This window comes from Giraffa tippelskirchi, chromosome 8 (assembly GCF_054371585.1).
Source record: "Giraffa tippelskirchi isolate mGirTip1 chromosome 8, T2T-mGirTip1v1.2.pri, whole genome shotgun sequence".
Classification (NCBI taxonomy): domain Eukaryota; kingdom Metazoa; phylum Chordata; class Mammalia; order Artiodactyla; family Giraffidae; genus Giraffa; species Giraffa tippelskirchi.
The window spans coordinates 19,843,749-19,915,837 of record NC_137282.1 but is presented as its reverse complement, the minus strand read 5'-3'; the positions used below and the strand labels follow the sequence as shown (position 1 = coordinate 19,915,837).

Below are 72,089 nucleotides of genomic sequence, written 5' to 3'. Positions count from 1 at the left end.
GATCTCTGAAGAATAGGGAAAAATTAGGTGAGCCCTACTCTTGGAGAAGGCAATGGCACCCCACTCCAGTACTCTTGCCTGGAAAATCCCATGGATGGAGGAGCCTGGTAGGCTACAGTCCATGGGGTCGCTAAGAGTCGGACACGACTGAGCGACTTCACTTTCACTTTTCCCTTTCATGCACCGGAGAAGGAAATGGCAACCCACTCCAGTATTCTTGCCTGGAGAATCCCAGGGACGGTGGAGCCTGGTGGGCTGCCGTCTATGGGGTCGCACAGAGTCGGACACGACTGAAGCGACTTAGCAGCAGTAGCAGCACTCTTGCTCCAGCTTGCGGTCTTGAGAGAGTTTCTTCTCTGTAGTATAGGAAGGGAGAGACCCGGGCAGAGCCTGGTGGACTCTCCAGAGTAGGGAGATGTGGATGAGAGTCATAAATTATCACTAACAGGAAGACGGTGATAAGTTAGAGCTATATACTATATACTGCACACAGTATATGCTATGTTTTAGTCACCTCTGTGTTTGGGATAATTTGTTACACTGCAAAAAATCCAATATATTTAATCCTTCCTGGAGCGATGTTGAAAACAAAGTCTATGTCTGAGCAAATGTGATCTTCAAAGTGTTTTTTACTCAGCATGTTTTCTAACAAAGCTTTGTTGGTTTTTTCTTCTTTCAGCACCCCCAATACAGCATTAGAGAAATATCTCAAAGCTACCAATCTGCTCAACATCAACTCTCCAGCAGTGCTAAATGCATCTACGAAACTCTGTACAATTATAAGCTGCTTCATTACTTTTAATTCCCTTGCCCTCTTGGTCAATCAAACTTACTGAGTTTTAGGGAAGAAAAGTTAATCTTATTGTATTACTGCATTAATTATTGCTACATGAATCATTCAAGAGGGGGAAAAAAGCAAGCCTGATATAATAAGAAACTGCAAGATGTGACCATGTATATAGCCTTCCATCTGATAGCCAAGCTAAAGTCACCATGAATTGACAGGTTATTTTCCCAAAAAGGTAACAGTTGCCTTAAAAAGTATGATTTCAAGGTAAGCTATGTGTGGTGTCTTATCCATCTAAAGCACATGGGGGAATGTAAGGAACATGGAAACAGGCAGCGCATCTCTTGGGATATTCCTTGAAGAAAAAAAAATCATAATCAAATTGTTTGCAAAACACTAAGTACAATGGGCCCCTTTTAGAGTTTTACCACTTTTAATAAAGACGACCCAGGTTTCAAAATATATAGAAATCATGACTGTTATCCTGACCTGGTGTGTCATTTGTCAGTATGAAGTCATCCTCTTTTTCCCTCAAATATCTATGTGATTCTAGTTTGCCAAATATTAAGATAAAAAAAGATGATCCAGGTTTGTGCGGTAAAGAAACCTATTTAATTAACTTGGTTTATCCCCGAATTTCCCAAACGTATTTGATTTGTACTCTGTCCAAGTTTTATAGTTGAGGTCAGTGGGAGGTAAGTGGAGGTGTGTGTTTACTTCACATGGTCAGGGAAGTCATTTTTTGGCACACCTATTCATCCCTGGAAACGCAAATGTTTTTGCACGGAAAATATTTGAGGGAAATGTGGATCTAGAGATTAAATTCATCACATGTTTACTTACCCTGTCCCTTCTTTCTGATGCTATTCCACTCTAGGTCAGGGGTGGATAACATGTGAATTTGTGAGAAAAATTCCTAGCATAACTGTTCACAAATGGAAATCGCCACCCCCACCTCACCTCAAGCTGGCTAATGCAGTCCATAATCTCTTGCGATAAGATGAATCCTCTGTAACTCAAGAAGTTCAGGCATCACAGATCAGGCAGGGCTTATCACTCTAAAGCGTTTCACAGACATTTTCCAAGCATCTATCTTGTGTGAAGCTCAGTGCATTACTAGCCTGTCAGCAACACACTGGTCTTTGAAGCTCAGAGAAGGAAGGGCCGTGCCAAGACGGTATCCAGGAGGGATGATGACTCATGGACCGCCAGAGGCTTCCGAGGAAGAGAATGAGTGACCAGGCTGGAAGGTGACAGAGACGCTCAAACAAGGTCACGGGGTGGCACTGCCCTGACCACTTGTGCAGAACCTTAGATGGGTCTGGATGGGGTAGAGAACTCACCCCCCAAAAGCAAAACCAATTGACCGCAGAGATTCTGTGAAATTAATTACTGATGGAAATTTCAAGCTAAGAGCAAAGAAGGAGTAGAAAAGAAAGAAACAAAAAGAATAGTTTCCATTTGGCACTGATTCTAAGATGCACATTTTTTCACATTTTGACATCTCTGAACTCTCTGAAATTGGCATATATCCTATATGTTCTTACAATCGCTGGCCTGCAGGCATCAGCATGACCTAGTTGTCACTGCCCACATGTGCAAACTTGTTCACAGTCATTGCAGTTGTCATCACTTCAGCAGGATTATGTGCGTTGTTGGTACTACATGTGCCAGGTTTAATTGCCGTGTAAAATGTCTTCAGAAAGATTATACCATGATTCAGTATTGAAAAGAAAACTTACAGTGTCTTTAGAAAGGCAGGCAGACAAAGCAGCGGGGCATAAATTTGATATTTGTGAACTGAATATTCATTAGAAGAGAAATGATTGTATTCCATTTTCTCTTGTGAAAAAAACAAAAGCCCAAGTGCTTTACACCTGCTCCTCAAAGTGTGGTCCATGGACCAACAGCATCACCTGGGAGACTGTTAGAAATGCATAATTTTTCGGGCTCTACCACAAACCCCCCAAGTCAGGAAGAAGCAAGGAATGAATTCTTCCTGAATTTCCGAATGGAAACTATTTCAGACCTCCAGTTTCCAAACTGTGTGAGTAAATTTCCTTGTTCATTTGTTACAGCAGCTACAAGAAACTATTAAAAGCCCCTTTCTATTTAAATTCCAATAGAACTGGATAACATCACAAGAACTCACTGGCCCCAGGCAGGATGCAAATTTGAATCAAGTTTCTCACCAAAAATGTTTGATGAATGCCCTACTTCTAGAGGGTGCCAGTGTGTGCAGGTGTGTGTTAAGTAGCTTGAGTCGTGTCTGATTCTTTACAAACCCATGGACTGTAGCCCAGGCTCTCTGTCCATGGGATTTTCTAGACAAGAATACTGGAGTGGGTAGCCATCCCTTCCTCCAGGGGATCTTCCTGACTGAGGGATCGAACATGCATCTCTTATGTCTCCTGCATTGGCAGGCAGGTTCTTTACCACTAGCGCCATCTGGGAAGCTCAGAGGGTACCATAGTTAACTTGAGTTGTGTGTTTGTTTTGGCCGCTCGGTGAGGCTTGTGGAATCCTAGTTTCCCAACCTGGGATTGAACCCAGGCCCCTGCAGTGGAAGCTCAGAGTCCTAACCCCTGGGCAGCCAGAGAATTCCCTATGGTTGACTTTAAAAAGAGGCTCACATATTCTGTGGTGCTTCATCCTGCAAGGCAGGTTAGGGCTTTGTCCTCATTTTCACAGCCGAGTAAGCTGTGGTCTGGAAAGTGTATGCAACTTAAGAACCAAAAGTAACAGAGCCCCCAAAAGATATACCTGGTATTTTGAACCCAAAGGGATTTCTGAGGAATGACACTCCGCCTGTTTCAAGGAAGTCTTAGCAAGCTCTGATATAGGCACTCTGATTTATAGTTTATGAATCACTATCTGTTGTCTTTATCCCTCTCCCCCATCCCCAGTTTAGCAACAAAAGGCCACATCTAGGGACAGTGTATTTTACTCCCTGAGATTTGCTGACACCTGCTGACAAGTGGAAGGATAACAGCGAATAAAGAAGTTGTGTAAAAAAAAAAGGCTGTTGTGTTGCTGTGCAAAGTGAAGCCAAGGTAAGCATCACATAGGAGAAGATGATGATGGAGGTAAGAGATGCAACAGCCTCCAGGTCTCCGACCAGGTGGGTGAAGCCAGAGGACCCCCCAGTCATGCCACATAAACACCCTAATGCCCCGTTGGGTGGTCTGACAGGAGTCATTGCAAGTCCTGTGTTCTGGATGATGTGTAATAGGAATTAATTTCTAACAATGCAAGTAGTAAAACTCACCGGTGTAACCTGAGGAAATTATTGCAAATCAATTCCACACTTTCCTATAGCACTCAGGTGGGACACATTCTAGAGTTAACCTAACTAAACTCAGTAATACAAGGTGTGTTTATATTAATAACAACACAAAAACGCCACCCCTTTTACCAATAAAGACAATGGTGATAGCTGCTTTTAAGAGAGTGAAGTACCACTTTATTCCAGTAGGTGGAACCAGAGATCAGCTGATCTATATTGCAGGTCTGTCATCCTGGGCCTTGACAGGTGTTTTCCAGGTTTTTTTTTTCCAGCTCTTGCCAAGCTTTACATTTACTGGGATCAGTGAACAAGGTAGCTGGGAGCTCATATCTCTGCCTGAGAAGACCACTTGGGCTGAAGCGGGCAGATGGCAGCAGTCCTGATCTGCAGGGAGTCAGGTGGGTAGCGGTCAGAGGGGCCAAGCATGGAATGAGAGTTGGCTATACCCAGTGGGGTCTTCAAGATCCCCACAAAAAAGGCTCCTGGGGATAAGCAGCCAGTGCTTAGCCATCTGCCACACTTAAGGGGGCAGATTATAACTGTCCGAGTCAGATCCAACACGTATGGCCCCTCCACTCTTCTCATTCTTCCCTTGAATCCCGAAAGGGCACAGTGAGTAGGGAGCACGGAGCAGAGGGGACGGGAAGAGAACAGAGCAGCGCTCACCCCCTCCTGGCCGCACCGCCGGCTTCCCAGCCTGAGCCGGGACCGACCTAAGGCAGGGAAACGCTGTAAGTTACGGGTGTGGCTAACATTTTGCTATCGGTCTGTTTAATATCCCAAAGGGACGAGGAATGCTGTGACTCAGAAAGCCATCCAGGGGCAGGAAGAACAGCGCTATAGAAAGCGTCACAACGCAGTGTTGAGAAAGAATGGAGCTGGCCTCTGCTCTTTCCGTGTCGAGTCCAGCGTGGATGTGGGGCTTTGGGAGGTGGGCGCGGCGCTCTCTCTAATGGAATACTCCTAGAAAGTCTTAGTGGATTTTTTCACTTTCCCTTGTGTAGCTTGGAGGTGGTTGATGGGTGACGGTGGCAGAACTGATTCTACAGAGATAGTCTGGCTTTCATTGTTCTCTAGCTTTGAAGCATCTGCCTAATACATGGAGAACACAGGAAAAGTCACGTTTTACATCCTGTCGCAAAAGGATAAAATGAGTTGATGTGAGCTAAGTATTTTGCACCTTGCCTGGTACACTGCAGGCACCCAAGAAACGGCAGCCGCCGTCGTCTCTTTATTGTTTGATGGTGGTTGTGCTGTCTCTAAGTCCTGTCTGACTGTTTGTGACCCCATAGACTGCAGCACGCCAAGCTCTTCAGTCCTCCACTGTCTCCCAGAATTGGCTTAAATTCATGTCCATTGAGTTGGTGATGCTATCCAATCATCTCATCCTCTGCCGCCCTCTTCTCCTTTTGCCTTCAATCTTTCCCACCATCAGGATCTTTTCCAATGATTTGGCTCTTCGCATTAGGTGGCCAAAGTATTGGAGCTTCAGCTTCAGCATCAGTCCTTCAAATGAAATTCGGGGTTGATTTCCTTTAGGATTAACTGGTTTGATCTCCTTGCAGTCCAAGGGACTTTCAAGAGTCTTCTCCAGTACCACAGTTCTTTGTAGAAGATACCATAAAGATACACAATCTCAATTTTATAGTAGGTAGAATAGTTGCTAAAATTCACTAACATCTTTAACTTTACCTATAATTTGAAATTCCTCTCTCTGAATAATAACATTTTTTTAGAAAGTGGTTTTTCACTATGGGGATAAAAGTGCCAAATAATTGCCTCTAAATCTAAAATGTGACGCTTGAAGCATTACAGTAAATAGCCTCTTATCTCGCCCCGCTTCTCCCAGTTCTCTATTCTACTCCAGAGTGATGGCTCAAAAACAGACCAGAACATGACATTGCCTTGCTTTAAAAACTGCTGATACCTCTGTTTCCTAAAGAATGAAGACCGCACACCTCAGCAGGCATGTGATCTCTTTCAAAACTGCCTTAACAGTGTCGTAGCGCTGGTGATGATGTGATCACAAACACACACACTTACACACGGAAAGAATCACTCCTCTGTGATTTTCCTCCTACAGCTTCCTTCGCTTGCATGCTTTATATGCCTGGGAAAGTCTTATCTTTCAAGCACCAGCTCATCTGTATCCCTTTAGCTGCTTTCTGCAAGTTGTCCCCTGCTACCTCTGCTCCAGGAAGAGGGTTCATCACACCCTGTGATAGTTGTATGTTCGTCTTCCTAAGAACCCAGCACAACATCTGACAGAATAACTGTGGGTCTAGAGTGGAGGGCGCTGAGAGTGGATTGCGCTACTCAAGAAAATTTACAAAAAAATAAACAAGAGGACATATTTTTTAAAACGAAAAACATGAAAGCAAACTAAATGAATTTTAAAAGTCGTTGAAATGAGAAGAATGAAGCATGTTTGACAGTGTGTACATATTTTTAACTCACAAAATAAGGAGACAAGATGATATCATGTCCTTTATTGACAAGTAGTCTGATGTGATATTCTATCCAATTTTACTTTAAGCACTGGTATATCCTGCCTTAAAATAAGAGCTATTTATTTCCATATTCACCAGGAACAAGTAATTTGTCAAGTGTTTAGGAAAGAACCTGATTTCCTTATTATTGTCAACAGCACAACCTCTGAATAAGGATGTGGGCTAGTAAAAATAAAAACAATGATACATTTTTTTTCTATTTATCTACAGGGATAAAAAGATTAAGTAGACTAGAGACTGGAATTTTAAAACTACCATAAAACACATTTCCCTAGTTACAAAGAGGACAATGTAGACAATGAGGAACACTGGGTCAAATTCCAGTAAATGGTACTCAGATTCACAGCATGGAAGATAAAAGTCGTGTTTTGATGACAAAAATGGGACATGATGAAGCAGAGTAGTTGTGAATTAGTAGAGTTCTCCTCTTCCATCTTCTGCCCAGGAGGAAATAAATCAGTTCATTTTACAAGTGCAGATTATCCTCAAAAGTCACACTGAGAATAATGTTCACCTACCTATTAGGATAAAATTAATCAGCAGTGAAACGTATGTCACATTAAAAGCAAAACAGCAGAGAGGAGGCAAAGTATAAATTCTGAACCCTCTAGCAAAATATTGTAAGACGTGACCTTTTAAATTTACAGATGCTTTTTAAAATTTTACAGGGACATTTTGCAAAAATGTTGGTGAAGAGTTAGCTGCAATTAGGATTCTCTGGGGGAAGGCAATCACAAATGGATTGGAAGAACTAGGTCCACAGTGGGCAAAGGGCAAACCAAATCAAGTCCTCCTGTAACTAGGCTGCAGACTGCTCACGATTCCCCAGACCAGGCTTCACTTAGACGTTTAGTCCCCCTGTCTCTGCCTGGACTGTCCTTTCCCAACCTTCTCTTACTCACAACATCTTACTAATCCTTTATGGCCCAGTGTAAATGACACTTCTGTGACCCTCCCACCCTGACCCTGGGTTCCCCTGAAATAGCACTTCACACATTCCTTTCTTACAGCATCTATCTCTAACTTGTGACTGTTCATTTATAATTCTATCGTGCCCTCTAAATAGATCTGGTTTGATCTTTCTGTTGCTAGCACCAGGCGCAGTATGAGTACTCAATGAATGCCTGGTGAAAAAATGAATAAATTGATGGAAACTAGATTTCTGGACCAAGCCTGCCAATGCCATTCCTTTTTGAAACTCTCTAACCCTAGTTTCCAGTATCATTTTGTTATAAGGAAATGCAATTCAATGGTTTCTAAAATAATTACAACTGGAGGATTTGGTGGCGGTGTTCTTTATCAGTTAATTATATTGCCTAACAAACTACCCTAAGATTTAATGATTCATTATTTATTATTTCTCTAGAGTTTGGTGCGTGTCTTTTTCTCTGGTCTTATCTGGGCTCACCACCTCCAACTGCATTCAGCTGGCTGAGAAGAAAGGTCCAAGATGAACTCACTTGTCAGGGGCCTCGATGCTAGCTGTGCACTGGATGCCTTGGTTCACCTCCAAGCTTCCTCCATCCTCCACCCACCCACCAGACTAGCTTACTTACTTGGACAACTTCCATTACATAAGCCCCTGTTTAATTATGCATGGTGGTCTCATTGGCCTTAGCAAGCCCAGCCAATGTGGGAGGGAAATTACTTAGACTTTACCTATTCATGGACAAAGTGGCAAAGAATTTGCAGTCATTTTTAATCCTCCACACCATAGAAATCCTACTAAATTGTGTTGTTGCTGTTATGAATGAATCCCCCCACACACACACACCCATTTTGCTTCTTCCTTCCAATATTTCTACTCTTCAGCTTAGGTTCTTATCCAGTTTCATTGGTTAGCCTTCCAGGTCATTGTTGTAAACTAGTTTTGAACTTACCAGGAACATGCCTGCTATTTCACCACTTACAATGTCCGCCACTGATTTAGGTATTTTTTACCACTGAGAGAATTCTCTCTCTTATTTCACTAGGGTTCTTATTGTTGTTGATGATGATTTAATCAGTAATTCATATTGAGTTTTATCAAAAAGAATCTTTTAGTATGGTTATTTGTTTTCTTCTAAGTTATTAATGTGATGGATTATATTGTGGGCTTTCCTTCTTATACAGAGCCTCACTCCCCCACCTCCCACCCTTCACTGCCAGGTTGTGTGCATGGCTGGGAGGGAGACGATTGCCCTGCATACAGACTGTCCATCAGTCCCAGTCTTACAATCCCCCTTCTCCCGCTTGCCCCATCTGTCAACATCTCCATCTGTGCTCAGCAATGCAACAGTAACCAGCCACAGGAAGCCATGAAGCACTTGGTATGAGTATATTTTTTTATATGTGCTTAGTTGCTCACTCGTGTCTGACTCTTTGCAATCCCAGGGACTGTAGCCCGCCAGGCTCCTCTGTCCATGGGGTGTCTTCAAGCAAGAATACTGGAGTGGGTTGTCATGCCCTCCTCCAGGGGATCTTCCCAACCCAGGGATCAAACCCAGATCTCCCTCATTACAGCTGGATTCTTTACTGTCTGAGCCACCAGGGAAGCCCAAAAATACTGGAGTGAGTAACCTTTCCCTTCTCCAGCAGATCTTCCAGACCCAGAAATTGAACTCAGGGTCTCCTGCATTGCAGGCAAATTCTTTACCAGCTGAGCTACCAGGGAAGCCCCATTTATATATATATATACCTAATGACATGTATCTGTATCAGACAGCACTGATCCAGCTGAATTCTACCCTCTGGTTGTCAACATTTCTCAGATATCTTGACATTCCTATTCAGAGATGGTTGAACATACCTGTGACAGATGGTGGCATTAATGGCCTGGAGTTGCTCTCATCACCCTTTATTGCAGACCCCGGAAGACCCCTTCCCCACGTACTTTGAGCTTGTTCATGTGACTTAGCAAATGTGAGCAGAGGTGTGCCAAGGGCCTATGAGTTAGGCTTGCCCTCTGTTGCTGCTAGAACCCTGAAGTCACATGTGAAACAGCCCCAGGCAGTCTCCTGGAGGATGACTCTGAGGAGAGAGAATGTGCTGTGCAAGGGGACCTAGCTGTTCTAGCAGAGCCCAGCCCCCAGCCACATGACTAAGCCCAGACCAGACCTACAGAAGCATCTCCCAGCCAAGCCATAGAATCAAAAGAAATAATGAAAAAGCATTGTTTCAAGTCATGAAATTTTGGTATCATTTTTAATGCAGCAAAGGCCAACTGATTCAGTACTCTCAGTCTTTGAGAGATCATGCTGTGTAGTGAGGATTGGTCATAATTCACTTTAATCAAAATAATCTCATCTCTTGCAAATAGATTTTAAACTAGCTAAACCTGTCACCATTATGTCATTTCTTACCAATGCCCTCTCTCTTCATTTGCCTTATCATGCAGTTCAAAATGTATCTACCTTATAGGTTTCTCTCAAGAAACTTCCTCCTTGCCCAGCCTTTTATGGACAAGCACTCTGTGAGGTAGGTTTTATTGTCCCTGCAATAAGTAACTTTTCACAAGTGATGTGACTAACAATTCAGTGCTTCTGAATTAGGTCATTACTTCTCCAGGGAGTCTTCCGGCTGACTAATCCTCCAAAGCCAGCCTCTTCCCCACGGGACCAGCAGGTGTCCCCCAGGCAAAAGATGGAAGCGAGCATCTTTCAATTAACTGAATCTGTTATTTAGAACTGAGCAACCAAATAACTTGGCTAGCAGCCCAGTAACATCATGACCAGAACTGTTCATGAATTGTACTCTAATGAAATCAATTGTCCACAAAATTTAAAACGTATTCAAAGCAAAACCACAAGCACCATGTGGCTGGGATCTGATAATAGAAGAGGGTATCTATTGACTGACCATCCTTCTACATTTCTTAGGGAGAGATTCCAACACCAGTGTGTTCACTTTCTTTCGATTCTGTCATCGTCATTATATTGGTTGTATTTTGCATTCCCTTAACAAAGTATTATTCCAATTTGGAATTTATATTTGAATTGTGTTGTTCCAATTTGGAATTTTGCATTCACATTGTCCAATTATATGTGAACATTCTACTTTCAGAAATGCCCCATTACATTTTCAATGACTGGGAAAAAATAGTTTCAATTAGCTTTAGACTTCTGTATTGGCCAGAATTGGAAATTTCTTGGCCATCCAGCAGCTAGGACTTGGTCCTTTTACTGTGGTGGCCCAAGGTTCAATCCCTGGTTGGGGAACTAAGATCCCACAAGCCACATGGCAGAGCCAAAAAGAAATTGGCCGGAATCAACTTCTAAGATTTTTGTAAAATTCCTTTTGCAAAACAAACTCAATTTTAAAAGTGTATAGGTTTTCAGCACTTGAATTTGACTTACAGAATAAATTGTTATTGTTTAGTCGCTAAATAGTGTCCAACTTTTTTTGACTCCATGGACTGTAGCCCACCAGGCTCCTCTGTCCATGGCATTCTCCAGGCAAGAATACTGGAGTGTATTGCCATTTCCTTCTCCAGGGGATCTTTCCTACCCAGGGACTGAACCCCAGTCTCTTGCATTGGCAGGCAGATTGTTTACCGCTGAGCCACCAGGGAAGATGTACAGAATGAATACCTTGGTCTAAAGGCAAAAGGAATACTAGCCTAGGGTTCAGGTTACTGTAAATGGTCCACGCTCTTACTGGTTTGCAGACTGGACACACTTGTTCTAATGCCACCACCTCATAGGTTGCCTCTTTATCTTATATCCTGTAGCCACAGAAAACTAGACGGACCAAATTATTGCCTTTTATTTCAAGTCACTACCACATCACCCATATGAACACACTACTCTCCAGTATGCTCTTTTTTTTTTTTTTTTTTTTAATGAGAAGGTTTTTTTTTTTTTTTTTTAATAAATTTATTTATTTTAGTTGGGGGCTAATTACTTTACAATATTGTAATAGTTTTTGCCATACATTGACATGAATCAGCCATGGGTTTACATGTGTTCCCCTTCCTGGACCCCCCACCCACCTCCCTCCCCATCCCATCCCTCTGGGTCATCCCATTGCCCCGGCCCTGAGCCCTTGTCTCATGCATCGAACATGGAATGGTGTTCTGTTTCACATACGATAATATACATGTTTCAATGCTATTCTCCCAGAACGTCCCACCCTCACCTTCTCCCTCAGAGTCCATAAAATTGTTCCATGCTTCTGTATGGAACAGAATGCTCTTGAGTATTCTCCAGTATGCTCTTGAGACTTCTAGATTCCCATTTTTATTATAAATTTTAGAAATACTAGGTAAAGAGTATAATGAGGTTTAAGCTGATATCATTCAAATACATATTAATTGTGTTGTCAATGTTAATAAAATGCCATTTTAAGTGCCTATTTTATAAAGATTATTTCATTCATCCTTATACCAATCCTGTTCAGTAGAAACTAACTGGTCCATTTTGTCTTGAAGAGAAAAAGTTGGCTTCTGAGAGCTCAACTTGGCCCAGGAGTAAGCAATGCATGGCAGAACCAGTTGACATGGAAGGTCTGCTCTATGTCAAAGCTGGTGCCAGTGGCCTTCACTCCATCGTTCTGAAGTCACCTCTCCTTTCTGCACCTCTGAATTCACATCAGGGAAATAAGGAGTTTAGAGTCTATGCTCTCTCCTTCCAGCCCCACAGTTAGCTGATTTGCACATACCACGATGGGTTTGCCCATTTCTCCATTGCTAGGCTTTGTCCAGCTCCTTCTTACCAGTAACTGGGTCAGGAAATGAAGTATGCCTGTCTGGTTGTAAACATTATGGTTGTTATTGATTCAGGTGAACTGTAAAACTGATAAAATGTCTGACTGATGGCATCAAGCTTCACACTGACAAGTTTTGCAAGTTTAACAGGTTCTGTTCTGAAGATTGCGGTGGAAAGGAATGCTGAACCTAGGAGAAAATCGTCATTCTCAAGAGCTTATGCTTAGAAAGGTCTCTATTTTTTAACATTTGCTTTCTAGCTACTAAACAAATCTCATGCCAACCGTAGAATGAGTAAAATACACTTCTGCATGTTTCAATAGTCATCTAGATGTTAGTGATGTATATAACTCCTTTATCTCTCATATTTTAATTATTTCAGTGAAATTCACCCCATTTCTGTCTGCTGATGTGAAACATAGCTGTGCACAGGAACTAAACAGCCCAAAGAATTCTCCAGAGCAATTCTACAGTTTTCTACCTATCAGAGAACAAATATGTTCTGCAAATGTCCAGGCATAGGGGTTATTTTGTCCTCCAATCAGGAGGGTGACACATTTTATGCCCCTTTTTTCATTCCCAAGTCTGGAAGACCTTTCAGTCAAAACAACTGCTTGTTAAATTTACTCAGTTTTACTTCATCCAAATATAATTAAATCTTATGGGATGTAGCAAAAGTTCCCCACACAGCCACTATAATTCTATCTGGTATCTTTAAGCTAAAATTTCCCCTTTAATGTAACCTTTCTAACTTAAGTTTATGGGCTAGCAGTGTATGGCCTTTGCCTGTGCTATTAGATTCAACGCATTCCTCACATGTGTTTAGAATACACATAGCATGACATTACAAGCATAACATCGGGTAATTCATAGGGTTGTCCTATCTGCTTAGCAACTACAGGAAAGTCTATTCAGAGTTCCAGGAAGAAAAAGGGAAAATATGTTTCTTACTGCTTTTAAATATACAGTACTCACCATTATTATGAACGACATTAATAAAAATGACCTTCCGAAAGAAGAAATAATGCAAAAATGAAAAAATTGGATGTATGGTTTCTCTGCTTATGAGTCCACAACATATTTCCCAAATATTGATGTAATCTTGAAGTTCAAAATCAATGCCAAATGTGAATTATGAGGCTCATGACTGATTTATATGTTGAATTTTGCCCTTGCTGTTTGTTGCTGGGTAAAGAGTATTTATGGACTTCCCTGGTGGCTCAGACAGTAAAGAATCCACCTGCAATGTGGGAGACCTGGTTTCGATCCCTGGGTTGGGAAGATCCTCTGGAGGAGGAAATGGCTACCCACTCCAGTATTCTTGCCTGGAGAATTCCATGGACGGAGGAGCCTGGGCAGGCTACAGTCCATGGGGCTGCAAAGAGTCAGACATAACTGAGCGACTTTCACTTCACTTCAAACAAGATTTCTATATCATGTGTAAACATGAAAAATACTTGGAAAAACACCACCCAGTTTTCTTTCTGGTGTATGTTCATATTGTTCATTGTGTGTACATTTCTGTGGATGACGATGTGACAGAACTCCACTCTCTCCCATTTTTCACATATGGCCTAATTAAAACCATAAAAGACTGTGCACTCACAATTATGGAAGAAAAATTTGTGTCACAAGAATGTGGGACTTCACTTCAAAGTTAGGGAAATTGTGAAACTTAGTTGGCCATGAATTTTTAAAGTCATCTTTTTCAAATTTAAAAAAGTCTAGTGGTAGGAGGGTTCAGGATGGAGGGAAAACGTGTATAACCATGGCTGATTCATACAGATGTATCGCAAAAACCATCACAATATTGTAAAGTAATTATCTTCCAATTAAAATCAGTTCAGTTTACTCGCTCAGTCGTGTCCGACTCTTGGCAACCCCATGAACCACAGCATGCCAGGCCTCCCTGTCCATCACTAACTCCCTAAGTTCACCCAAACCCATGTCCATCGAATCAGTGATGCCATCCAGCCATCTCATCCTCTGTCATCCCCTTCTCCTCCTCCCTCAATCTTTCCCAGCATCAGGGTCTTTTCCAATGAGTCAGCTCTTTGCATCAGGTGGCCAAAGTATCGGAGTTTCAGCTTCAACATCAATTCTTCCAATGAACACCCAGAACTGATCTCCTTTAGGATGGACTGGTTGGATCTCCTTGCAGTCCAAGGGATTCTTAAGAATCTTCTCCAACACCACAGTTCAAAAGCATCAATTCTTCGGTGCTCAGCTTTCTTTATGGTCCAACTCTCACATCCATACGTGACCACTGGAAAAACCATAGCCTTGACTAGACGGACCTTTGTTGGCAAAGTAATGTCTCTGCTTTTTAATATGCTATCTAGGTTGGTCATAACTTTCCTTCCAAGGAGTAATCACCTTTTAATTTCATGGCTGCAATCACCATCTGCAGTGATTTTGGAGTCCAGAAAAATAAAGTTAGCCACTGTTTCCACTGTTTCCCCATCTATCTGCCATGAAGTGATGGGACTGGATGCCATGATCTTAGTTTTCTGAATGTTGAGCTTTAAGCCAACTTTTTCACTCTCCTCTTTCACTTTCATCAAGAGGTTCTTTAGTTCTTCTTCACTTTCTGCCATAAGGGTGGTATCATCTGCATATCTGAGGTTATTGATATTTCTCCTGGAAATCTTGATTCCAGCTTGTGCTTCCTCCAGCCCAGCGTTTCTCATGATGTACTCTGCATATAAGTTAAATAAGCAGGGTGACAACGTAAAGCCTTGATGTACTCCTTTTCCTATTTGGAACCAGTCTGTTGTTCCATGTCCAGTTCTAACTGTTGCTTCCTGACCTGCATACAGGTTTCTCAAGAGACAGGTCAGATGGTCTGGTATTCCCATCTCTTTCAGAATTTTCCACAGTTTATTGTGATCCACACAGTCAAAGGCTTTGGCATAGTCAATAAAGCAGAAATAGATGTTTTTCTGGAACTCTCTTGCTTTTTCGATGATCCGGCGGATGTTGGCAATTTGATCTCTGGTTCCTCTGCCTTTTCTAAAACCAGCTTGAACATCTGGAAGTTCACGGTTCACGTATTGCTGAAGCCTGGCTTGGAGAATTTTGAGCATTACTTTACTAGCGTGTGAGATGAGTGCAATTGTGCGGTAGTTTGAGCATTCTTTGGCATTGCCTTTCTTTGAGATTGGAATGAAAACTGATCTTTTCCAGTCCTGTGGCCACTGCTGAGTTTTCCATATTTGCTGGCATATTGAGTGCAGCACTTTCACAGCGTCATCTTTTAGGATTTGAAATAGCTCAACTGGAACTCCATCACCTCCACTAGCTTTGTTCGTAGTGATGCTTCCTAAGGCCCACTTGACTTCACATTCCAGAATGTCTGGCTCTAGGTGAGTGATCACAGCATCGTGATTGTCTGGGTTGTGAAGAACTTTTTTGTACATTTCTTCTGTGTATTCTTGCCACCTCTTCTTAATATCTTCTGCTTCTGTTAGGTCCCTACCATTTCTGTCCTTTATTGAGCCCATCTTTGCATGAAATGTTCCCTTGGTATCTCTAATTTTCTTGAAAAGATCTCAGTCTTTCCCATTCTATTGTTTTCCTCTATTTCTTTGCACTGATCACTGAGGAAGGCTTTCTTATCTCTCCTTGCTATTCTTTGGAACTCTGCATTCAAATGGGTATATCTTTCATTTTCTCCTTTGCTTTTCACTTCCCATCTTTTCACAGCTATCTGTACGGCCTCCTCAGACAGCCATTTTGCTTTTTTGCATTTCTTTTTCTTGGGGGAATTAAAATAAATAAATGTTTTTAAAGACCTAGAATAAGGAAATTTTGAAAATGTATAAAAGTTCAAAGAAAATAAAGATGGTTGTGAAATCTATCGCTCCAAATACAGCTAACATTTTGGTATATCTTCTAGTATTTTTCTATGCACAAGCTTTCTTTTTAACCTAATCGGTTTCATGCTGCAGTACTATTTTGTAATCTGCTTATTATAAAGGGCACTACAGTGCCCTTATAGCTAAACATTTCCACATACTGTTTATTTCCTTGGAGAAAAATACCAGAAAGGCTAATTGAAAAATCAAAGAGAAGGCACATAATTAAGGCTTTCAAAACAAACTGCAGTGTTATTTGTGAAATATAATACTCTATTTCCTCTAGTGACTTTTCCAAATCTAGCCAAAATTGATAGCATCTTTTCCCCTTAATTTGTCAAATTTGTTTATTTATTTAATGTTTTTATTTGGTTGCTTGGGGTCTTAGTTGCAGTCTTTTTTTTTTTTTTTTTTAAGTTTCGGTATGTGGGATCTTTCTACCTGTGGCATGTGGGAACGTGTCCAATTTAAAAGGAGAAAAATGGTTCATGCACATTTTATTTTGCATTTCTGTGAATAAAAGGGTCGTTTAGTTGATCACTTTCAATGTGCTTATTAGATATTTATTTTCTTCTGTGACTGTGCATTTTCTTTGCCCATTTTTCATTGTGATATTGTGTTCTTATTTGATTCTCCAGAGAGATATGAAATATTAACCTCTTTTCTGTTACAAAAACAGAAAGAATTGTCCTAATGAAACAGAGCAGGACCCTATGATCCTTTGCCTCATGTCTTCAACCTGCCTTTTGCCTGTAGAAAACTTTAGCCAAATAATAAATTTAATCAGAGAAATGAGAAAATGCAGAAATAGAGGAAAACAGTCAAATGAGACCAAATAATAATAGTTTAGTCATTAAGTAAATTCAAGAACCTTTGGTTCCTCTTCAAGGGCTATAGATCATATCCTAAGCCATGTCTTTTGAGCTATTTTGTAGATACTGAAACCCCTACCAGGCTGAAGAAGTTAACCTCATGATAACCAGACTTCAGCCATATCATAAGCTGCCGTAATTCAGAGAAATGGGAATGGCCTCATGGGAATAAACTGACCCTGAAACTATAGATTAACTATGCTTAAAACAATCAAAATGAAATTGCTCAGATGACCACATGGCCAATTTCAAGATGACTGTGCTGTTTTTGCATGTAGCCCCTCTCCTCTGACTATAAAATCTCTTTTTGACTGACTGTGGGTGGCAGGGTGAGGTAAGGGAAGTCGGCCTTTGGACAGGAGTTTGCCCTTCCACCCAGGTTGCTGGCCTGCAAAATAAAGCAAACTTTCCCTTCCATCAATCTTGGCTCTTTATTGGCTTTTAAGTGGAGAGCAGCTGGACCCACTTTCGCTAATAGACTTTGGCGCCCAACGTGAGGCTGTGCTCTCGCGATATTGGGCTCCCAGCATCTTCCCCTATCAGAACACGGCCATGACGGCTAGGACGGCTGCAAGGAACTCGCTGCTCAAGGCCCACTGGCCCAAGCAGGGCCTTTGGAGAATACCATTTATTTCAAGGATCCAGAGCAGTCTCCTCTGCTTGGCACCAGCTGCAAACATACACATTTTTCCTTGGTGGAATGGAAATATGGACCTGGACAAGCTGACAAGCTCCATGCTCAAGTAAGTCCATCTTTGTGCACTTGGGCAAACTTCTCTTTTGAGCATAAGGTGCTTTTTGAGCATTTTACAGTTGGTTCTGATGTGTGTCTACCTTTGAGAACTGTTTGTGAGCACTGACTGTCATTTGAGCATTTTGCCAATTGGTTCTGATGGGTGTCTATTGTTGATGATTGTTTGTGAGCACAAAGGGTTATTATTGGTCATTTTGGCCAATTGGTTGTGATGTATGTCTGACGTGGAGGGCCATTTTTGTGCAGGAGGTGTCTGTTTGGGACTCAGTATTGGTTATTCTCTTGGCAGATTTGTGATGGTTCTGTCTTCTGGTGTGTGAACATGTATTCCATTTGTGTGATCAGCATCTTTGTTGTCTTTTGTAAAATGGGAAATTCAGGTTCAATTTATTATAAAAGCTTTAGCTATGAAATTACAATTAAAGAAATAGAAAGATTTTGTAAACAATGTATGGCAACAGTATTCTTGAAACTCTAGAGAAAATTGCTTAAGATGAAACTCTTGAAATTCCAACACTGGTTCTTTTTGTATATGTAGTTAGAGAAAGCTAGCTTGATAAAATACTGTTTTCAGGATTCTGACCCTAAGAGAGCAAAAATAAGCCTAGGAGAAAGGTTGAGGTTAACTCTTATCATGTCCTTGAAATACAGACAATCCCACTTTGCCTGGGATTTTAGGTTTGAGTTAAATAATACAACTTCAAAAGATGTTTGGGATTATTAAACACGCATCTTGTTTCACATTAAAGAGAAATTATGCTATGAGAAAAAATGTAAGTTTTTAGCAGTTATGGAATATGTTCTAAGTTTGCCAATCAGTAAATGCTGGTATAACAGTTTAATTACTTGTTTCTTGGTTTTGTTAAGGCTTTTAAATGTGAAAAATTGTCATATGTAATTAAAGCTACTAAAAATGACAAGGAAAGCATTTCAGTGTGTAAAGCAAGTAGGATATGTGTGGTTGATGAGAGAAGCTACAAAGAATGGAGATATTTTTGTTGAGGAAAACTGATGATAATTTTGTCATAGAGCCGCTTGTTTCTGGATGGGGAATACTTAGCTGCTTTTGTAAGATTTAAGTTTCTTTCTCTAACTTTGAGTATTCCAGAGGGCCCTTAGGCATCTCAGAAGAATCATTAAGGTAACTAGGATTATTTGATATGATAAATTATATGGAAAGCATAAAAGAATTCTAATGGATAAGAAATTTAAAGAATTCTAGTGGAAAGTGATTGTTTTGCTTCAAACCATATTTTTGACCCCAATGTTTAGGATGGAAAAAATTGTCTGTGGAAGTTGTCACAGGGTATAACTACTCATGATGTATATTACTGCTGGCTTTAAGTTTACTGCTAAAAGCACATGTACCATTCTTAATGTGACGATTGGGTATAAGTGATCAAATGTATAACCTATAAAATTTCTCCATCAGAATACCTCTGTATTTGTTTGTCATGTCTGATTAGTTTTCCCCCAGTGTGGATAACTAGGCCAGTGTATAAGCAAAAAATAGGCCTAGCACCAAGGGACATGAATGGACCCCGAGCAGGCAACTAAGCCACTCTGGCAATGCTGGAAAAAATAACTGATTATCAATGCTTTCTATGGAGAGATTTGAAGTTTAGAGGGGAAAGTGATGGAAGAAATTTTCACATATTGAGGTATGGGGAAGTCATTCTGGTTTATACATGATTTAATTTGAATTTCAGCATAACCAAAACAGCCTATTTGTGGGCTATTAAACATCCATTGTACACCTGCTTTAACCATTAAGGAGAAAAAACACTCTGAGAATAATACAAAGATGCATTTTGATTATCATCTTCATTGTATTATGTCTAAAATTTTCAAATGTTTGTCTATATACTCTGACAAAATAATCAAGTTTTCATAATATGAAATATTGACCTAAGTGAACCTAGTCCACGGTGTGGTAAATCTTTTTTCCCTACAGTAGATAGAAACAGACAGAGCTGAAGGGAAGCAGGCTATGTAAGCACAGCTGCTGATTCCTGGGACCAGCCCTACCCCCACCATACATTGGCACCTTTGTAACGGAGGCAGCCTTCATGCTAGACCAAAAAAGATTAGAAGCCCCTAGAAGATCAAACTTAAGCAGATTTTTTTTTCCTTTTTAAGTGGTGTAATATCCTGTGATGCCTTGTTATATGTAAAAGAGGAATGGCAAGTAGATGCTTGCTTTAGATGGTAAATGACCACACAGAAATGATATAGAATAAATTTAAATTGATTTACTGGGGATTTCCCTGGCAGTTCAGGGGTTCTGAATCACTTTGCTGCACACCTGAAACTAACACAGCATTGTAAATCAACTATACTTCAGTCTTAAAAAAGGTTAACCATCAATTATACTTCATGTCAATGATGGAAATTTTGCAACAATTTGTTGATTTAGTTGATATAATGAAAATATTTTAGGGACTTCCCTGGTGCTGCAGTGGTTAAGACTCCAGGCTTCCACTGCAGGAAGATAATACCATATGCTGAATAAAATAAATAATAAATACATTGATTTACTATCAGCATCATTACTCACAATAGACAAAAGGTGGAAACAACCCACGTCCATTGATTAATAAGTGGATGAGCAAAATTTGATCTATACATGCAATAGAATATTACTAAACCTTAAAAAGGAAGAAAATTCTGATATATGCTACAACATGGATGAAACTTGAGGACATTGTGCTAAAAGAAATATCAGTTACTAAAGGATAAATATTGTATAATTCCACTTCTATGACTTGGATACAGTAGTCAAAGTCACAGAGACAGAAAGTAGAACGATGGTTGTCAGGGGCTAGGAGGACAGGAGAATTGTTTAATAGGTAGAGAATTTCAGCCTTGTAAGATGAAAAGATTTCTGGAGATTCAGTGATGTGAATGCCCTTAACACTACTGAACTGTACGCTTAAATAAGTAAGAGGATACATTTCATGTTCTGTGTATTTTACTATGATTTTTTAAATGATGTGTGCTGTATTTTCCTTTTACTGGGTAGGATTTTACAAAATTTCTTTCACTTATTTACACAAAGTAAGAATATTTATTGAGTACCTCCTATGAGCTAGGTACCATTCCAGGTACTGAGATATAGCCAGCAGGGTACCAAGCATTTATTTGTAACTTAACAATTCAGTGGTAGAAAAAGAATATAAATAGGTCATTACACAGTTAATAAGAAAATATTTGGTAGTGATAAGTTCTATATAGAAAATAAACTAGGGTGGTATGATACGGGGCTAACTGGGGGGCTACTTTAAATTGGATGTCCAAGGTTATCTATTCTTTACAATATTTTGCACACAAAGCTTGAAACCAGTTGTCAGGCTAGAGATTGTCAAGGAAAACAAATGCCACATGAGTGGTCTTCATTCACTTCAGATGCTATTTAAAACTAGAGGATGATCAGAGTTTAATTTTTTTTTCATAGTTTAATTTTTATTCTATGACCTACTGAACTGGATTTACCATTGGAAGACTAACATATTAACAGAGTCTTAATATGTGGACAGAGTGAAATATAAAGACCGGATAAAGCAACTCTGAGGATACCTCATAATGGCACACTGATCTTTACTCCCCAAATTTGCAACAAGCCCCAGCCTGTGTAGACTAACAGGGGACCAACATTGGTCCCTTCAGAATTAGTCTCTGGGAGCCCCCTATTTATTTGGGAATCTTTGTTGTTGCTATTTAGTTGCTAATTGTGTCTGACTCTTTTTTGACGCCTTGGACTGTAGCCCACCAGGCTGCTGTAAACAGATTCCTGTCCTACCATAGGCCCCTTTGCAGAAGAGAAAGCTATTCTAGGGCCTGAGGATCATCTTACACAGCAGGTACTAATCTCAGAAATAATTCATCCTTGCCGCACTGTGATTCATGCTTTGTTTTTCACTCAGCCTTGCGATGAACTCAGAGGCACAAGGAACAAAAAGCCCAGGTCTAGAATCAGATGCCGTGCTTAATGCAATCATCTTGTATTAGTATAGAAAGTCATCCACACAGGGCTACACTTTTTTTCTGTCATAAATATTGGAGCTACCCTAAATCTCATTTTTTCTATGCTGGAAAAAAAAAAAAAACATTGAAATAATAAACAACTTTACAAAAATGCATTAACAGTTAATTTTGACCAGGCAGCCACCTTTAAGAGAATTGTGTGGCTACTATGTGAAAGGACACAGAGGGGGAAGGGAGAAAATGGGTTTGTTGAACGACTGCTTCCGGCCAGGCCATCAAGATATATTATAGGGTGGAACCAAACAACAATACCCCTGCCCTCAAAGAATTTATCCTTGCCCTGGACAACTAGATGATTCAAGTAATAAAGAATTGTGACAAGTGTTACAATAGAAGAGGGTGTGTATGGAAGTCCAATAGGAAGAGTTAATCCATGGGATAGAGAAGCTCTCCCAGAGAAAATGGCATTTAAGCAAAGATCTGAGAGATGCACTGGATTTGGAAAGTGGCAGGTAGGACTCTAGGAAAAGAAAAGAGCATATACCCAGGTCTAGAGGCAAAAGGGAGCACAACACGCCAGAAAAAAATTAGAAATCCAGTCTTCCCTGAGTTGTGGTGTGAGGAGGTGGGGGGAGGTGTAGCTGGAGAAATTGTAACCCTTGTGTACTGTTGGTGGGAATGTAAAATGATGCGGCTACTGTGGAAAACAGCAAAGTATTTCTTCAAAAAAATTGAAAATAGAGTTACCATATGATCCAGCAATTCCACTTCTAGAGAACTGAAAGCAGGGATTCTAAGAGATATTACTATACCCTTATTCAAAGCAGGATCATTTGCAGGAGCCAAATAGTGGAAGCAACCAAAGTGTGCGTCACAGGCTGAATGGATGAAAAAATGTGGTCCATACCTACAGTGGACTATTATTCAGCCTTAAAAAGTAAAGGAAGTTCTGACACATGCTTATGAACATGGGTGAACCATGAAACCATCATGCTAAGAGAAATAAGCCAGTCATAAATACTGCATGATTCCACTTGCATGAAATATCTAGAGGATTCAAACTCATCAAGACAGAAAGTAAAATGGCAGTTGCCCCAGGCTAGGGATAGGAGGGTTGGTTGTTGGTAATTTACTGGTTGGGTTGGGGAGTTTCTGACAAATGAATAGTTTCAGTTTGGAGAAATGAAAAAATTTAGGAGATGGCTGATGGGAATGGTAAAATAATATAAGTATACTTAATTCCAATGAATTGTACGCTTAAAATGGTTAAGGTGGTAAATTCCATGTTTATGTGTATCTTACCACAATTTTTTGAATTTAAAAATTTTCAGAAAAACAAAGGACCCATCCTGGGTATTGTCCACTCCTAGAGTGTTCAAAATTACTTCAAAGCAATGCTTAACTTTGCTTTTTTAGAAATAATTTTAACCAGTTGTAAAGGTTAACACACTTCCATTGTAAGAAATACAGAAAATGAGGAAAACATTGTTAAAGGATAATTTTTAGGAAAATGTAAAATCATGATTCTCACACAAATATAAAATGAATGAGTGTTCAAGATTTTATTTAACTTATTAAGGAAACCAGTATGATGTTACAACCGATTTGAAGGCCAGCGCAAGGAGTGCACATGTATATAGGCAAGCTGGCCTGCTAAAGTGAATTTACAAATCAATGCCAAACAGGTCTATATCCATTGGGTATAATCATTAACATTGCACTGACAAACTAATTTGCACTACTACAGACAAAGATCACCTCCGACACTACAGGTTTTCTGCAATTTAGAGAGTTATAAACAGCTCAAAGACAATTAAAGTCTCAGGACCCTCATTCAGTCGTGTCAGAATCTCTGCAACCCCATGGACTGTAGCCTACGAGGCTTCTCCATCCATGGGATTTTCCAGGCAAGAGTACTGGAGTGGGTTGCTATTTCCTTCTCCATAGAATCTTTCTGACCCACGTCTCCCACATTGTAGGCAGACGCTTTACCCTCTGAGCCACCAGGGAAGCCTCTTTGTCTATAGAATTAGACAAACCAGAAGACTGTGCTAGGCAGGACACACACACACCCTTCTCTCTCTCTTTTTTTTTTTTTTTTTTGGTCACTTTCAAAATCTTTCAAGAGACTGAAAAAAGAAAGTAAAATCCTCAGTAACTCTTCATCCCAGAAACACTCGCTTTGATTCTTTTGCATCAAGGTTAATCTGGAGTATGACATGTTTTTTAAGCAAATGAAACAAAATACACAAGTGCAACACTCTGGGACACACTGCTCGACCAAATGGACCCTCGGTGCACATCTGCCCAGCGCACCCCGGGAGGTTCATTCCGTATGGCCACGAGTGGCTGCAAGCTAACAGCGCAAAACTTCAGGGATCTCTCTTGGGGGGAGTGGAGGGAAGACAGGCTACAGGTGCACCGTCGACCGTCAGGGACCCGAGAAAAGCTTTAGCAAGAACCTGCTCAGCGCCGGGCCAGGTGAGCGGGGCTGTCCGGTGGCGCCGCCCCTTTCCTTCCCGGCCCATGGCCCTCGGCTGGCGGGCCCAGCGGAGCGGCGGGGCGGGGCGACCTTTGCTCCGCGGCCTGGAGGGGCCCTTGCAGTTTCCTGATCGCCACTCCCTGCCCTCCCGCCCCTCCCACCCGAACGGGTTGGGCGGCGGCTGCTGCAGCGTCCACACCTCCGGCTGGGGTTTCGGTCAGACTCGCTCGGGAACTGGTTTCGATCAGCCGGCCGGGCGGGAGGCAAGGCGGAGTGGCTGGGACTCTCGGAGCAAACTAAGGACGCGCGGCCGAGAGCGGACAGTCCTGCGCTGGAGACAAAGAGTGCAGGAGCGCGGGCGTGGTGGTGGCGGCGGTGGCGAGCGTGCGGACTTCAGGGAGTCGGAGCCCGGAGCCCTCTTTGGGGGCGCGAGGGCTAGAGATCGCCAGCCTGCGGCAGGTGCGCCCCCCAGGATGCGGACGCCGGTGGTGATGACGCTGGGCATGGTGCTCACGCCCTGTGGGCTGTTACTCACCCTGACCAGCACGCTGACGCCCGGCTGGAGGCTGGTGAAGGGCTTCCTCGACCAGCCGCTGGACCTGGTGCTGTACCAGGGCCTGTGGGACATGTGCCGCGAGCAGAGCAGTCGCGAGCGCCAGTGCGGCCAGCAGGACGATCTCGGCTACTTCGCCGCCGAGCCGGTGCGCGTGGCGCGGGGAATGACTGTCACTTCGCTGGCCGTCACGGGCCTGGGGCTGCTGCTGGCGACGCTCGGCGTGCGCTGCTGGAGGGACGAGCCCCACTTCGCCCTGGCCGGCCTCTCCGGCGTTGTGCTTTTCACCGCGGGCCTCTTGAGCCTCATCCCAGTCTCCTGGTACAACCACTTCTTGGCGGATCGCGCCGTCCTGCCCGCCCAGCCCAGCCCGGTCACGGTGCGGGTCGGCTACAGCCTGGTGCTGGGCTACCTGGGCAGCTGCCTGCTGCTGCTGGGCGGCTTCTCTCTGGCGCTCAGCTTCGCGCCCTGGTGCACTGAGCGCTGTGACAGCTGCCGCAAGGTGCCCCCCAGCAGCGCGCGCCGCAGCAGCATCAGCACCGTGTACGTCGACGGGCCGGAGCCCGCACTCACGCCGGCCATCAAGTACTATAGTGATGGCCAGCACCGGCCGCGGCCTGATCATCTCGGCGCCGCCAGCCAACGCAAGGCCGGCTTCCCGATGCCCCGGCCCCCACCCAAAGCCTACAGTAACCCGGTGGACGTGCTCGACGGGGAGAAGGCTCCAAACTCCGAACCCGGCGGGTCTTCCCACAGCACTCGGCCCTGCGGCAGCACACTGCCCTGCGACTCGGACGTGTAGACGGCACCCCCAGCCTGCTCTGGCCCAGCCCTGTCCACCAGGATCCAAACTTCCCTTTCCGCTGAAAACACCTGGCTCTGAGTCGGACCCTGGGACACATTCCTGCAACTGGTTTGGAGGGCGATCTTCCTTTCCTGTGGCCAAACTAGATTCCTTGGACTCTTGATTCAGGTTGGGTTTGATTTTCTTTTTAAAGAGTTTAGTGTTCCTCCCCAGAGGAATCAAGGCCCTCTTCTGGAGCGACAGGCATTTCATACTTTTAGCTGGAGACGTAGAAAGAGTAACTTTGCATCCTGTTGATAATGTCAGAACAAGCACATGGAGGCTCAGAACCGGTTTAACACCTTGAAACAACAATATTCTGAAATGCCTATGAACCTTGGATCAGTATAATTATTATTAATTTTCCCCCACTGTATAATTCATTTTCATGCCAACTCTCAAGAGACTAGTATGTTTCTGGTTATATTTAAACAAGGCTCTTAAACATAGAGCCATGCAAATACCAGCAGCTTTAGTGACTCTTATGGAAGGAAGTAACCCGATTAACTCATATTTACATTTCTTCAGGTATAAAGAGGATTTATTCTTTTATCACTCACTCCAGAGTTTCTCTTCTAGATGCCAGAAAGAGAATGAAGGGACTAATGCTGTATTGTTCTATTTCTTGGCTACCTCACAGTGGCCATAAAGAGCTATATATTAAATATTTGGAACAAAATGGAACCTGTTAATCACATTAGGCTAATGTACATGTGTATATATATTTTATTTATAAATAAAATTTGAGAGCAAGAGTTTCACTATACTCACAGAAGCATTTCTATCTCCAGTACAACCTTTGGAAGTTTAAGCATTCATTACTAACAATTTCCTGGCTGCCTACACAGTTTCTGAAATCTAGCACTCAGATCTTTGCACCTCTTAGCCTAAGATTACTAAAAGTAGCCAATGGGCCCCTTCAATCTTTGATTGCTTTATTTTCAGGTTCACGCTGTTTTCTGTGCAAAGCCAAGTCTATTGTTGAAAAAACTAGAAGCACCAGTTTTCACATGAGGTGAGACTAGAAATCTTTTCCTCTTGTAACAGTGCTGCCTAAAGTCACAGGTAGGCGGCTTTGTGTACAATGAGTGGGACTAAAGCTCCAGCAGGGCTGGCTCCAATTCCGAGTGGTTGATTGAAGGGCGGTCTTGAACTGAACTGAATGGTAGCCAATTCAGAGGTAGGAGCGTTCAGCTCAGTAAACACTGACCACACAGCTATAATAGAACGAAATCAGCAGCACATTCAGAGTGTTAGCAGTGGAAGGGATAAGGCAGATTCATTTTCTTTGCCATTTTGTACTGGAGTCACCTGTTTCTTTTTGCAATCAAGCTTGAGTGTGCTGGTATATCACTGGGGGATCTTTTTCAAATGCAAATTGACTCAGTAGCTCTGGAGTGAGGCCTGAAACCGATTTCCTAACTAGCTCCCAGGAGATGCCAATGCTGCCCTTTCACAGGCCCCCCTTGGGGCTGCATGGTTTTCCTTGGGACTGTGCCTCACTCAAATTTCAATCCCAACTGGCAGCATGCAATCAGATTTTTGAGAACTATTGCCTAGATGAGTTTGGGGTCTTGATTTAGGGAACAAGCCAGACTAGAGAAATGGCAACCCTACTTTTTTCAGCTGACAGCTCAAAAGGTAGTAATTGGGCTCCTGAGAAGTCAGGACCGGGCAGACAACATAAAGATACTGAGTTTCTGGCAAGGACCAAATCCGACTCTTGCCTGCATCATAATTCCAGTGTTTCTAGAGAAGCCTTGGTAAAAAGAATCAATAGTAGTACTTAGTGTGATTTTACTTTTCCCTGCCTGGTCACTTTCCTCTGGCTTATATCCAAAACACTTCTTTGTGATTAAGATTTGCTGCTGAGTTAGAACTCCATTTTTGCTTCATCCACAGGAGTAAAACGAAAACTGTCTTTAAGAAAACCAAACTTCATTTTACTATTAAAAAAAATATTCAAGACAGCATGGAAAGAGCCTCCCTGCACTGGGGCAGGATTTGGGTTTGACCTGAGAGTCATGCTGTGTTAGAGCAGTAAAAAATGACAATAGATTTGAGACTCAAGATGCTGGAGCTGGAGCCTCAGGACTTGCTATCGTGGACGAGTCCTTCCCCTAAACCTAATATCCACCTAACCAAGGAGCTACACCACAGTGAGACTCTAACGTGAAATAGCACTGCCTCCTGGCCTCAAGCCCTTCACACCTCTGACACACCATCACGACTCATTTTTTTCTTAATTAGACTCTTTGAGCCCTTCCCTGGTGGCTCAGATGGTAAAGAGTCTGCCTGCAGTGCAGGAGACCTGGGTTCAATCCCTGGGTCAGGAAGATCCCCTGGAGAAGGAAATGGCAACCCACTCCAGTATTCTTGCCTGGAAAATCCCTTGGACAGAGGAGCCTGGCGGGCTACAATCCATGGGGTCACAAAGAGTCGGACACAACTGAGCGACTTCACTTTCCACTTTTAAAATTTGAAGTATAGTTGTTTAACATTGTTGTGTTGTTGTTCAGTCGCTTAGTCCTGTCCAACTCTTTGAGACCCTATGGACTGCAGCCTGCCAGGCCTCCCCGTCCTTCACTGTCTCCCGGAGTTTGCTCAAACTCCTGTCCATTGAATCATTGATGCCATCCAACCATCTCATCCTCTGTCGTCCCCTTCTCCTCTTACCCTGAGTCTTTCCCAGCATCAGGGTCTTTTCCAATGAGTTGGCTCTTCACATCAGATGGCCAAAGTATTGGAGCTTCAGTTTCAGCGTCAGTCCTTCCAGTGAATGTTCAGGGTTGATTTCCTTTAGGATTGACTGGTTTGATTTCCTTGCAGTCAAAGGGACTCTCAAGAGTCTTCTCCAGCACCCTAGTTCAAAAGCATCGATCTTTGGTGCTCAGACTTCTTTATGGTCCAATTTTCACATCCGTATATGACCACTGGAAAAACCATAGCTTTGACTATGTGGACATTGTTGTGAGGATTCGCTTTTAATAATCCTAATGACATACAGAGTTTGTGTCTCCATTTAATGGGTGAAGTCTTTCCAAGATTACTCAAGCTCTGCCTGGAGGAGCAAGGAATCTGTGAAAATAGAGCACACCCTGTGTTAACACAGCTCCTGCTCTGCCCCTTTGCCAATCAGGCTCTGATCCAGACACCCATCCTCACTAAGGAGGGGTGGGGTTTTGGGCACACAGGCTGTTGATCCCTTGCTGAGGCTCTGGGAAGGTGCGTCAACGATGCTTCAGCAACCACCCTCATTTTCATGGTCTAGATCATTTGTAAGTTTGAGGGCGCCTGTCGTCCTGTCAGCACATCTTTGACTGCCTTGGAAAGCAAATTTATTCCCAGCCTGGCCTTTGTAGAACTTTCATACTCTAGCATGAGAAAGATGTGCAAGGAAAATGAAGAATAACAAACCAGGGTAAAAGCTCGGAGAGAAAAAGGCAATATTTTAAGAAAGGTGATTTGGAAGAAGGGGGGCTTGAGCAGAGAACTGAGAGAAAAGATTGGGCATCAGAGAGAACAGCAAACTCCAAGTTCCCAGTAAAGGAATGTTAGTGAAAATAGGTTGCCATAATGATCACAATACCAGTTTGCTTTACTTTTCCTTCACCCTAGATGGGGGTGGTAAGGACAGGACGAAGTTGGGGGGACCAACTGAGAGAACCCAAGGACCTCTTCTGGTATTGTAGCTTATTTAAGGAGGGAACACAGTCTGGATTCAATCTGCAGCATAGAATGTTTTTAGAGTAAAATATAAACAATTTGATATATGAATAGCAGGTGAAGAACGTTCTATTCTGCCAATGTGTAGACAAGCCTACAGTGCAACAGGCAGAGAAAGGTCTTTTAGCCTCAGAGCCTCATCACATCCCTGAAGTGACAGGAATGGTTAATAACCAGGCTCTCTCTCCCAACACTCATCTCACCTCATCTCACATCTTCACTCCAACCTTCCTAAAACAAAGAACCGTAATTCATCTTAAAGGGTCTTAGCATCTTCCTTACCTATGCTTCACTCTTAAATTCCATTCATGCCTTGGCCAAGGCTTAAGCTTTCACCCTCATCACTTTCTCCCACACACATGCTCTAAACTGCTTTTCCCCATCAGCTTAAAGGTGTCATCTTTGAACATACCATTTAAATGTTCAGATGTGTGCTTTTCTTGGTGTACTTTCTCACCTCATCTCTAAATTGAAGGTGGGGCATGGATGGCTTCTATTTATATTTGTAATCCTAGAGTGGGTACTAACAGTTCTTCAGAGCCTGTTAGCAAACAATTAAATTAAAAATTAATTTAAAAGTCGCCTTTAAAAGCCCTTTCTGTACCTAAGTGCTTTCCTCAAGTTGTCATATACAACTTATCATGTATGTGGAAAGTAATTAGTGGCCCAAGGCCACTGGCCCAAAACCCAAGGGAGGGGCCATGAGAGCAGCCTTGTGAATCTTTCTCTTTATGATTGGCTTACAAAGATCAGCCCAGCATAACCCATGCCTCCTCTACTCCCAAGACACTACAGATGAGATCTTTCTCCCTTTGGGAAGGGAGGAGAATAAGGAACTCAATCAGTAGTTCTTCCTTTTAAGTTTGGCCGAACCATGCCTTATCTCAGTTCCCCAGCCAGGGATTGAACCTGGGTCCTCAGCATTGAGAGTGCAGAGTCCTAGTAACTGAACCACTAGGAACTCCCTCAATCAATATTTCAAGTAAAAACTTATGTAGAATTCTTACCCCATCTTCCCCCCAAGTTCTGCCCACATTCTGCTCCTTTTTTCACTGAAGACAATAAAATGACCTCCTCTAGCAAGTCTTTATGAAGTAGAACTGAGCACAAAGCAGGACTGAGCCCAGGAAAACAAGGTTTTAATTTGTACAAATAAAGGATAATGTAGACAAGGCTGGACGGGGGGTGGTGGTGCGTAAGGGGAGACGGTACTGACCAGAGAGCTTGATTCACCAGGGGAGAGAGAGTTAAGTGCAGCTCTACCGCGTTCTTGTCCAGTATGCCACACACCCGGGCCATCCACGTGACAAAATGGCCCTTTCACTCTTCCCCCTCACTGTGGTTGCCTCCCAGATTGCTGCCACTCACCACTCAGCTGAGGAAACTGAACAAGTCCCTGCCATTTTTCTAGAACGTGGGTAATAATATGTTCCCTAACAATAGCCTCAGGCTTGCCCTTGCTGGATTTCAGTTTCTTCAGCTGTATAACTGGGAAGACTGGATTAGATGCTATCAGGTCTTCCCAAATCTAAATATTCTGAGAGTGAAGGTTAGGAACCAGAGGAGGCTGGAAGAAGAGATGTGACATTTGAACAGTGAGACTTGGGGAAGCTGACTGACACATACAATTAGGAACTGGCCTGAAAGCAGCAAACTCCATATTCTGGTTCTCAGTTTCTCTGAATTTCCAAAGCCTGTCAAAAATTAAAATAGTAGGAACTTAGAACAGCACACCCATCACTGTTCATGGTGGTGGTGGTTTAGTCGCTAAGTCGTGTCTGACTCTTGCAACCCATGGACTGTAGACTGCCAGGTTCCTCTGTCCATGGGATCCTCCAGGCCAGAATACTGGAGTGGGTTGCTATTTCCTTCTCCAGGGGTTCTTCCCAACCCAGGGATTGAACCCGGGTCTCTGGCACTGCAGGCAGACTCTTTACCAATGGAGCTTCGAGGTAAGCCCATTGTCCACTAATTTGTTTGTTTCCTAAAGAAAATAAACACTGTCTACTTTCTGTATCTGTAGGTTCTCCATGGATTCAGCCAAATGCAAATGGAATATTTTCAATGCAGAACCTGTGGATACAGAGGGCTGGCTCTAATGACCTTGAGCATCCGTGGACTTTGGTATCCATGAGGATCCTGGAACCAATTCTTCATAGATACCAAGGAACAACAGTATAAATTCTTAATTTAATTCTTTAATTGCTAGCAGTAGACACAAGAGGTCAAGTTTTGTGTAGGGCCCTTGGAGCCTAAAGCATAAAACCATAAAACTTTTCCAAAGCTCATTTTTTCTTTCAGAAGAAAACTCAAACCTATTTACCAGGTTATAGAAGTTGAGTTTCTATAATGAAATGCAGAATTTCCTTCTTCTACAGGTTTACTGCTCCATTTATCAGCTGTAGAGGAATTGAGAAATTAATGTGGAGATGATCACACTAGAAGGCTTTTATGCTTCATAACATGCCCATTGCTGCAAATAGATAAGGTCGTGAAATGGACATATTACAATCAATTTAGGGGATGGGATGGTTAGACATTAAGTATAAAGTTTTAAATATCGTTCATAAAATTAAGCCTTTCTGGTGAAAAAGACATTCAGATATTTTGTGAATTCTTGAATAGAGAAAGGGCAATAGGAGGTGTTAAAGTACATTCAGATGGGATAATAGGCACACATTCATAAAGGACCAAAGACAGGAAAGATATAAATAAGAGTGGTCAGGGTGGAAAGAGTACATATGTGACAGTTCAGCTGCAGTCAGCTCCCTTTTTCCCAGGAAGAGCAAACAGGGGGTGTTCCTGGGGCCCAAACACGAAACAAGTCGGCAGAGCAGGAGGGAGGCTGAGAGTACCATTCCAACAGAGCCCGCGGAAGCAGGCTGAGCCAGCCAGGACACAGCCCTGCGAGTCTGCTGGAGGCCTGAGATCTAAGGAGCCAAGACAGTGGCCTCAGCACATTCAGAAAGGGATAATTCCATTGTACCTCATCTCTGCAGGCTTTCAATCTGGATGCTTTTGTGTCATAGGTTTTGTATCTGGATGCTTTTGAGTCACTTTTGCACAGATAGAGGCAGAGCTTTGCCGAGGGTAGACTTAGCAGTGAGGATGGCTCTTGGGCAAGGTGGCAAGAGAAGTGTGAGACTGACCCTATGGATAAGAGGGGTCTAGGGTACTGTGGGGCGAAGACACGTTCTCTCAAGTACAGCTGAGCCCCAGAGGCAATCTGATGATGCTCCATGTGTCTCCTAGCCTTGAGGAAAGTGAGCCCTCTGCGAGTGTTCTCCAGGTCAGGTTGATCTGTACTTGGGAATTTTTACCCTTGACTGCAAAGCACAGTTTGTTTTATGCGCTACATCCCCAGTAATAAGCCTAGGACTTTTCTTTGTGCTTAGCGTCCTATAAAAATTCATGCTGCAAGAAACTAAGTATAAATAGTCTGGAAAAGATACAAGCAAGAAATCTTCCAAGTCAAGTTGTGTTTATTATGATTTAGGCTCATGTTATCAGTCTCAGGTACTAGGCTAAACAGGCATTTTTGTGTTTTAATTCAGTATCCAAATGGCCTGATGTAGGTTCTGTTAATACTATTTTTTAACTCTGGGGTAACAGTTTCATGATTAAGTGATTTGCCCAAGGTTGCTGCTGTTGAACTTTAGACCATATTCCTGCTTTGTTACCTGTGTCCCATCACAGATTCAATTCCTTTGATTCTTCATGTGGGTATGAATAAAGCAGTGATCCAGGAAGACATGCAGAGGTATTGGCACAAAGGGGTGTTGGGATCTAAGTAGCATTTGCATGTTTCCCTAGCAGACATGAGCTAGTTGAGATGACTTCTGGTCCAAAGACTCTTTGTATCAATACCTCTGCATGTCTAGTTTTAGAATCCAACGTGGATAACTGGGCCAATATATAAACAAAATGTACCCCTAGCACCAGGGGACATGAATGGACCTAGAGCAGCAGCTAAGCCATTCTGGCAATGCTGGAAAATTATATTATCAGTGCTTTTGATGGAGAGATTTTCAAGTAAAAGGGGAAAGTGATGGAAGAAATTTTCACATATTGAGGTATAGGGAAGTCATTCTGGCTCATATATGATTTAATTTGAACTTTAGGTTAACTGAAACAGCCTGCTTGTAGCCTACTAAACATACATTGTATATTTGCTTTAACCACAAAAGTCTGTCTAGTCAAAGCTATGGTTTTTCCCATAGTCATGTATGCATGTGAGAGTTGGACCATAAAGAAAGCTGAGCACCAAAGAATTGATGCTTTTGAACTGTGGTGTTGGAGAAGACCCTTGAGAGTCCCTTGGACAGCAAGGAGATCCAACTAGTCAATCCTAAAGGAAATCAGTCCTGAATATTCATTGGAAGGACTGATGCTGAAGCTGAAACTCCAATACTTTGGCCACCTGATACGAAGAACTGACTCATTTAAAAAGACTCTGATGCTGGGAAAGATTGAAGCTTGGAGACCGGGATGACAGAGGATGAGATGGTTGGATGGCATCACCGACTCGATGGACATGAGTTTGAGTAAACTCTGGGAGTCAGTGATGGACATCACTCCTGGCGTGATGCAGTCCATGGAGTTGCAAAGAGTCCGACACGACTGAGCAACTGAACTGAACTGATTAAGGAAAAATGTATTAGTATTTAAATATTATAGACACTAAAACCCCCACCAGGTGGAAGAAGTTAAGTACATGATGACCAGACTGTTAAGCCATGACATAAGCTGCCACAGTTTCAAGAGCTGGCCTCAAATAAATGGAAACAAAATGACTCTGGAACTGAAGATTAACTGTACCTAAACAAAATCAAGATGATGCTGGTCAGACCACAGCACAACCAATTTCAAGAGGACTGTCACAGCTGACTGTGCTGTTTTGCATGGAGCCCTCCCTTCACCGATAATAGCTCTTGTCCACTGATTGCCAATGAGGGGTAGTTGGCCTTTGGCAACTGACTCCACTCTCAGTTACCAGCCTCAGAAATAAAGCAAACTTTTTCTTTCCCATCAACCTTGCCTCTTTATTGGCTTTTGGGCAGCAAACAGCTGGACCCTACTTTTGGTAACAATCTCACTTCTGGGCATATATCCAGACAAAACTGTAATTCAAGAAGATAAATGCACCCGTATGCTTATACCAGCAGTATTCACAATAGCCAAGACGTGGAAACAGTCTAAATGTCCTTCAACAGATAAATGGATAAAGAAGACGTGGTACATATAAACAATGGATTATTACTTAGCCATAAGAAATAAATGAAATAATGCCATTTTCAGCAACATGGATGGACCTAGAGATTGTTATACTAAGTGAAGTCAGAAGGAGAAAGACAAATACTATATATTACTTACATGTGGAATCTAAAATATGACACAAATGAACTTATCTACAAAACATAAACGGACTCACAGACATAGAGAACAGACTTGCAGTTGCCGAGGTGGAGGTGGGTGGGTAGGGAGAAGGATGGATTGGGAGTTTGGGGTTGGGAGATGCAAACTGTTATATAGAGAATGGACAGACGAGGTCCTACTGTATAGCACAGGGAACCCTATTCAATACCCAGTGATAAAATATAATGGAAAAGAATATGAAAAAGAATGTATATAAATGTATAACTTAAACACTTTGCTTCATTGCCAAAAATTAACACAACATTGTAAATCAACTATACTTCAATAAAATAAAATAAAAAATAAGAAGCAGTTATTTTAATATGAAGTTACCATTTACCACAAATTGTTATAGAAGTTAAAACAGTACACAGTGAAATATATAAACAGTTTTTATTGAGATGTTTCAGCTTTTTTGTCAAGTTAGTCATTTTGTAAAGACGTTAACAATTCCTGTAGGAAAAGAGACCTGAAATTAGAGAATATGCGTTACATTAAAACAAAGCAAAAACACAGAGATGACTGAGCTACACAGAAATGAGCAAAGATAGCAGGATTGGGGGGGGCATCAATTTTAGGGGTAATGTTAACTAACCCTAATTACACCTCGCTTCACCCCAAGTAGTACTGAGCCCCTTTTGGAAGTCTACCAAAAGCTGAATTTCTTGATTACATGTATGTTTCACTTTGGTGTGAACAACTTGAGACTGAACAGAATCAGCAATCAAAAAAGCTACTGAGCATTCATTTGGTCTACATAATAATATCATTTGCCAATAACAAAAAGCTCTTTAAGTTAACATGGCCTACTTTCACTCTGCTAGGATTTTTTGGTAAGGGCATTCTGTGACTGGATCTTACCACCTGTTTTCCTCAAAGACACTTCCCAGACATACCTGTTCATCATAAGCTTCATTGACAAAAGTCTCACTATTCATTAGATTCTCCTCTTCTTGGTCATTTTCTTTATGGCAGGTCAAATTTCTTGATGATGTTGTACTCTTTCTAGAAATAAGAGAAAGTCAAAAGAGTTGTTCCTTAAGGTAGAAGCTGGGAATGGGGCATGGATCAAAGACGTTAACTCATCCCCTATGAAAAGTTATTGTTATGGGAACGATGTTGTGTTTTTATTGTCTCTATAACAAAGAACTGACCTAGAAAGACTTGAGTCAGTTGGGATTTGTTACTAGGCATTCACTGAACTTCCAAAATGTATCTTCTCAGTTGAGAGGAAACCAGGAAATTAGTCAGTGAGAACTGAACCTAAAAACAGGTAAGTAGCAACTGGACATGGATGAGTTAAGAAAGCAGCTTAATGTAGAAGACAGACCTGACTGACAGTCAGAAGCACAAGGGAAGCACCTCAGTTCATCTTAATATTAACCAGTGTTACTTTAGGCAAAGATATACCATTTCTCCTGGCCTTTTCTCCAGTCTGTAAAGTGAAGGCTGTACAGAGGAGATGTAACTTTAAAGGATTTTAGTTATCTCTGCAACGTTTCTTGACGTATATTCTGTACTGTTTTAGGTACTGTGTGTTAGTCACTCAGTCATGTCTGACTCTGTGCAACTCCATGGACTGTAGCCCATCAGGCTCCTCTGTCCATGGGATTCCCAGGCAAGATTCCTGGAGTGGGTTGCCATTCCCTTCTCCAGGGGATCTTCCTGGCCCATAATCAAACCCGGGTCTCCTGCATTGCAGGCCGATTCTTTACCATCTGAGCCACCAGGGAAGCCCCAATGTTTCTTGATATATAGGTGCTTACCATCCCTTCCCAATATGTTTAATCAGCTCCCTTTAGTTACTATATCTTCCTAAAGCTTATTTTGTCATCATTCTTAATCATTTGAGTCATTCTTTTTTGTTTCTTTCGTTTCTTTAATCCAGTGACTCTTGCTCTTAGATAAAACTTTATGCTTTTGCCTTAAATCTCTCTAATGAGCTTATCTCACCTTTTGTCAAGGGCTATGTTTTGTCCCCCTAAAATTCATATGTTGAAGTCTAACCCCTAGTACCTCCAAATGTGACCATTTTAGGGATAGGGTCCTCAAAGTGGTAATTTATGTTAAAAGAAAGTCATTAGGATGGGTCCTAATCTAACAGGACTAGTGTCCTTATAAGAAGAGGAGGTTAGGACATCAATATGTACTGAGGGAAGACTACATGAAGACATAGGAGAAGTCTGTAGCTACAATCCAAGGAGAAAAGCAACCCTCTGCCTCAGAAGAAACCAGCCATACTGACACATTGATTTCAGACTTCCAGCCTCCAGGACTGTGAGAAAATAAGTTTCCATTGTCTAAGACACCCACTGAGGGGTGTTTGTTATAGCAGCACTAGCAAACAAACACACCCAAGAAATTTTCCCTCCAAACAGTAATGGCACTGACTCTGCCTCACTGCGGGCTTCCCAGGTGGCACTAGTGGTAAAGAACTTGCTTGCCGATGCAAGAGATACAGGTTTGACCCCTGGGTATGGAAGATCCCTTGGAGAAGGAAATGGCAACCCACTCCAGTATTCTTGTCTGGGAAATCCTATGGACAGAGGAGACTGGTGGGCTACAGTCCATGGGGTCACAAAGGGTCAGACACAACTTAGCGATTGAGCATGCACGCACACACACTTCCTCATTAGAGGGGACTCTCCTCACTTTATCCCTGAGACTGTGCCCCTAACTGCTTTTACATTATCATAAAAGCACTGCCCCTGACTGCCCCTTACATTACGGTTTGCTACAGGTCTCACACAAAGATGGTCCCAATTATGATTTTTCCAGGTCATCTATCAGATAAGGCTGCTTCATTGCTCAAATCTTTCCTCAGAGAACAAATTTCTACAGTGGATTCATACCTCCGATCTCATTAATCTTGTTTTAGTTTTATTTAACAAGCCTTCTTTAGAATAAAATTCTCCCATGAAGACAAAAGTGGCTGCTCACCGCTTCAATTTGTGTTCTCTTCTGAAATATACAAATGCTCCCAGAATGACCAGAACAACCAGTAGGGCTACAGTTAGGCTGAGGGCGATGTGGCCAGGGGCAGGTCCAGGGGCTGCTTTTTCACAGGAGTCTCCGCTGTAGCCCATCAGACAGTTGCATTTTCTCAGCTCTCCTTGCATCGTACAGATTCCCCTCCCATTGCAGAAATCGCTGCTACAGAGCAGAAATTTTTCCCTGTGTGAATCTTTGGGCTGACCTCCTCCCTTGGTTTTTGGAGTCTCGCTCTCTAGACCAGGAATCAGAGGGGTTAGCATTTTTCTGACAGGGTAATTCATTCCTTCTGAACCTGGAGATCTAGTTTTGGTGGACTTGGTACCCTGGAGAGGTTGGACAGCTTTTGGTGTCAGTCTCTTTCCAGACTCTGATGTTTTAGGTGTTGGTGTTGAATGGGTTGTATCTGGATAGGTACCTGCAAAAACAGTAGGTGTGAGTACGAGTATATATATAGATTTGTTATTGTCAATTAATAACTATTTCAGAAGAACAAGAATTCTAGTGAACTTAACTGGATAAGTTTGAATTTTTGAAATCACAATCACAACCATTACTTTAGGCTTCCCTGGTAGCTCAGATGATAAAGAATCCACCTGCAATGCAGGAGACCTGGGTTCGATCTCTGGATTGGGAAGATCCCCTGGAGGAGAGCATGACAACCCACTCCAGTATTCTTACCTGGAGAATCCCCATGGACAGAGGAGCCTGCTACAGTCCATGGGGTCGCAAAGAGTTGGACACGACTGAGCGACTAAGCACAGCACAGCACCACACTTTTGACAAAACAAAAAACTATCAAAAGCTGATTTAAAAACTACATATCTAAAAGCACTTAAAATATTTGGCTTCAGGACCAGTGTCGTCTATCATACCAATCCATTTTCAAATGATATGCAGAATTTTAGCCAAGGTAGATGCCACCAGTTCCAAAAGTGTTTTCTCTATGAGTGTAGTAGATCAAAGTAGTATATATCGAGACTATAAGGATTAAGTTTATCTGTAAATATTTCACATTTTTTGAGTCCAAGTAAACTGTAGGTTTAGCAAGACATTGAACCAAATTTGGTGGCAGTGTGGGAGGGACACTCATAAAGCAGGGAGCAGACAACAGGGTTCTATCCAAAGAGCAATCCAAGAGTTAAGTGTAAGGCATTTCACCATGTTCTCTTGTCATTGTTGACACAAGTGCTACTCCTCATACGGAAGACCAAAGTACCAGGAGTGAAAAGGGCAGAATTAGCAATAAAAATGCGTCTTGCTTCTGTCCTAAGCTGGCCTCACAGGAGCATTTCCAATCCTGGGCATTTAGGGTCCTTGATGGTAGGTTACATCCAAGGGAATTCAGCTTAATTTTATATACCCAGTACCATTTGCCTCAGAAAAGTTTTATATGTAGTCAGGATGAAATCATCAAGAAGCAAAGTCAGCTCTTGGGCCCAGCACCTCAGGAATGGGAGGGCAAAAGGAGGTTAGGTTAGGTTTTAAACCAGAAACCTAACCTAACCTCAAGGTGGTAAAGGTGATAAATTTCTCACTCATTTACCCCCATCCTTGAGTCATTTGCCAACACAGGACTGGCAACAAAAGCACCCTTAATTGCTGAAAAATAGAATCAACTATGGGAATCAAAATCCCTTATCTTTCCCATTTAAGATGAAGTGTTTAGAGGTAATAAGTAGTCTTCCAGCTAGCCAGGTTTTACAGAAATAAGAATTTACATTGAGAAGTCAGTGAGAATTCTTCACTGTAAAGCTCCTTTTCAGATCTCTTCCTTTGCTGGTTATGACTAAGCCCACCGTCTCTTTGATTCTACCGTGAAGGGGACTTAGATACCAATGGAGCTCTAGCTGATGATTCCAGCAGAATTAGGTATTATGATTACTCAGCTGTCTGGCCAGGACAACACCTTCCCATGAAGGCATGATTTGGAACAATATTTCTATAACAACCATCTACAGCTAGCATTTAAGTATTAACTTGACAGTGTTATAATAATATGACAGCTTTCTACACATCCTCTTTAATTCCTTAATAACTCTGAGCTAGAATATGCTCTTCCCACATTCAAAAGAGGGAACCAGGACAAGTCAATTAGTTTGCCAACCTCTTACATTCCAGGTAATGCTATTGTGATCAGTTTCCATGGGCTGAATTGGATCTGGGTTACATGAGTGCTCTTTCAGGCAGCGTACACTGTCAAGCCCTGTGGAGTGAACTATCATATGGCCTACTCTAAAATCGAATTGAGGGGACATTAGCTTTTTACAGAGAGTCCCCACAATCTATATACAATTGCCCATAGTTAGAAGTTTCATATTGTTCAGTTTAAGGAGTACACAGTGAGAAGGAAGAAACAGTTTAAAGGATAAAATCTTGAGGAACACTGTGGAATTAAATATTATTAAACGTAAATCACCAAGGTGACCAATGGTGGGTCTTGAGTAGGAGTTACTCACAGTCCATTTCATCAGATCCATCCAGACAGTCAGCATGACCATCACAAACCTGTGTGGCGGAAATGCATTTCTGACCATTCTTACAGGACTGTGATGGTGCAGAGCATCGGGCAGCTTCAAGACACTTCTTTGTGTCATCCAAGTAGTACCCACTGGGACATTTACAAGTCTGTCCTTCTGGCTTTGGTAAACAGATATGGCTACATCCTCCGTTGTCTTTTGAGCAATGGTTACTACCTGTGGATCCCCAACCCCCAAAAAAATATTGATTTAGACTATTTCAGAAGGCTCTTCTGTAAACTTTCTGCAAATCAACCATCAGAGTTAGAGGACCCAGATTTTTTCCCCAGAGTAGATGGCTTTTTAGTTTAATTCCTTTTAGACAACTGAGAACCAAGTGATTGGTGATTCTTTTTCATGGATAAGGATGGCTTTAGAATATCAGTTCACATCTGTAACTGTAATTAAGCTAAACATGAGTTTATGTTGATGTCTCCAACTCTAATCTATTACCATATGGATCATTCTAGCTTCCTTTGCTTGCTTATCTGTAAATTCTCAATAGTGAGAAAACTGTCTCCTATCACCTGCCATCTATTTACTTCACTGCTCAATTCCAGTAAACATATCTATATAGTGGTATCAGAATTGTTAGTCTGTACTCCAGTGGGAAACAAATTTATCAATGAGAGTACAGGGCTTATGAACAGTTTCTTTTGTTTCAGTGTTAGGGACTCCACTCATTTCCAGAGTTACTTTGCTCAGCACCTTTTCTACCTTTTCAGTAACATTGTTTCATACATTTGTAGAACAATTAGATTGTTTTGTCATAGTTTATGTTCCATCCTAGAATCCCCTGACCTAAATGATTTTTAAAAACTTGCATGTCTTAAGGTTTGTGCTTAAGTTCTTTGTGCTGTGAAGTTCCATGGGTTTTGACAAATGTATAATTTAATGTATCCATAATTACATAATCATACAGAATGCAAGCCTTAAAAATATCCCCTGTGCTTCATCTATTCAACTTCCCTCTTCCTCCTCCTTCCTGGAAAACACTGATCTTTTTTTACAGGGTCTATAGTTACACTTTTCCAGAATGTCACATAAGTATATAGCCTTTTCAGACTGGCTTCTTTCACTTTGTATTATGCACTTAAAATTAATCCATGTTGTTTCCTGGTTTGAGAGCTTGCTTCTTTTTTTGTGGCTAGCTAATATTCCATTTGTACCACAGCTTTTTTATCCATTCACTTATTTAGGAACATCCTGCTTGTTTTCAGTTTTTTGTGATTGTGAATAAATTTGCAATAAACATGCACGTGCACAAAACAAAACAAGCCAGTAGTTCATATAAAGGGCCAGTTCAAGAAAAATTGAGGTAAACTTGGCTCATCCAAGATCCCCTGTAAGCTCTCCTTTCCCTTCACATCATGTAGCCAAGATCTTAACTAGAAGGGCCTTAGAAATAAAGCTCTCTTTAGATGAGAACTCAGAGGCTGTGGTCTCTCTCATCCCTCTAAGAGTCACAGATACAGAGAACAGATTGGTGGGTGCAAGAGGTGGGGGTTGGATGGTGGAGGACAAGAGTCTGATTAAGTCAGCCATGTGTATCTTCCCATAGTTCTCCAAGGCTTCTGTCTCAAGCTTTGACTTCTGGTGAGACTTTATCTCTTGACATATTCCAGGAATTCTGGAATATATTATGGATATAACGAAGGTAAAATGTACTTCAGAAATGACAGGGACCCTCAGTTAGGCATTTGTGTCTGTAAGAAATGTGGAGAAACACATGCAAGCACCCTCAAATTGATATTTGAAAGATAAGTTAACATCAAAAGTAGATATAAGTGACAATGAGTAGAATGAAGACCGGTTTCACTCTAGAACTAAAAGAGGATTTCCGGTTATATCACAGCTGTAATTCAGTCTTCAATAAGAGAACTTAAAATAGGACCCAAGTATACCAAACCCAAGCCCAATATCCTTACCACCATTGTGTCTCCTAGCTACACAACAGGACTAGCTATAAACAGAAGCAGACCATACATAACTGCATGAAGATAACAGAGTTATACAGATCTACAGCAATGTGTCAGAGAAGTATTTTACTGGGAAAAACAAAGATATTCCAAGGAGATACTATAGGAAGGGACAACTCCTTCATAGGGAAATTCAGTAGACTTCAGTGTTGTTAGAATCACTGCAAGGTTGCTTACCCTGTTGGCTAAGTTTACTATAAACTTTTAAATCCACAATCTTCTGGTCTACTTGGAACCACCGGTTTTCTGAAAGTTCTGCTTTGCTGTACCAAACTTTACTGATCTGGGCTAAAACAAAAGGCAGTGAACAATCATTAACAAAAGTGAAATTTATCTTACAACTTCCTGGGCAAGGAACACTGCTCAGTATGAAAACTGTCACTCATCTGCAAAAACTCCAGTTAAATAACAGGAGTTTTACAGAAGAGACATGCATTTTTCTAAACCTAGTTCCTGGGAAGAAACTTAAAGATCAGTAAAAGCAGTTTTATGCTTTTGCCAAAAATAAAGTCCAGTGAACTTATGTCCAGCACATTCATGTACATCTGGATACACAGAGAGAAAAGTAGGATATGATACATGAAAATTTGGCTCAAGCAATTGATGGGTAATAATTTTAGGCATTCTCCCAGAACAGCATTTCTAAAAATGGCTTATCCGTAACAAGAGTCACCAGGGGATCTTAAATGGCAAAGGTCTCACCACATACCTAACAGTTTAGCATCTTTGTGGTAGGATCTGATAACTTATTTTCACAGTTCTCATGAGGCCAGCCCAACTGGTCGAGGGACCAGCACTGGGAAATATAAAGAGACAGATTTACTTTAAACAGCCTTTTCCAGTTTTACCAGACCTAGACTGTAGTCAGAAATAACATACTAGATAGAGTACTGTGGTTTAGACAATCTCTTTGAATACTAGAAATGTCCAGCAAGTATAGAATGCTCTAGAATTCACCTAATACTTTCATGTATACCTAGTCAATCAAGACAGGTACACTTCCCTCATGTTACAGGTAAGGTGTTATAGCTACTAACTGACAAAGCCACCTGGTCCCAATTCCTGGCCCGGTTCTCTCTGTACCATACCCTGGTGTCCTCCAAAGCCAACAGCCTCCTACAAAAGCCAGAAATCTCAGGCAGAATGATATAAAGCACATGCAAAGAATAACCAAATAAGTAAAAGCTCCCCCAAATCACACAGTCACTGTTGACATTTATACATGTTAAATTAGGGAAGCTGCTTAGCTATTCCTCCGCAAGAAACACACCGCCAAAGATCAGTGCTAAGCAGTCGCAGATTTGCTTTAGATATCTAGGAGTAAATTCAGTTCACAAAGACAATCGGATGTAGAATTAAGACCTACCATCATCCACGGTGGTCCAGAAGATCATGCCTTGGCCATATGTAAACAGGTTAAGGCCCTGAATTCCTCTGCGGTCTACTCTGTATCTAGAGCCGTCTTGTTGAATACTTTCTATGAGTCCTCTCCCTAGAAGGAGAGGTTCAGTTAATTTCTGTTTGGAGCCCAAACAGCTGTACTCCATCCTGTGGCTCTTTATGTCTTGTCCTGCCTCCCCTCCAGAAGGATACATGCATTTCCTGAAAACTAGCTCTTATTCATTCTAAGAGTATTACACAAAGATTTGCTCACGCGTATTTGTTAGGTTCTTGATTTCACCCCTTCACCAAGAGGCAACTGTATGACTCTCTGGGCTAATATATGCTGCTCAGGATGGGGACTGATTATAGTTGTTTAGAAAGTGGTGCAGAAAATGTAAACTCAAACCTAAAAGCCGTTTGAAGTTACAGCTGAAGACCAGAAAGCATCACTATTTCTCTGGCCAACGTCCCTCACCCTCACACTTAGTGTGGAGAAGATAACTACTCACCAGGATCAGCCCAGTACAGACGAGTCCCTGCATCTGAAAAGCTCAGGCCCACAGGGACCTGGGGTTTCCGCCAGAGCACCTTCCTTCTGCTGCCGTCCATGGAGGCGCATTCGATGCTGGAGCCACGCCTACCGTCATCCTGGGGACCCAGGTCCACAAAGCACATGACTGCAGTCGGCGGGTGGAGCACGACAGAGGTCGGGCGGTAGAGGCTTCCGCTGAGCAAGACGGTGGAGTACTGGCCTCTGGGGGAAGCTATGTTGATGTGAGCATTCTCACTGCCAATCCAGTATATGTTTCCACTCAACCAGTCCACAGCAAGGTCAGTCACTGTGCCCTCCACGGATATGATTTTCCTCCAAGAGAGCTTTCCAAAGTCTTTGAGCCTCAGTAGCCAGATATCACCCGTATTCCACTCTGTCAGGTAGAGCACCTTCTCCTGGACAACGTAGTCCATTGATGCAAGCTGGTTGACATTGGTAAAGGGAAGAATCCTATGTCCTGGTAAAGTTGATTGTCCTCGTGAAGCATCTAGATTTTTCAGATAGATCTGTGGGGAAAAATTAATTGGATGGCACCAGTTGAGACTAGTCAAATTCTTCATCTTGATTTTGAATTCATGTTCAGACACTTACATTCAGATTTTCACACAGTCTGTTGCCTAAAAGCAAATTGCATTTCTCTCCCTTCCTGGAGTTTCAGGCCCTTAGAATTCCTTGAATTCATATGCTTGAAATATTTACTCCTCTATGAAAGTCCTCCCCCCTTAACTTTTTAAGTTTATTTTTACTGAGATAAAACTGACATACAATACTATGTAAATTTAAGTTGTACAATGTGTGGATTTGATACACTTATATATATGAAAGGCCCTCCTCTTTAAATGAGACTTCAGTCTGAATATCTTACTGAAACTGAAGTTGGTCTTCCAACCCCCAAATTTGCTTTGTCATTTTAAAATGCCAAAATCGTCAAGTCCTCTGGATATGAGAAGTTAGGGGTGTTTTCCTTGTTAGTACCTTTTCTCCTCCTATGATTTAAGAAAAGTGTCCTCACAAAATGTACTTACCTCTCAGGCTAGAACCCAGCCAAGTTGCTTGTATTTGGAATTACTCTGCCTTGTCAGCTAGGTTCTTGGACAATTCAAATAACTTAAACACTGTGTCAGATTCCTAGCCTCATTGTGTTCTGAGGTGCTAAGCATTTCTTAAGGAATCTGAGTAGGAGTGGTCTTTTTTTGGGGGTGGTGGTCATCATAGCTCCCAATACACAGTGAATATTCAAATTTAAATTGTATTTGAAGAATATCCCAAAGGGAAGAAATTCAAGGAATTCAAATTACCCAAAGTCTGAAATAGACTGTGGCCCAAGCATGCGACAGAACAGGATAGTACCTGCATGATAACTGTGGGCAACCCAAGGAACAGAAATGCAGATTCCTTGAGGGGAACACAGTTGACACCATCGTCTGCAAGCAGGAGTCCAGTTGGACAGCGACAGCTTCCCTTGGACTGTGGGCTCAGAAGGCACAAGTGAGAACATCCAGTGTCCAGACAAGGATTTGAAGACCTGGGCTGTAGCACTTCGTGCATTACCTGGAAGAAAACACCTAGATGTCACTACATGTTGTTGAACCCTTAAAAACAGCAAGTAACTCAACCCTGCCTTTCAGTCATTATAGATGGAAGTCCCTGAACTTTGTCTTTGGGCAGCTCATACACGTAGCCTTCCCAGGGAGGATCGGAGGATATTTTGAAGCATCAACTATAGACCTTTAGTCCGTAAGGCTGTTCCAAACGCTTGATGAGGACAGCCCGCTTCTTGCCAGTCATCTTTTTCATGCGTTGTACTGTTCTCGTCTTCATTTCAGACCAGAAGACTTCATCCTCAAACACAGCAACTGAGAAGGGGCTCTTGATTTGTGTTAGCTGCAACATCTAAAATGGTGATGGTGAGGTTCCTGAGATGGGTTTTACACAAGGCACATGACATTTCACACAAGCCTATTACCAAAAGTACACTTACGCTAATACCAGTACCATCTAGGTTGGCAGAGCCAATGCAGTGAAATTTGTCATCAGACCAGAATATCTTCCAACTCAACTGGTCGAGAACTATGCTAGTTGGCCAGCCGAGACCTTGGCTGAGGAGTATTTTTCTGCCGCTCCCATCCATTCCAGCTTGTTCTATTTGAGGCTGTCCTCCAATTTCAGACCAGTACATTAGCCTATGTGGATAAAAGTCAGCTTTAAGATAAAGTATTACCTCACAGAAAATAACACCAGTTCATTCCCCAAAACTCTGATTTACAGCCCAATTATTTCTTTCCTTCAAACTTAAACTTGGTCTATGCCTTAAACATAATTTGTGAAGTAGTAAAAGAAGGTTTTCTTTGAAGTTTTATGGTGATTGTTCATTATTTAGGGATATAATATCTATTATGACAGCTGTATAGGAAGTCTGTCTAAAAAATACATCAGACCCTAGCCTGGAAGACATCCAGGGAACCTGCCAGTCTTTTCTGGGCTAGAAAGTCCTGGGCAATGGGTGCTTCAGATCACATTCTTGGTCATAAGCCATTAGATCCATCAGGAAACTCCTGCCAGTCTCCTGAGGATCATGTTAGCAGATTCCTGGTTGGAGGTATTGAAAAGGTGAGAAAAAAAGAGGGCAAGTATCTGAACTAGGTCATCTCTGGATCCTAAGTTTTGTTCCATCTTGTTCTTACATTTGATATACACATGGCCATCCCAATTAGGGTTTTGCTCAGACAAATAGGAAATGCTGCCTCTAAGCTCCTGGCCCTTTGCAGAGAGAAAGGGCTCTGGACAGAAGAGCTCAACCTCCACACCCAACTCCTCTGCCCCCATCACCACCACCAATCACATTACTATAAACTAAACACCAGCCCTAGTTCCATTCTCCCTCCTCCTGCCATTTTAAAGCCATACAAATTCTCTACTCAGAGGTACGTCTGTTTGTTTTAGCCAAAGAAAGTATAGGTGGGCCACCAAGTGAGCATGCCTACATCTCACTTTTCTGAAATAAAGGTCTTTTTGCAGGAGCTTTCACAACTACTATGTGTATGGTTGACTCACATCATAAGATCCAAAGTCAAGTCAGATAAGGTTTCTATTCACTCATTCTGTGTTGAGGGAACACAGCTGAAGCAGAACTAAAGAGGAACAGACCCGACAGACTTGACCAGGCATTGTGACACCCAGACTCACCCATTTAGGGGATCTAAAGCCAAAGACCGTGGTTGGTTCAAGTCATTGTCCAGGACAACCGTGTACTCAGATTTTCCTCTCCAAACTGCAGTCAACTGAATTGCCAAAATCTGACCAGCTGTCCCATCTGTCCAATAGAGATTCCTCCCAATCCAGTCAACTGCTATGCAGTCTGCCTTTATCCCTGAGGAGAGGAAACTATTCATCATGTGTACTTAAATTACAGCTTTTCAGAAGGTTGAAGCTCACAGACTTCAGACTTGCATGCCACATTAATTCATTTTCCAACTGATACACGCATCTCTATCAGAGCAGTCTTTTAAATGCTCCAAAATACTATTTGCAGACAAAGATGACCATTATGAGTAATGGTCACTGGCTGATAGTTTGACTGACTCTGTATTAACAGAAATGGCAACTTCTCATTTCTAGCTAACTATTAATAATAGCAAGACTTGACCACCTGTAGTTAAGGAGATATAAACCAGTGTTTAGAAAGTTCATAGCCACTCATCTTATCTTTCATGCTATGCATAATTAGTAAGGGCAAGATGAGAGCCTCTTATAAGGGGACAAACCTTTCACCATAGTCCCTTTCTTCTTCATGTCCATGCTTATCCACTGAATACTTTGGGCCCCAAGATCAGTCCAGAAGACTTTCTGATCCACTAAGTCATAATCGATAGAGAAAATAATCAGGTTTTTGTCTGTAGTTGCCAGAATATCTTCTTTCAAGCTCCGCATCCCATAGAGGAGTAGCTTAAACTGGATTGCCACAAGCAGGACTGGTTCAGTACCTGTCAAAAAAGAACTGCTTTCAACATGGCCTTAAGGAGTTTGAACGGTGAGCCCAGCACTGGCTAAGGAATCAGAGGACAAAGTAGTTTTTGCTTTCTCACTGACAGGGCTATGGAACCAGCTCACTGGCATCTAAGTAGTTCCTCCCTTGATGTAATTGTTAAGCTAAAACATGGTTTGAAGATACTTAGAATAAAGGTATAATTAGCCTAAATTGAAAAACACATTTATCCTAAATATTTGGTGTTAGGTGGAAAGGAAAGAAGGGCTTGTTTGGTCTTTAGATATTTATTCTAACTTCAGGTAAGGCTGATCCATGGTAACAGAGGCTTAACTTATGGGTTTGTTATAATAATGCCTTATTTGTAGATACTCTCAGACTCAAATTCAAGGTATAAAATACAAAGTATAAAAAGGAGGCTTTGGAACTGTGCTTGTCTTGTTCTGAAGACAAATAAAGCAAGCAGGAACACTTAAGACCTGAGAAAGAGATTTTCACTGGTATTCCTGGATGTCATAGGACCTCAAGCTCTCAACCTACAGTTGTGGAGATATTCCCAGTTCCATTTACCTATTGCTTTACAGGTATGGCCATCAGGCTCCAGCGAGTAGCCAGGATGACAGGCACAGGTGTAGGAGCCCTTTGTGTTGACACAGGTCTGACTGCAAGGGTGACCACCCAGCCTCCGGCATTCATCCACATCCTCACAGATCTGGCCACTGTGTTTCAGCTCAAAGCCTCGCTCACAAGCGCATACCTAACAGAGGTTGGAAAACACGAAGACGTTCTAAAAACAAGGTACACAATTGATAAAAAAGACCTCAGCCTTGATATAAAAAGCACACGGTGAGATGCTCCATGTCAGCAACTCAAACTGTGCTTTGAACCAACTTCATTCTGAATGCAGTCACTCTCTCCATCTCCTGCCGCTCGCCCCACAACCTTGCCACCCCCAGGGGTCCCAAGTTAACAAAGGTGTCCAGTTCAGCCCAGGACACTAGGACCCCATCAGAATCTGTAAGTGAAGAGACCCCTAGACTTCACTGAACTGGTTGTCTGCCAACAGGACCAGACATCAGCACGGTTTTCTTCCACTTGCCCGACAGAATCAAGTTCTCCGTGTTCAGCCAACCAGTAATGCCAGACCAGAGCACAGACAGTTCTTGACTGAAGGGCAAGTCATATTCTAAATACTCACACAGAAAGGACTTCCTCACAGACAGGTACTTAGTTTCCTGAGCTGCAGCATGGCGGGGAGTTACTTGACTCTTGGGACAAATCCCCACAAACTTACTGCCTCACCCTGAATGTCGCAGTAGGGGAGTTTCTGGAGCTGGGTGGCAGGGTTCCAGAAGACGGGAGAGGGGGCAGGAACTAGACAGGACTCAGCAGAAAGCCTCAAGCGCGGGGACGTGGGAGGAGGGCTCAGGGCAGCTCCGCCGTGGAAGACTCGGCGTAGGGAGCGGACGGCCCCGGCTGAGGATGACCGCCTCTCCCCACACCGCGTCTCCAGCCGCCAGAGCACAGAAACAGAAGCCACTCACAGGTCCGTGTGGGGACGGGTAGCAGCTGTGGAAACACTGTCCCTGGCGGCAGGCGGACGACGAGCACTGCCCGCCCTCGTCGGAGCCATCTGCACAGTCTCGCTTCCCGTCACACACCAGGCTGAGGTCCAGGCAGGCGGAGGGGTGGCACTGAAACTCGGAGCTCCCACACTTCTCCGGGGGGCCTGGAGAACGACTTTCTGCCTTTATAGTCAAACCCTCTGCCACACGCCCCTCCCACAGCAAGGCTCCCGCCCGTACAATCAAGACACCTCCGTCCCAGCAGAGGGATGGATTTCGGCTCCGTAGCATTTGCTCACTGAGCTGGGTTCCCACGCAGCCGCGCCCCTCCTCGCCCCGTACTTACATCCCGTCTCGTCGCTGCCATCCCCACAGTCCCTCTGCCCATCACAGCGCCAGGGCTCGGGCACGCACTGCTCCCCACTGGCACAGGGCCACTGCCCGGAGCCACAGCGAAGCTCCTTGGGGTCACAGTCCTGAGGAGACAGTGAGCGACTCCGTCAACAACACCCAGGTTCAGAGCCCAGGAAGGGTCCTGGGTTATGAGAGAACCCTTAAGTCCCCTCTGCAATGAGGCCAGCGATGTGGATGATAGGAAACGCCTTCCTCAGCTGGAGTTTAGACGAGAGTTGTGGGTGACACCCACATGGAGGGGAGACTGCCTTATTCTGTAAACTGACCAGCCAGGACGTCTTAATTTATTTAAGAACCTGTGGCTTGTTTAAAAACAAATAGACGACATGATGATCTTTTACCTAGTTTGTTTCACTTTTTCTATTTCGTATTCAGTGGTCCCATTTCATTTAGTTTATGTTTTCCAGTTTCTCCATCTCTTCTCTTTTTTTCTAAAACATTCTTTCTCAAGCCTTTATCAAGCATAGTAGAAAAGCTTTTGTATACATATATATAAATAGTATGTATCAAAGTGAAAATGTTAGTCACTCAGTGGTGTCCGACTCTTTGTGACCCCATGGACTGTAGCCCGCCAGGCTCCTCTGTCCATGGAATTCTCCAGGCAAGAATACTAGACTGGGTTGCCATTTCCTTCTCCAGGGGATCTTCCTGACCCAGGGATCAAATTTGAGTCTCCTGCATGGCAGGCAGATTCTTTACTGTCTGAGCCATAATATATATATTTTAGAAAATTTACTAATTTTTGCCTAACTAAGAAATTCATGACATTTTGATTCTACTTGTTTGGCTCAATATGACTAGAATGCTGTATTTTTAATTAAAAAAACAGATAAGCAACAAGCAACAAAGGTTTACTATATAGCACAGGGAACTGTAGTCAATATCTTGTAATAACATATAATGGAAAATAATCTCAAAAATAATATATGGGTATATATATAACTGAATCACCTTGCTATGCATCTGAAACATTGTAAGTCAACTATACTTCAATAAAATATATATATTAAGAAAAAACTATATATAAAAGAACCTATGACTGATTCACATTGATATATGGCAGAAACCAACACAATATTGTAAAGCAATCATTCTCCAATTAAAAATTTAAAAAAAATTTTTAAGCATAAGCAAAAGAATCTGCTCTAGAAACTCTTCTTAGAATTCCCACCATTTCTAATGCACACTCCAGCATTTGTACTTAATCTGACTGGGATTCTCAGAACTGGTGCAAGGAGAAGGATATTTCAGATCTGTGCACCTATTATACAGTAGCACCTTGAGATACAGTTTCAGCCCAGCAGACACTATCTGTTCTGTTGATGAGGAAATAGAACATCATCACAGAGCTGCTTTCTTAAGGTCAAATGTGAGCAGTAGGTTCAAAATTGGGCTGCATCTTGCACAATGCAGAAGCATTGGTGCATGTCATGGGAACTGGTTAGGCAGAGCTTCAAAACATCTCTCTAAACAAGACATTCAAGCTACGACCATCAAGACCTAACATTTGCAAAGCTCCTCCAATAAAGATCTTACAAGTTTGACTTTCAACCAGAGGATCTTAACACTTTGGAGACTGATGCAGTTATAAGTGGGAGACCTCTGTTCTTAGTTTTCCCAAGTTTTCTAGTGAGGAAGCACGTGTTACTGTTGTGATTAGAAGTCGACTGTGTTTTTTCTGAAGGAAGAGTGAGCTACCTTCTCGTCAGTTCCATCTTTGCAGTCTAAGTCATGGTCACATATCCACTCTGCCAACACACACTCCCCGCTCCTCGGGCACTTCACCTCCCCTGATGGGCATGGCAGGGGCCAGGCAGGACAGCCCTCTTCATCTGAGTGGTCCAGGCAGTCCCGGTTCCCATCACAACGCAGGGAAGAAGATACACATTGGCCATTCTCACATTTAAATTCAGATGGGCTGCATTTTTCATGAACTGAAAGACAAAGCTTTAGGTAAGAACTCAGTCAGATGGAGAAGAAGCAATCTGATGGCAAGTAAAATGGTTTGAAGACTCCCAGTCTTCTCCTGTCACCTTAGGAAGTAAGCCCCAGCAGGGGTTAGGGCAGGAGGGTGGTTCAAGCAGAGTGTTAGAGCAGAAAAGGCCTTTAAGCTAGCCCAGAAAATCCTCCTGTCCTGGAGGATGAGGGCTGGGGGACAGGATGGGAGGACATGTAGGAGGATGCTGGGACAGGCAGGGGAGCGAGATTCCTGCCTGGGACCCTCACGTGAGTTGCCCCCAACACACCTTTCCAGTTGAGGCTGAAAAGGCACCATTTTGACCTCAAGTTTCCATTCTCAGGCTAAAAGAAGTATCCTTTTTGTAATCCTTTTTGTTCAGTCTGCCAAGTCGTGTTTGACTCTTTGTGACCCCCATGGATTGTCACCCACCAGGTTCCTCTGTCCATGGAATTTTCCAGGCAAGAATACTAGAGTGGGTTGCCATTTCCTCCTCTAGGGGATCTCCCCAGCCCAGGGATCAAACCTGCATCTCCTGCATTGGCAAGTGGATTCTTTACAACTAAGCCATCAGGGAAGTCTTGCAATCATTTAGGACCATGTTTTTCATGTTTTTTTTTAACTTTCTAGTGATTTTTCTATTTAAAATGACCCCAAATGTAGTGCTGAAGTGCTGTTTGGTGCTCCTAAGGGTAAGGACTCTACAGTGTATCGTATGGGAAAATATACATGCATTCAATAAGCTCTGTTCAGCATGAGTTTCGGTGGTGCTGGGTATTACTGAGTCAAGAATACATGTTAAGTCATCTTTAAACAGAAACACACCTTTCAAAAAGGTTCTATATTGATCAGTTGACAAAAATGTGACCAGAGACTCTAAGAAACCTCACCCTGTATATTTTCCAGGAGCAATGATCCAATATCCTCTAATTCAGTGTTCATGGCAGCTTTATAGAACATAACTCCCACAAAAAAGGAGAACTGACTACAATGTAGTTGGAAATACTCCAAGTAACTTCCATGGAACTTACGACATCCTTGTTCGTCTTTTCCATCAGAACAGTCGGGGTGGCCATCACACAGCCAGCTCTTGGGGATACAGCGGGTCTTGTTGTCACAGCGCAGAGAGCAGTCTTCAACAGGCTTCCAGCAGCCCAGTTCGTCGGAGCCATCCAAGCACTGCTGAGCTCCGTCACAGTGATATTTCTCCTCGATGCACTTGTTTCCATCCAGACACTGGAAGACCCCTTCCATGGAACAAGTCAAAAGCAAGGACCATATATGTTCATCAAACTGAAGTTTTATTATTAGATTAACTCACCCTCATTCTGGAGTTTGAGGGGTAGGTAGACTGATCTTATTTGAGTTGTGTGTGCATGCTAAGTTGCTTCAGTCGTATCTGAATCTTTGTGACCCTATGGACTGTAGCCCACCTGTCTTCTCAATCCATGATATTCTCCAGGCAAGAATACTGGAGTGAGTTGCTATATACTCCTCCAAGTGATCTTCTCAACCCAGGGATTGATTGAACCCACGTCTCCTATGTTTCCTGCATTGGATTCTTCACCACTAGTGCCACCTAGAAAGCCCGTTTGAGCTCTATATATACATATTTTTAAATTTTTTATTTATTTGACTGTGCCAGGTCTTAGTTGCAGCACATTGGCTCTTTGATCTTTGTTGAGGCATGCGGAATCTTTAACTGCAGCATGCTAACTCTTAGTTGTGACATGTGGGATCTAGTTCCCTGACCAAGAGATTGTACCCCAGATCCTCTGCATTGGAAGGTGGAGGCTTAACCACTGGACCACCAGAGAAGTCCCCTGAGTTCTATATCTTAATTGATCCATAAGTAAGCTTTAATAAAGTGCTAAGGTTAATTAAGCTGAACTAGGTCCTTGAAATACTAAGGCTTCATATTGGTTTGGTTACTTTAACAACTTGTTAAAATATGACCAAGTCAGTTATAAGTGGTCCATTTAGGTCACTCTATGCCAATATAAAGGCAGCTATTGGAATACTTAGCTATTGGAATACTTCCTTGAGGAAGCAAGGAAACAATATTCAAATTATCCCTGGTAAAACACTGCAGACTTAAATGTGATAAAATGGGCAGTCAGACAGTCTGTGTTCTGACAGGCTATGTAATCTATGAAGATTTATAGGGAAAGCACGTGTGATTATAATGAGCACTCTGGCAATTCATAGCATGCGCTGAGGCAGGATTGACACACCTGGTCGGTTGCAGAAGTGGGAGCAGTTCTCTTCATCCGAGCCGTCCCCGCAGTCTTGCTTGCCATCGCAGAGGTCCCCCCGGGAGATGCACTCCAGCCCATCCCGACAGGGCACAGAAGATCGGGTGCAGAGGACAGGGGCTGGCGGGGGTGGGGGAGGAGGGCTGGGGGCTGCTGCTCCTGCGACCTCAGGATCTAGAATCAGCAGTGTATCAGCAGGTCAGTCCATCAGGTGTCAGCTGTGGAGACAGGCTTCTGCCTCCCCGCTCCCCAAAAACCCACGTCATGGCCAGGTAGCTATGTTTGTCTACCTTGTAGAAAGAAAGAGTAAAGATCCTGGATATTTAGACCACATGTGTGGTGTGTTGGCCCATTATCTCATGGTTTTGAATTGGGGGAGACTGTTTTTTCCTTTCAGGCCTATAAATTTAATTTTTTCCACTACCAATGCTATATTCTAGGCATGCAGAATAAACTAAGCTTCTGAAGACGGGACTTCAGTGTTACAGTGAGATGTCTGAGTTAGGCACTTTCAGAAGTTACCAGTTAGTATTCTTCAGCAACTATCACAGAAACCTAACAGATATGCTAGTAGAATAATCAAAATTGGATTTTTTTTTAAAACCAACTCTTGTTAGCATATTTTACCACCTAGGAAACATATTCCTACGCCTAATGCTTCTTAACCTTGAAAATCAAGTCAAACTAGTGAATCAGAAAACAATAGTTAAGACTGCAGGAGGGAGATGAAAGACCTCTAGGGGGCAGGTACATAGGAGGAGGAACAGGTCTGTGCATCTCTATTTCTACTCTTCCTCAGGGTTTCCAGCTGCTTCTGCCAAGAAAGCCCCCTGAATCCTGTGATAAGACTTCTTTTTCTGCGTCAAGATCTGAAATCAGATTTTTTGGCATCGTGCCAAAGGTTTATATAAAATAGTTAAACCAGCTTTAAGCAGATTAATCTGAATGATCAAGGCACAGCTTTAACAGAAGAACTGTTGCCCCTGGTAACCAGGACCCAGAGCAGCTTCACAGAGGATCCCTGCAAGATGTCACTGCTATGAGAAAGGGGGTCCCTCGGTTTAAAAAAAAAAAAAAAGCCAGCTTGGGAAACTGGTTTGCGTGCATCGGTGCTCTGTTGTGTCCCATTCTTTGTGACCCCATGGACTGTAGCCCACCACACTCCACTGTTCATGGAATTTTCCAGGCCACAATACTAGAGTGGATTGTCATTTCTTTCTCCAAGGTATCTTCCTGACCCAGGAATTAAACACCTGGGTCTCACGAATTGGCAGGCAGATTCCTTACAGTTGTGCCACCTGGGAAGCCCAGGAAACCTGTTTAGAGCAAGTTAAATGGATCTCTTTACTGCCAAACTAAGAGCTTCAACATGCTAACATGAAAGATGATTCCCAAAAGGGGCTAGGGTATGCACCCTCCTTGGGGTATTACTCAAGAACTGGTGTCGTTTAGCAACTTTGAGAAATGTGTTAGATTCTTACTTGAACAAGTTTCAGTACAAGGACAAGTTAGGCAGAAGGCCTGCTGAACTGTGGGTTGGGACCACTGCTGATACAGATTGGAAGATACCTGGGAACTTCTCATAGAAAACACACCGAGGAGAGCAGGGTAACATGGATCTCTAAGAAAACCCCCCAGGGGAAGACTTGCCTGGAACCTTCAGGTTCTCGGCCAAGACGATCATCTTCTGGACGTAGGTCTCTTTCGACACTGAGAAGGGCTCTGGCTTCCTCCTGTTCCACAGCACAAGAGCGGTTCTGTTCAGAGTCAGTAGGTAGGGCTCATGGGCTGCGATCATGCCATCACTCCAAGTCTTGTTCAAAGTGTAGGTTCTATTTTTTAGGAGACTCAGACTTTGCAACCCTAAGGAAGAGTCAAGTTCTTACAAGTTGATACAGAGAAAGTAATCTGTGACAGCAAGGAGGCAAGGGCACCATTGGATTGGAAGTTTCAATGACCTTGCACTGAAAATATGCACAGATTCATCTATGAAGTTTTGTAAGTTTTAGTTCTGTAGTTAAAGATAATCCAAAGAAGTGTTTAAAGCTCCAGAAAAGTGAGGGGTGCTGCATGGAAACATCAGATGTGACTTGACCACCACAGTCCTACAACCCCAGTCATCAGCACAGTGCCATCAGGTCATCCTTGAGACTTCTGGGTGAGTAGATTATCACATTCAGCTATGAAGATGTAACACGTACCTGCTGTCAAGTTATAATCAAAGCATCTGTGCTTTGTTTATAATGGAAGCTCATTCTATTACTTCTACTTACAGAAGTAGGAACAAGTAGCTTTTTGCAGTGTGAAAAATTAAGTACGCTATTTCTGAAGTTTTCTATCTCTTCAATCATAAATTTAGACTCATAGATGAGAGTTGAGTTTGAGGTCAGTGACTTGTGCCTGAGCTTTGAAAATCAGAGTTTGAGGCTATATCTAACTAGTTCTAAAGATGGTGTCATTACTACTAAAAACAAGAGTCTCATTCAGCCCCTCAAGCCTCTTCCAACCTTACTGGTCATGCAGCGCTTACCTAATCCTTTGGTGGTCCAGAGGATGCTGGAAGAGCCGAGATCTAAGGTTACGTGGGTGTCTGCCATCCAGGTGCCTCTCCAGACTGTCTGTATGCTTTTGCCATCAAGGGTCATACTTTGCAAGGGTTCCCCACTTTCCACCCAGTAGAGCAGCCTCCTTGGCCAGTCGAGAAGGAGATGCAGTATAACGCTGCCCGTTTTGTACAGGGTATGGGTGTCTGGGCCAGCAAGTCTCATCCTCTGAATAGCACTTCTGTCGCAGGGCAGCCAGTACAAGTTCCCAGTTGGAATGTCCACATTCGCTGAGCAGACTGTAAGGAGGACAAGTCGCTCCCATTAGGAAGGACATTCAGATGTGTTCTCATTCTGTCTTAAACTCTGGGCCAGGGATGAAGGCAGACAGTCGCAGGATGCAAAGATCATTCCCTAGAAACCTACACATCTTGTTCGCACGAGGGTCCCATAATGCTTACTCTGGTTTCTTGTCTGTCAATATGAGCTCCCCTGATCCTTGACAACCCCTAGGCAAGGTAGACATGCACTGCATTTTGTAAGTTGACTAGCTAGGTGGAAGACTGGCAACTTCCTAAGAACACACTGGCCCCATGGGGTTCTGTTTCTCTTGACCTCACTGGGCTCTGCCCTCTGCAGAAAATACGTGCTTTCCTCTGGAGTCAGATGTAACCACAAAAACCCCACATGCCAGCGTCACAGAATGCCCTCAGAGTGATTCTACACCAGTTCTTAAAAACGTGCACTCTTTCCTAAAGTGGAATTTTGAAGTCCTCCCATTTTTGATTCAGAACTTCATCTGTTTTTTCTAGCCTCAAGTTTCAGTGTGAGGACAAGAGAAAACAATACAGATGTCAGGACAGTTCAGTCACTCAGTCATGTTTGACTCTTTGCGAGCCCCTGGACTGCTGCACGCCAGGCATCCCTGTCCGTCGCCAACTCCCAGAGTTTACTCAAACTCATGTCCGTTGAGTTGGAACCCATGTTCCCGAGACACCCTTCAGATCAGTGGCTGATGTCTTGATCCTTATAGAACTGGAATTGCGTCAGTCAATATTTATTTTTTTTCTTTGTTTAGGACACCCAGTTTGTGTTGCAGAATTGCTTGGTGTGGGGGGAAAAACACATACTGGTGTCACAAGTATTGAGGTGTAATAAAGGGCTTCTCAGGTGGCACAGTGGTAAAGAATCCACCTGCCAATGCGGGAGACACAAGAGACGTGCACACGCTAATGTAAAAATAAGGTGAAAGCTGCAGACCCAAGAGTTGTAAGGAGGCCCTGATATCCTGCAAACTAGCCTTGAGAGCAGAGGTCAAGCTGATTACTACCCAGAAGAGGCCTGCCTGGCTTTGTCAAGCTTTCCAGTTAACTGTATAGGAAAAACACTTCTGTGTGTCTCCTTTGTGTGTATATGTGCTCATTCATTCAGTCATGTCTGACTCTTTGTGACCCCACAGACTGTAGCCTTCCAGGCTCCTCTGTCCATGGGATTTCCAAGAATACGGGAGTGGGTTGCCATCCAGGGGATCTTCCCAGGGGATCTTTAGAACCCAGGGATCGCACTCACGTCTCTTGTGTCTCCTGCATTAGCAGGTGGATTCTTTACCACTGTGCCACCTGGGAAGCCTTTTACTATACCTCAATACTTGTGACACCAGACATGTGCTTCTTCCCCCCACACCAAGCAATTCTGCAACACAAACTAGGTGTCCTAAACAAAGAAAAAAAAAGTTGTCTGACGCCATTCCAGTTACATAAGGATTAAGACATCAGCCAGTGATCTGAAGGGTGTCTCAGGAACATGGATTCCAATACAGTACTTCATATAGTAAAGCAGTTCCTTGGCACTTAGAATACCCACAGTACAGGCATTCAGAAATCAGATTACTCACCCTGGAACTCACCTCTCAGTTTTCTTTTATAAAGCAGATATTTTCATTTAGGCTGAGTACAGGGAGCTAAGGGTGGGGTACGCCATGTAGGAGTGTGGGAGGGGAGAGAAAGTATATATTATCAAATAAAGAAAATATCTTGCTAGTTCTCTCTGAAATCTGCATTGCAAATTGCTTCTAAATTAGTGTAAGAAAAATCTGCAATGCAAAGTTGAAGTATTTAAGGTCTGTTTCTATCCTATCCAGATGTAAGGCCAGAAAAGTAGAATTTTAAAACCGTTATCACTGACCTCAGTATTTCCCAAATCATGGTAGCCTTGTAAGAGTCTGCACACCCTTCATAAGAACAAGGGCAAATCACAGACACTTAATATTTAAATTAGTTAAGAACCACTCTTTGGTATTAAGCTTGATTCAGATCAGAGACAGGTAGGGTTTTGGAGATGTTTGGGAGCCTACTTAAATCTAGAGCCAGAAAATAAAGGAAAAAATTCAAAATAACCAACCCAAGCTACCTGTACGTTCTGTCCAAATCTCTTGCTTGGCCCCCAGGTAGCCAGTTGAGCGAAACAGATGTCCCTGGGTATCTGTCCAGTAGATGAGGTTTCTTTTCCAGTCAATATCCAGCAAGTAGATGTTCCTTGGATGCTCTTGAATTAGGCTTCTCTCTATAGCAGTTCCCATAAAACCAACTTTCAACAAGTAGAGACGTTTGCCGGAGGAAAACACTAGTTTTAACTCTGTCGAAGAAAAAGAGAGATGTACCATTTGAGCATTTGTCAGAAAAGCCCCTTGCTCCCCTCTGAAACAACACTGCTCTGTCAAGTTGAGGCTCCCCGAGAATTCTAGGATCTTATAAAGTTTGCTTCTGAAGCACGTACACACAACATGAATGCCTTGGCTTCCTTAGAGAAGGAAGTCACTGGGGCAAATGAAAGTGCAGCTCAGTTTCCCCAAGGCACCAAGTCCTTTAAATTTCTGTGAAAAGATTAACATAGAATCCTGAGGATTAGGGCCTCAGCTTCAGGTCACTGCATTTGATTCAGTAGTGTCATCAAATCCTTGCCTGTAGCACACAGGTTTCAACACAAAGAATTTTAAGCTCCGCTGCCTATCTAAAGAAAAGTTACTTAGGTGCTTAACTGTGTATATAAGGTTCAAAACATTTTAAACTAAGTCTTGTGTTTGGCGCAATGGCTTATTACACCATAATCACGCTCCATGGCTACCCATTGTGAATTGCCTTCTACAAAGGCAGTTAGAGCATCAACATATTTATATCATTTATTCCTCTTAAAACCTCACTATTCTACAGGAAAAATTCAAGGAATTGGGCAGTGATGTTCAACCAATTATGTAGCCTTTACAGTTTCAAAGATGGATCAGTGACATGAGGAATTATGTTAACAATGTTAACGTAGACACTCTGCTTACAAGCATGAGTCAGCAAATACTATAGTCATAAGACTGTAGAGGGTTTCTTTCTTATACCAACTTAGTTATTAGTCTTTCATGTAAAACTGAGTAGTATAAGATATTTTTTCTTGTTTTAAAAATTACTGAACCCAAATATCCATTGATAGATGAATGGATAAACAAAATGTAGTATCTACATACAATGGAATATTATTCCACCTTAAAAAGGAAATTCTGGCACGTGTTATAACATGGATGAACTTTGAAGACATAATGTTAAGTCAAAAAAGCCAGTCACAAAACGACAAATACTGTATCATTTTACTTAGATGTTTTACCTAGAGTAGTCAGATTCACAGACACAGGAAGGAGAATGTTGATTGCCAGGGGTTGAGGGGAGAGGGGAATGAGGAGTTATTGTTTAACAGGAATAGAATTTCAGTTTGGGGAGATGAAAAATTCTGGAGACCAAGGCGGGGTGATGGTTGCACAAAAATATGAATATACTTAATGCCACTGAATACTACACTTAAAAATAAAGTGGTACCTTTTGTTATGTATATTTTAACACAGTAAAAAACCTAATCAAGGTCTTTTGATAACAAAACTTGTGCTTTCAGGACAAAACTGACTAATTCAAAAACAGAAGTGACATTATTTCCAGACCTACCATAGAATGTGGCTTCTTGAGCCAAACCCACTTCACCCAGCATCCTTACCACTACATGTGCCGGAAGGTAAAAGAAACATCCCCTCTGGACAAACACACTTATAGCCCTTGGGATGGACGGGGGACAGTAGACACAAGTGGCTGCAAGAACCTGGAACGTACGCTGGGTATTTACCTGTTTTAAAGTAAAAACAGGTTGGACACAATTTCAGATGGATTTATCCAAACCAGTTCAAAACTTAAGACTCAAAGGAGTTAAGGCATTTTTGGCTTAAAAGGAATCCCAATATATTTGTCATCCTCTAAGTTAGGCATGCTGACCTTAAGCTCCTGGGGTCCCCTGTCCTTCTGATGGTGACAATGACCTCTCTACAGTAAGTTCAGGCTAAGAAAGCTTCAACCAACAGTATCTTCCCCCTCCAAGTTAAGGCAAAATAACAGTCTAGCTTGCTGATAGGAAGTAAATAGTGGTTCCCAGTCCTCCACTTTGATTAGTTTCTTGGACCATGAAGAAGTATAATCTGAGTCAAAGCTGACAATTTCAGATTAACAAGCTTTTAACTCCTAGTCAACAAACATGTGACTTCCTCCTATAAGCAGGATGCCAAGCTTGGTTCCATTTTCTGTTATCAATTGACATGTCAGTGAGAAAGCTACTCTAGTCCTTTTGTAAAGAGCGCATCCCCCCGTTTTGTGTATTAAAACTCTGGTTGCTATGTTAGATAAAAGCCAGGTATGCTCCTGGAACAAGTTTTCCAGCAGATATTTTCGTTCTGTTCATCTTATTCAAAAGTCCTGGATATGTCTGGAACGATACCCAGAACATTTCCCCGGCCCCAAAATAGCAAGTTCCAACAACAGATGGAGGTAGTAATTTAGGGGGGTTTCCATTTAGTGTGAGTTCTGATTCATAAGTGTTTTGAAAGCAAGTGATGAGACTTACTTTTAGGCTGTTGGGATTGGTGGAGTACCAAGAAGGCAGATACAGAAGCGTTTAGCAGCACCTCTCTCTCCTTGGTGGTGTGGGGTGAAGTGCGAAACAGCTGTAGTTTATTTGCCCAGAAGAAAGAGTTCTCAAATACAGCCAGTCCCACTGGATCGTCATCTTCCAGGAAGACCTTGGGAAAGGTGTGCCTCCCGGAGCCATCCACGTTCATCGTCTCTATGGACTGAAGGGTGACAAGGTCTCATGAGAGCGTGGCAGCAAGAGGGGTGACCACCTTAGCGTACCTCAGTTTCTTGGACACTGATTAAACATGTTTTGATATCAATTTGATAGAGATGAAGTTATCTTGGGATCCGCAGAGGCTAATGCCAAAGGCAGAGGATTGAGCTGCTGCTTATATCAATTAAGGTCATAAATCTTGTACAAGTAGCTACTATAACTCAGTGTCTGCATCAGACATTGTACCAAATCCTTCTACTACATTCCCCAACCACCTCCCGAGGCAGGCTTTCTCTCTCTTTCCAGAGAGGGCAAGAATAGCTCAAAGAGGCACCCTAAGTAACCAGAAATCACAGCTGGAAGAAATAGGCTTAAAAATATGACTCCCAAGCCTATGCTTGCAGCCCCCATGTCCAACTGGTCTTTTAGTTTGATGGTTTCAAAAATAAGATAACATGACCTGTAATATGAAAATCTAGAAATGTGGGCAGAAGACACTAAGGTACTTAAGTAACTGCATGTTTGTTTGTTTGGAGTTTTTTTTTTTTACCATCTTAAAACGTTTTATATCCCAGTTACCACATAGAACATGACCTAGACAACCAGGAAATTCCAGTGCTGAGTTTGACTGTAGAGAGTTTAAGAAAGTCACAGAGAGTCTCCCAACCTGTGTTGATACAGTCCAGTTCCATCTGAAGATGCTGTGCTTTTCTTGAGTTGATGCAACACATAAGAGAACTCTGTACTCAAAAGAACCCTTTATCCCTACTAAACAGGTTTAGCTTTTCCTCCAGACCCATCCACGGTACCTCTTTATATTCACTGATCCAGTAGAGTCTGCTAGCCACATGGTCCAGCGTCAGCCCTGTGGGTTCCTCCATGTTGACCACTGCCAGCACCTTCCTATCAGAGCCATCCATCCCTGCCGTTTCAATAGTCCTCAGGCCTTTCCCACCTCGATTTACCCAATACAAGTACCTGAGAATAGCAAAGACACAAGGGTTAGAGAATCCGCTCCAGGGCACATATATGATTCTGACCAGCCAGGCTGCCCTGGTGGCTCGCACAGACCTCCTATCGTTCCACTGGCCAGAATGCTGGAGATTTCTACTCTCAGACTCAGTAGACTTTGAAAAGTTTGGCTCTATGGTATTCAATTTAGACTTCAAAATTAAGAATTTTTTGGAGCAAATGAGACCTAGGTCGAAAAGGTTGACCTGCTCTCTTATCAACTTAAATACCTAAGACAACCAATGATTTGGGATATATTCCGAAGAAAGCATGACTTACTTCTTTGCAGGAAACACTATGAGTTGCTCTGGCACAAGATCCTTTTCCAAGATTCTGACGTAGCCTCTGCCGTCACTTAAACCAGCACAGATGACCCTGGCAAAGCTGCTAGCCCAATACAACTGCCCCGTGAACCAGTCCAAAGAGATACTGTTGATGGTTTTAAGCTCTGGGGATTACAAAAGACAGTGTTATGTTTCTGTGTTCTCCTATACTCATCTCACCTTGAAAAAAGAGACTCAGACAAAATTTTTCTACACCTTCTGATCTCAAGCCATGTAATGAGGCCAACAGGACACAGGCAATGAATGAGAGCTACTGCTGTGTAAGGTATTCCCAATATACAGTGGGCAGTAAGGAAAGACAAAGGCCTTAGGAGAAGTATGACCAAGACATCCAGGAGAATGTGACCTCAGTTTGGGACAATATTCATTATCAAAGTTTTTGATATTTTTTCCTGGGAAGGCTGTGATGAATGCTACCTCTTAACTGCCACCAGAGGACTTCTGTGCATCCAGGACTATGCTAAGCACTTCTTCCCCTTAATCCCCACACTTACCCAATGAGACAAGTGCTGTTATCTTCATCTTTTACTTGGGGGTTCAAAGGAATTAACAACCTGCTCAGGGTCATATATCAAGTGATGGAGCTGAGACTAACCTTGGCCTGAGCCTACATCTCTATACTTTCCATACTGCTTAACAATCTCATCTCAGGTTATACTCTACAAAGTTCCTATAGAACCAAGCTACATAGACTTATATCAAGATTTTATGTACTCTCATGATTCATGACAAGTGAGTCAGAGAAGATGTCCAGATGAACATGTATTTCTCATACAATGTTTAAGTAGCTTTAAGAAGCTAGGGCTCTTAATATCAAGAAATATACCTGGATAGAGAGGAGCAGGGTTTGGCTTCCCAAGAACAAACACATTTAAGACTTCATCCACCCAGAAGTACATGCTTCTCTCTAGATCATATGCAACAGAAGTAGCCCTTGATTTTACAGGTACCAGTGTCTCATAGATGCCTGTTCCTCGATCCAGGATACCAAGTTCTCTGTCTGCTGCAATAAGAATTTTAACAGCATCATCTGCAATAGAAGTAGAAGGTGACTCATGACTATGAAACTTTCTTTCACATCATTATCCTTAACTAAAGATGCTGGCTAGTGGCCCATGCCAAAACCTACTTATCTCTGAAGTCTGGACTAAGGTGGATCTAGAGGAGACCTGGTTGACCACCTGAAGCCTCAATTTCTCCTCTGAACTCTAGCACATTGAAATGAATCTTTGGAACTTTTCTGCCTGATTTCAGATTCAGCCCCTCACCCCTAGACAGAGGTCCTCTCCAGGCCTTGTAGACAACAGCCAAATATAATTAAGTGTCCCATCATGGAAATGGCACAGGACAAACTAAGATCATCAGTTGGTCTCTGGAGCACCTAGCTGTAGATCCTACAGAAAAACTAAATCATTTTAAAGACAAGCATGTGTGCTAAGTCACTTCAGTCATGTCTGACTCTTTGTGACCCAGGAGAATGTAACCCACCAGGCTCCTCTGTCCGTGGGATTCTCCAGGCAAGAATACTGGAGTGGGTTGCCATGCCCTCCTCCAGAGGGTTTTTCCAGCCCAGAGATGGAACCCATGTCCCATGTCTCTTGTGTCTCCTCCTTCTCTTTACCACTAGTGCCACCTGGAAAGCCCAATCATTTTAAAGACACATAATAGCAACTGACACTCAAAACTGATCAACTAACATTATAATAGCAGTTTCTTTAAGGAAAGAGAGGAATCATCTCTAATACCAAACCTTGAAGTGAATCATCTATATCACTCTTACCTAAATGCTGCTAAGGATAGAGCAGGGGCTCCACTTTGTTTTTGGTACTGAAACTCACCTGTAACTCGACAGTCAGTGCCGTTGTGGAGCTGGTAATCTCGAATACACTCACAGGAGTAAGAGCCACGTGTGTTATGACATAGCTGGCCACAGGGGCTGTATGCCATCGAGCACTCATCCACATCTGATGACAGAGAGTTGGAAATTAGCAAAGACCGAGGAACGATCTCAAGTATTTTTGTTCTTTGGGGCCACTTTTCGGATGCTCATGGAGCATGCATTAAGTGGAGATGACTGTGTGGGTCCTGGGACAGAAAATCCCCGTGTCCATAGGATTCCCATGTATGTGAGTGCATTGCAGCAGAACCATCAATACAGGGACCCTAGATGTGCATCCCTGTTACTCTAGCAGCATTCCTGGGGACGTGACCCATCTCAAGCCAGCCAGTGCCCAATTTAGAATGAGCTGCAAGGATGTGCAGAAATCAGAACCCATGTGCATTGCTACTGGGAATGTCAAATGGTGCAGCCTCTATGGAAAAGTTTGATGGTTTCTCAAAAAGTTAAACATAGAATTGACCATGTGACATAGCAGTTCCCCTAGTGTTATATACCCAAGAGTATTGAAAGCAGCGACTCAACGAACGCTTGCACACCAGTGTTTACAGCAGCATTGTCCACAATAGCCAAAGGGTGGAAATGACCCAAGTGTGCATCAACATATGCATGGATAAACAAAATGTGATATACTGTCCTCTCTTCGTATCCACAGGGGACTGGTTCCAGGACCCCAGAGGATACCAAAATCCATGGATGTTTATGTCTCTTATAAAAAATAGTTTGGTATTGGCATATAACCTATGCACGTGCTCTCATATACTTTAAGTCACCTCTAGATTACTCATAATCCCTAATAAAATGTAAATAGTTGCTAGCAAACAGCAAATTCAAGTTTTGCTTTTTTGAACTTTCTAGAATCCTACACCCCACACCACCCCCACCCCAGTATCTTCAATCCGCAGTTGGTTGAATTGGCAGATGTGGAGTCTGTATATACAAAGAACAAACTGTATGCATACAATGGAATATTATTTGGCCTTAAAAAAAGAAGGGAAATTCTGATACCTCTTCAACATGAATGCACCTTAAAGACAAGCTAAGGGAAGTTATCCAGAAACGCAATGACAAACACTGTATGATTCCACTTATACCGAGTACTGAAGGAAAGTGAAAGTGAAGTTGCTCAGTCATATCCGACTCTTTGCAACCCCACGGACTGTAGCGTACCAGGCTCCTCTGTCCATGGGATTTTCTAGACAAGAATACTGGAGTGGGTTGCCATTTCCTTCTCCAGGGGATCTTCCCAACCCAGGGATCGAACCCAGGTCTCCCACATTGCAGGCAGACGCTTTACCATCTGAGCCACCAGGGAAGCCCAATACATAGTACTAGAACAGATAAATTCATAGGTAGAAAATCAATCAAGTTCACCAGGGAAGGAGGACAGAGTTATTGCTTAATGGGTACAGGGTTTCTGCCTGGGATGATGAAAAAGTTCTGGAAATAGTGTGAGGATTGCACAACACTGTGAATGTACATCAAAATGCACATTAAAAATGATGAAAATGGTAAATGTTAAGTTAGTCCAATAAGAACTTGTAAGGATGAGTCAAATGAATTCTGACCTCCGCAGCTCTGACCATCGGGCTGTAACCGCCATCCGGCTGCACACGAACACTGGACACCCCAGGGGGTGTCCCCGCACTGCCCCTCGCAGCCCCCGTTGGCCAGAGAGCAGTTTTTCCCTGGTAGAGACAGGACAGTGGTCAGGACATGGTCAAGATCAAATGCTTTATAAACCATGCTGTGTCTCCACCTTCCATACTTGTGTGAGGAGCAGATGACTGGCTAAAGATAACCTTTGACCCCACCCTCTTCCCTGGGAAAGTGGAGGCTTTGTGGGGAGACCAAAGAGGGAAAGTTAGGAATCACAGAGTTGGGGAAAGGTGGACCGTTTGGACTGTCCCAAGTGTTGGTGTATGGTTCACCCATGGAAGGACCAGTGACCTCTCTTCTATTTTCTCTAGAATCTATAGACAGCTGGGACCATTAGTTCAGGAAGTGATATAATAATTTATTAATCCCAATGAATTATCTATACAGGAACAGAAGCCTGCATTTTGGGTCCTACTGTTTATGCTTTTAGTATCTCTTAAGTGCAAAGCTTCTTTCATGGCCTTTACCAGTGCTAAAAGAGCTTTCATCGTAATGTCTGAGATCAATTTTGGGGGAAATGAGAGACAGATGACAAAATGACTGAGGACAGATGCCCCTCTCCCTCTGCCCCAACCGGAACCACCAGGATTTAAAAGTCAGAGCTGCAAGCTGCCTATTCAGAAGGCTCCCCCTCACCAAGAAAGTCTTTCTCAGTTCTTTTTTTTTAATTAAATTATTTTTAATTGAAGGATAATTGCTTTACAGTATTGTGTTGACTTCTGCCAATCAACATGAATCAGCCATAGGTATACCTATGTCCCCTTCCTCTTGAACCTCCCTCCCACCTCCCTCCCCCTCCCACCCCTTCAGGTTGATAGAGCCCCAGTTTGAGTTTCCTGAGTCACACAGCAAATTCCCACTGGCTATCTATTTTACATATGGGAATGTTACTCTCCATACATTCCATGTTACTCTCTCCATACATCCCGTCCTCTCCTCCCCTCTGCCCCCAATGTGTCCATAAGTCTGTTCTCTATGTCTGTGTCTCCATTGCTGCCCTGCAAATAGGTCCATCATTCCTCAGTTCTTTGGCTAAATCTTTAGAGAATTTGCCCTTTTGTCTTGAACAAATGATTTGCTTCTTTGTGGCAAAGTTTATGTTCCTTATTCCAGAATTGTAGGAGCCCTGTAGTTTGGGGGCTATTTAGCTAATTTAGTTCCATAAAGCTACAACATGAGAATGGCCCTCAATTTTTATAGCTCAGGTAACATTTCCTCACAATCAGGAGACCAAAGCCGAGGGCTGGAACTTCTAAGGGATCCATCACTGAAGGATAACTGCTTCTAAAGGAGTTTGAGCCCAGGAGTTGTCTCAGAGAGTAGACCCCCATGATAACTAAGGTACTGGCTGGTTTCATCTTACTCTCCTCTCTCCCGTGTTAAGTGGAACAACTGATTTCTTACCACATGTGATGCGTTCATCAGTACCGTCTGTGCAGTCCACTTCCCCATCACACATCAGGGATTCTAGAATGCATTTCCCCTCATCACATACAACCATGCCTTCTGGACAGGAAGCTGTGTAGGAAGTTAAGCATTCTTTTCATTAATATTTGGGGTGGTAGTAAAAATAGACAAGTCTTACAGCCGGGAAGGGAGGTGGCACTATTTCTATAACCCAAGGCAAGTCTAGGCTGGAAAGGAAGTTATCTTTTTAAGCAGAGTTTTCAGGAACTGGGACTTAAGACTCGATAGCAACAATGTTAAGACATCAGGGCACTGGATTGAAATTGTATTAAAATTGAACTGAACTAGCATTAAATAGTTCTAATTGAAATCATATTAAAGTCAGATAACATTAGCCCTAAAAAAAATACTGTCTTAAGAAACCAGGTTATAAATTACTATAAAAATGTTAGAATCTGAACACATTTACTATTACAGATTTAACTCTAGGGAAGAAGAGTGAAAGGTACTGAAGTTCGTTAAAAAAAATTGGAGGTTCTGCTACACTGTGTATTGAGGGTTAAAAAAAAAAGGAATGTAGCAGTCACCATGTTTTGGGGAGGCTTTCTATTTTTTAGTGACAAATGTTCTCTTTGCATATTCACCACACAAGGATGTAGGCATCTGTTAGGAGACTGCGTCCGGATGCTGGCGCTCAGGTGTTCTGCAAGTTGGCCAGACTTGAACAGCGGAAACAGTCTAGGCCGTGCTGCAAGTGTCCACTGTGGTTGCTATTTAAGCACTGCTTTATGTTTCCATGGATAAGGAAATCTTGGTTATTGCTAGGAAACACCCCATGTTTAGATATAAGATGGGCGTCTCAGTCATAGGGATTAAAGCACCGCTTGCAGAAAGGAGCCCACATGGTCCAACCTTCCCTTTAACGAAAGGTGGGGCAGGACCGAGACTCACCACAGCCCTCCTCGTCTGAGGAGTCCCCGCAGTGGTCCACGCCGTCACACCGCCAGCTGTCGGGGACGCACAGCCCATTCCTGCACTGCCACTGCCCACTCAGACAGCGGTGCTGGGGGCAGAGCGCGTCTCCGAACCACCCTGCACAGTCCTCACTGACATCGCAGGGGTCCCAGGCATCTTGGCACTGTGGATCTCCTGGACACGGGGCTTTTGGATGTGGACATGCCGTCCTTCTCTCTAAAAAAAAGCAGGAGTTAGCTGGGTGACGTAGAACACCCCGTCACGGCCTTATTATTTAGGGATTTATGATTTAATCCATAGAAAACCAAGAATGGGAGGGGATGGGAGCTGTCAGACATGTGGCCATAATTTTGTGTTCTGAAGTTTCACCCCAAATTAGGTGTTAAGTCAATAAAGCTAATCACCTGTTTTTTAAAGACTTTTTTTGATGTGGTCCATTTTTAAAGTCTTTATTGAATTTGTTACAATATTGTTTCTGTTTTATGTTTTGGTTTTTTGGCTGCGAGGCATGTGCAATCTTAGCTTCTCAACCAGGATCGAACCCACACCCCCTGCACTCGAAGGTGAAGTCTGAACTACTGGACCCTGGACCGCCAGGAAGTCCCAAGCTAGTAATCTTCTTAATTTTAGGTAGTTTTGAAAAATGGAGGAGTGAAAACAGTCACCTGCAATACAGGAGACAATGTAATGTCTGGGTTTAGCACACAGGCAGAAGGCTACTTCGTGACAGGCTTCACTTAAGACAGCTAACGCTAATCAGTGCAGCTAATAGACAGAATGCGACCGAAGATAAAAAGATAAGCTGTACGCACCACAGTTAACCTCATCAGAGCCATCTAAGCAGTCGCCAACACCGTCACAAAGCCAGTGGGAGGAAATACATCTTCCGTCATCACACTGCCAGGCCTGCGGGTGTCCATGACACACCTCCTCTGTGGGTCAGCGGCGGTGCCCAAGGAGAGGAACAAAGGAAGAGGTGCTTGTCAGGGCACTAGCAGCTTTTAAATTTGGATTTCATATCAGGTATTTTCATTAGCAAAGGAATAATTCGTTCCTGATTTGTCCCTGGAGTGAACCCTAAACCAGCCCATCCTTTTCATGTTACTTTTGACGACATCACTCAGTAGCCCTGCCTTAGGGGCAATCAGTCAACAGATCAATAGACATCATCTCATATATATATATATAGACATACATATACATACATGGTTAAGTCCCTTTGCTGTTCACTTGAAGCTATCACAACATTGTAAATTGTCTACACCCCAGTACAAAATAAAATGTTTAAAAAATAAAAAATCTAACATCTCTTTCCCGTTATTCTTCTAGAACACCACTGTCCACTAAAACCTTCTGTGACAATGGAAGCATTTTACATCTCTGCCGTCCCAAATGGCAGTCACCAGTCACACGCCGCCATTGAGCTCTTGAAATGTGGCCAGTACGATCCAGAAATTGAACTTTATTTGTATTCTTTAAATAAATGTAAATCCTCACATGTGGCTAATGGCCCCTAAATTAGTTCAGTTTTATAGGTTTACTACTCTGATTTCTTTTGATGTTTGAGACTCTATTAAGACCTCAGGCAACCTGGGAACTGGGGTTGGGGGCTTAATTAGACCTTCAAGTATTTCCACCAAAGTCTGATGACAGGCCAAAGCGAGTCAACTTGAGGAGCTGGGCTGAAGTGTCTGGGGGCTCGAGCCCCATGCATTTCTGCAAGTCTGAAATTTTACCCTAACCTGTACTAGTACACATTTTGATATCCAAGGTTTCATGTTAAATCACAGTAAGTGACCACCCCAGGGGTGTGGGGGTTTTCCTCTTTTAATGAGGAACGTCCCCTCCCATATTCACTGCACCCCCAGGTGCCAGGCACTGAGTGAGAGGCTTTCCTCACACAAATCCTCCAGCCTCCCTTCTGGGGTTTTAACTTCTCTCAGCCGAGACAGACTCAACATTTATTTCAGGAAGACATTTACCAAATGGCTAACTGACTCCTGTTGGTTTTATAGTTTTTGTCCTCAACTTGGAAACTGTTTTTCAGTCACATAAAAGCTCTAAGCATATAAAAGTTGAAGTAGTTTATTGTATATAAAAGTAATTGTGTACACTGGGGCCTGCAGGGGTTTTTCTATCATGGAATCCCTGTATTATTCCAGTATGAGTAACACTGTCTCAGATGTTTAGGTCTGAATTTAAGATGAGGAGCCAGACTCTTGCTGGATTTTTCCACCCCAAATCTCCCTCCACATGTTTGCACAGCAGGGTTGCCAATATTTTAAGACACATCCCTGGCCTTCCCCACCAAAAGCCTGCAACAACCCAGAGCTCCCAACGTTTTAGAACACTTCCTAAGAGGGTGAAAACCAAGAGAACTGCCAACAAGGCATGTAGCACTATGGACCAGGTGTAGGTGAGTGCATGATACAAAACACAGCGCAGCTGGGAGACTGCTTACCGCACTGCTCGTCCGCCCCATCCGGGCACTCCCACTCTCCATTGCAGAGCCAGGCCACAGGAATGCACCTCCCACCACATGCAGCTTGCCTCGTTGCATGACACTGAATTTCATCTGCATTGGGTGACCAAGAAGCAAAGCCGTCAGAGTTCCTGGCTTCTTGGGTCCAGGAGACCTTTTCATGATAAGCTGAAGTCAGTGTTCTCTTTGGAAGACCTTCCTTCGACTAGTACTGAGGAAAACACTAGCGACTTCAGTACCCTAAAAAGCCGTGCGATTTCACCAGTGATGAT

At 42.7% G+C, this 72,089-nt stretch overlaps 2 protein-coding genes across 2 annotated transcripts; one reads left to right on the top strand and one right to left on the bottom strand.

The window, feature by feature from the left end:
* Nucleotides 1-24,688: 24,688 nt before the first annotated feature.
* On the top strand, nt 24,689-25,570 carry CLDN23 (claudin 23). The gene has a single exon (XM_081517737.1). It carries the CDS (start codon nt 24,689-24,691, stop codon nt 25,568-25,570), a length of 882 nt encoding a protein of 293 aa, XP_081373863.1.
* A 9,562-nt stretch (nt 25,571-35,132) lies between these two features.
* LOC145516354 (uncharacterized) lies at nt 35,133-59,965 on the bottom strand. The gene is made up of 22 exons (XM_081517500.1): nt 59,858-59,965; nt 59,307-59,531; nt 56,885-57,196; nt 56,005-56,217; nt 54,334-54,528; nt 53,131-53,346; nt 51,841-52,076; nt 50,075-50,204; nt 49,708-49,892; nt 48,734-48,920; nt 47,943-48,161; nt 47,365-47,548; nt 46,160-46,361; nt 45,907-46,071; nt 45,529-45,729; nt 44,135-44,684; nt 43,609-43,734; nt 42,420-42,530; nt 40,204-40,440; nt 37,694-38,162; nt 35,650-35,758; nt 35,133-35,222 (listed from the first exon to the last, which is right to left on the bottom strand). The coding sequence occupies exons 2-22, from the start codon at nt 59,473-59,475 to the stop codon at nt 35,181-35,183; spliced, it is 4,458 nt and encodes a 1,485-aa protein (XP_081373626.1). The 5' UTR covers nt 59,476-59,531; nt 59,858-59,965; the 3' UTR covers nt 35,133-35,180.
* Nucleotides 59,966-72,089: the final 12,124 nt, after the last annotated feature.

Coding starts and splice junctions, on each gene's coding strand:
- CLDN23 (XM_081517737.1), top strand. CDS start 24,689: ATGCGGACGCCGGTGGTGATGACGCTGGGCATGGTGCTCACGCCCTGT.
- LOC145516354 (XM_081517500.1), bottom strand. CDS start 59,475: ATGGGAACTGCTATAGAGAGAAGCCTAATTCAAGAGCATCCAAGGAAC. Junction 52,077..53,130: donor AAAAGACGAACAAGGATGTC/GTAAGTTCCATG, acceptor TTTGTCTTTCAG/TTCATGAAAAATGCAGCCCA. Junction 35,223..35,649: donor ATGAAGCTTATGATGAACAG/GTATGTCTGGGA, acceptor CTCTAATTTCAG/GTCTCTTTTCCTACAGGAAT.